The sequence below is a fragment of the Alligator mississippiensis genome, chromosome 1 (assembly GCF_030867095.1).
Source record: "Alligator mississippiensis isolate rAllMis1 chromosome 1, rAllMis1, whole genome shotgun sequence".
NCBI lineage: Eukaryota > Metazoa > Chordata > Crocodylia > Alligatoridae > Alligator > Alligator mississippiensis.
Window position 1 is genome coordinate 233,795,783 of NC_081824.1, and position 72,089 is coordinate 233,867,871.

General features: G+C 46.8%; 1 long non-coding RNA gene across 1 annotated transcript; it reads right to left on the reverse strand.

The window, feature by feature from the left end:
• Nucleotides 1-7,633: 7,633 nt before the first annotated feature.
• LOC109281298 (uncharacterized) lies at nt 7,634-59,085 on the reverse strand. The gene is made up of 4 exons (XR_009461678.1): nt 58,512-59,085; nt 57,640-57,734; nt 55,517-55,702; nt 7,634-8,360 (listed from the first exon to the last, which is right to left on the reverse strand). It is a non-coding gene; the product is annotated as an uncharacterized LOC109281298 (long non-coding RNA).
• Nucleotides 59,086-72,089: the final 13,004 nt, after the last annotated feature.

A 72,089-nucleotide genomic window follows, 5' to 3' on the forward strand; every position in this document is an offset into this window, starting at 1 on the left:
GCAGAGGCTCTCTCCTACCTAGGGCATAGGCTCAGTGACAGGCCTGAAAGCACTTGGTGGTGCTCTGTGATCTGTGGAAAGCGGGCAGTTCACGTGAAGCAAGCTCCTCCTCCTCTTCTCCCACCTACTAAGTCACATTAAATTGATGTTCTAATTAATGTTCTGCATTAACAATTGCACAGTAATTCCCACACAAAGAAGAAACAATGAATGTGTGGGACATGGGCTGGGCAATCATGAATGGAAGACAAAGGAGATTACTACAGATGTGAAGGAAGTGGCTTACACTTGAGCAATAATTCCCATGCTATGAGACCTATAGCACGTATAAGCTAGCATGGCCATCATACAGGACAGTCCAGTTGTCCTCTGCTTTCTATTGATATGAAACCGAAAACTTGAAAAGAAAAATAGAGGGCATAAAGGCATCCGGTTTCATATCAATACAGGACAGAGGACAGCGTATCAGAAAATTGGAATGTCCTCTAGGATGGCCACCCTAATATGCATCCAAACTCACAAGCACTTCCCTTGTCACCTTCATCTTGTCTACTGACATCTTTACAATGGATTTTTATTGCCCAAATGGACCTCTGTTCCATCTGATTGTGGCCTGTTGAGAACCAAGTCTCTGCTCAAGAGTAGCCCCTTATATGCCAAATTCAGAGAACCTCTGTTTGCAAGGTGCCAATAGCTGCTTTTCATACAAATGGGAAAATAATCAAAGAGTAGCACAAAAATGTCACTTTGATAAAAGGTTTGAGTAGAGCATAGTACCCAGGGATTCCTAGCAAGGTAAAATCTGAGAGAGGAGAACCTTCAGGGCTCTAAACCATCAGGGGCTACTGATGGACTTGAAGGAATCAAGAAGGGAACACCTTTAGTTCCTTGTTCCTGCATTCTTTGCTGTCTGCCCAAGCCATTTTTTCATTTGACCATTACACAAAAGGCATCAATCCCAGTATTAAATTCTAAGCTGCTGTGATGTACCCACACCAGAATAATGTTTTGAAGGCAAGTGGAAATGAGATTATCTGCAGAGTATTGCCAAGTACCATTTTTACTGACAGCTCTTGGAAGAATACATGCTGTTTCCTTAAAGTTGGCTTCTGGGTTTTAGTTGGCTAGATTTGGGTTTGTTTGGGCTCTGTGGATAAGATAGAGGTAGTCATACTCTAGCAGGGATGGAAGTGAGTCAGCAAGCTTGGCTCTGGCTTTGGATTCAGCATCGATATTTGGGTATGTTTAAGTCTGGGCTTTCTATTCAGCCCATTAGTGGAGACCAAGCACCATCTGTCAACATCCTTACCATATTTTCCCAAATCCATTATGACCCTGAATTTAAGATGACTCCCCCATAATTAGATTCTATACATGGACAATTTATAAGTTTTCTGTGTATAGAATCTAATTATTGGAGGGTTATCTTAAATTCATCCTCCCACACTGACACAGCAGGGGAAGCAGTGGCAGGGGGTTGGTGGAAGGGCAATGGGGGGTGGGGGCAGGAGGTGGGTGATATTAGGAGGACAGGTGCTGGGGGAGGCAGTGGAGAATGTGGGTGGGATAGATGCTAGGGGGTTAAGTAGCTCAACCTCTGCCCCTTGTTGTCCCCCCCCATACCTTATCCCCTGCTACCTGTCCCCCACCTTCCTGTTCCTTACACCACTTGCTCCCATCTCTGCCTGATAACTCTGTTTGGTTCAGGCTGTTCTATTGTCCCCATTGCTGTTCAGTCTGAAGCCCAGATTCAAAGGCAACTATGAGATCAATAGGATCTCAATAGGAGTTGGGCACCTACATGCCTTTGAGGATCTGGCCTTGAGTGTCTACCACAAATTCAAACATTTACATTTGAAAATGGTAATTAAAATATATAGTAACCCAAAAAATCTCTAATGAATGAATTTTGCCTAATTAAATTTTAATTGACTATACTGTAGCACTATCTGTAACCTCTTTTACTTGCTGCTTTTCTAAAGAAGTAGAAAATGTTTCTCTTAAGCTTTAAGATCTGCAGATGGAACAATAGAGCATTTTATGATTAAGATCATTTTTTGTTGGCTTGGAGGGGGTTCTTTTCTTTTTTGAAATCAGATTACAGAAGCATCATCCTGTCCTATTCCTCATGATCGTCATGGATGTCAGAAATTATATGCATGACCTTCTTGTATGGTTCTGCATTTGCTGTGTCAATTTCAAAGAAATCACGGGCTGTTTATTATTGGCTTTTTCCATCATTTTGTTTTGATTTGATTTTGAAAACCAATTGTTATCAGTTAGGCTCTGCCAACTACTGATGAAGGGCTTTTCTTTACATTCAACTGACTTGGAGAGACTCTCAAGCCTTAAAATAGATCCTTATCCAGCATAAATCAGCCTAAGTCTGTTGAAGCCAATGTAACTGCATTGATTTACCCGTGCCTAGCATCTGACCAAATCATTTTCCATCAAAAATTTGATTTCTCTCTATACCATTAGGATGTGAAGGTGAATAGCTGGCCAGCATGTGTGTTGTGTATACAAGAGTTTGCACTTATTCCTGCAAAGGCTTTAGACATTGTGACATGGAATTGGTGGCCAGCAGTGCATGTCAGGGCAAGAGAAGAAGGGAGTGCACAATGAGAGACAGAGGCAGCCCCAAGTGGAAGGAAGATGACAACAGACAATAGCTGATTTGTTACCCCGTCTGTCCAAACAGGCCACATCCTTGGAGATCACGTGTGCAATTTTCTGCAGAATCAGTTTCCTACATTCACAATTTCTGATCACCGTCTTGCTCTCCATGTAAGGTAGAGGCAGCTGTGGCCTGTGGCACACAGATGCCTCAGCTGAAATGAAGCCGACTGACACTCCTTCAAATACCCATTGCACACACAATTTGTGAATTGGTCCACTTGCAGCTTCTTCATGTCTCCAGACTCCTCCAAATCGCTGTGGAGATGCAATGCAAGGGTTCCTCTGCACTACTGCCTTTACCCTGCAACTTAGCATTGATCAGGCTGAAGGTAGTGAAGTACTTTCGAATTTATACCTGAATAACTCCAAGCAGAGTTTGGCTTTCTGCCCCTTCTGTTTGACCATGTTAGCAACCAGCTGTCCTGCAATATTCACTGTATACCAGGTCTTGTGCAAGTTCCTTGCTGGTATGCTTCCCCTCTAACGGGGCTTTTGCCAACAACTGCTCCTGCAGGTGTTTCTACAAAGTGGCAACTACATGCTGTTTGTTTGCTACAGGGCTGGTAATGGTTAGAGGACTTCATGTTTCTAAAAGTAAACAGGCACTGAACGAATTATTTAAAGAGGCCACAATAGTAACCCAGCCACATGCCAGTGGGCTAACTTCATGCAACTCCTTCATATTCTCCCCTCCCTCAACCTATACTCCTTTTTTGAAGCCCGTGTGGATTTCTACCCTCTGGGCATGTCTACACATGTGCCCAACAGTCATGACTGCACAGTAACTGCCGGTACTGTGCAGTCCTGGCACCGCATGAGTCATTTCTAACCCTACTGCGCAATAGCGGCGGCGGCATGGTTCATAGCCACCAACTCTACGTCACTATAGCTTGTTGCTACAGCAACGTAGCATCTCATGTAGATGCACTGTCTGAGTGCATCCCATGCCAGCTCACCCTGGGACATAGCTGAATCTGCTCATTGTTCTGCTACTCATGAGATCTGTGCAGTTTTTACTTTTGTCAACAAGGGGGAGAAACTGTACTTACTTCATTTCTTGTGTACTATGTGTACTACAATTTCCAGCAGCTGTTTTTTGTGAGGAGAAAGGTGTATGTTATATGCAAGAAAATATGATACATACACCATCATTAATTTTACCCTCCAGCTCTCTCTCACCATTTTAGCTCCCCAGAACACTCAAGGACGCCATCACATTCTCATTAAATCAACCTTAGTTCCAGAGCAAACTCTAAATACATTCAGGGAATGATAAAACCTTTTCTGTTTCCTTAATATATAAGGAGCATTTAGAAATCATCTACAAAGGATAACAATGTTGTAACCAGGAAGGCCCTCACTCCTAAGAGGCCTAAAAGAGTTGGCTGAGCAGATGCTGATGATAATTTTTAATATATCCTGGAATGCCAGGGAAATTTCAGAAAAATATACGTGTTGTGCTACTATTGAAAAAAAGGAATGGGATGACTTAGCTAACTATCAACTGCCTAGCCTGACTTTCATCCTGGGCAAAATAATGGAAAAATTCATATGGGATTCAGTAAAGAATTGAAGGATAGGGCATATTCAAGAGGAGGTTGGACAATCACCTGTCTGGGGTCTTGTGAACCCAGCATTCATTCCTGCCTGTGGCAGGGGGTCAGGCTAGATGATCTGTTCAGGTCCCTCCTGACCCTAGCTACTATGATACTATGATATAATAAGGCCAGTCAACATGATTGTATGGGGAATACATCTTGTCAAACAAACCTCATTTCACTTTGATGAGATTACAGGTTGGGCTGATATCCGTCTAGTGGTAACATACTTAGATGTTCATAAGGAAGTTCACTAAATACTGAATGACATTCCAAACAAAACAAATAGTACTGTGCAACCCCAATAAAGCCTGTGTGTAGTGCGTTAAGAACCAGCTAACTGACAGCTCTCAGAAACCAGCTGCCCTTGGGAAATCATTGCAGGGAGCTGCCTCTAATAGGGTTCTACCTGGATTAGCATGAGGCACAGAGCTAATCAATATTTTCATCAATGATCAGGAAATAAATAGGAAATCCCTGCTGATAAAACTGGCAAAGGACACAAACATTAGCAGAGCAGTAAATAATGATAAGGATAAATCCGGACTGCTTGGAACAGAGAATGCCAGCCCATGCTGCAGAATGAGATGGGGGGAGCATCCCTGAAAGCAGTGGCTCTGAGAAGGATTCAGAAGTGTCAAGCAACCAGCATGAGCTCCCTCCATGATGCTGGGGCACAATGACCTAATGCAGGCCTTGGCTGTAGAAATAGGAGAAGGGAGGTTATTTTGACTCTATGCACAGAAGGATTTGGGGTCAGAGGTCCTGTATTCAAGCCCTGATGTTTCCTCACAGTGCCATGAATCATTTGTGTGGCTCTCTGTTAATTAAGGCTTAGTGCTGCCCTGTGGCTCTGATCCAAAGCCCCTTGAAGTCAACTGAAGACAACTTCAATGGATGCTGGATCCAGCCCTGTATACTCTACAGTCTGTAGACTATCTAATCCTACCCACTGTCTTTAAATAGCTTCAGTGCCCAAAGCATACCATGATATGTGATTCATACTATGCCAATGATATTCAAGCCTCACCAATGCCCTGTGCAGAATAAGCAGTACCAGGGATAATGGCCAATGCCACATCTATTTAATTTGCAGCATCGTTACTACCTAATTTGCAATTTCCCCCAAATGAGCTACTTATGTGTCAATTGTCTAATAGCAATTACACCACTGGCAGTCTATGCCTTGGAAAATGAGCACAAGCTTGTATTGAGATCATTAAAGGAACTATTGTAACCTCATCCAGCCATTTTAGGTGCTTAACAAACCAAAAAGGACAGACTTCCCCTAGAAAAAGTAGTAAGGAGCTGTCGGAGGCATCTTGTTAGTTCAGCAGTGCTTGCCAAGGTGAGCTCTGCAGTGTTATCTTGGGGCTGCCAACCTGAATTGCTTTGAAGTGTGTGTGTGTGTGTGTGTGTGTGTGTAAAGTAAAATAAGAAATGTTAGTTAAAAAAAAAAACCCTCACAGCCCTTGACTGACAATACTGCTGCTCTCTGCTGCACTTCAAATGCAGCAGCAGAGCCTTGAAAAATTACAGCAAAGACAAAATCTTGCTGTTCCAACTTCTATTTTGAAGGGCTGCCTAGCACACGCAAGTGAATCATTAAGTGTTTCTCTATACGGCTTGAGGCTGTGTTTAAATGATTCCCGTCTGTGGCCTTTATATTAGCTTCTTGCCATGAAGGAAATCCTTAAGTTCTATGCCCATTATGATGTTTTGGTGGAATTTAAGCTGGCTATGGGCCTGGACCTGCAATGCCCTGCTGCTGAATTGACAAAAGTGTGGGCTAGCTATGGGTCACCACAAAGGAAGAAAAATCCCTCACCAGATAAGAGCATCCTATTCTTTCACCCTATCAACAAATGCCTCGTGATTTTGAGCTCAGCACCACTCCTGGTTGACTGAAAGTAAGATGAGATGTGCAGTTCACTGTGTGGGACACTTTTCCTCAAGCACTTGAAAGGGGATTTACCTCCTCAGCCTCCTAACTGCTTTGAAGAGAAGGTCCCTATTGCTCAACCATGAGCTGTCTTCAACATGACAGGGCAACTCTCCTGTATACAAAGCGCCCCCTGATTGCTCCCAATGCTGCCTGGTGCTCCCCGCTAAGTGCAGAGCAGCACTCCCTGTTCTGTCATGCCCACAGATATTGAAAACAGCCTCAAGGGCTCATGCGTTTGTTCCCTGTGCACTATTAGGTCTAAGAAGAGGCAGAAAGAGCAGATGGATACAGGCCAGATTCTGCCACCCTTACTGAGGTGCCATCTACACCTTGCACGAGTAATCTCACTGTCACTTAAGTCAATGGAATTCTTTAGCTGAGTGGTCATCAGAGTGAGACAAGGCTGCAAATCTGAAACACCCGTTTTGGGCTAGTAAAGCATACATTGAAGACCCTGCCCTATCAAGTCTGTAAAGCCTATGGAGAATGTTTTGGATAGAGCGGCATAAATATATATAAATTAATTATAATTCCTTTATTATTACTCAGCATTAATTTTTATTGTCATTATTATTATGGCAGTACCTAGGAGCCCCAATCATGGACCACAACTTCACTTTGCAATGCACTGTACAAATAAAGAATGAAAGGACAGTTTGGGTACATCTACATATGCAAATAAGTGTGTTTAAATTTAATGCACATTAAGCTAATACACATTAAGTGATTTTTGGCAGGTGTCTATTCGTGTAGTGACTTGGGACTAAAGTTAATGCACTTGGCACTAGAGTTAGTCCCAAGTCCCTCCAGTCCTGCCATGTGCCCCTGTGGCCACCAGGGGGAACTCCAGCCTCTGGCCACATAGCTGCCATCACTCGGCAGCCATATTTAAGCCACAGCCAGCTGCCAGCACTGGCAGCCATCTTGCAAACTCTGATCCCTGGCCAGCCCCTTCCCTGCCCAGAAGCCAGGTGTGCAACACGGGGGTAGCACATGGCAGCTCCCTCCTTACCCACCTTGCCTCCCTGCACCAGGGCTGCCCGTGTACCTGCCCCTACCAGTGAAGCCAAGTGGCCCACTGCTCCAGCTTGGCCCCTGCCAGCGACAACCAGTGCCCCTCACTCCAGCTGGCCTTGGTGCTGGCCCCAGCAGGTACCCCCAGCCCAGGCCCCAGGAGAGCCATGCACCTGCTAGCAGGGACCAAGGCACCACATGCAAGAGGCCCTGGCCAACCCCCTCCTCCTGCACTTCCTGTTCCAGCCCGCCTGCCAGGCCACCCACACACCCCCTACCCCTGGCCCACCCCCAGCACCACTCTCAGGACACATACATGGGTGAAACAAAAAGAACTTTATTTCCCTCACAACACCCACCCCCATTCCTCCCTCCTCCCCCTCAACCAGCAGTGCCTCTCCACCACCCTCCCCACTCACCAACAATAAAAAACCTGCTTACAAGTGGAAAACTATATACAGGTGGGAAACTATATATAAGTGTGAAACTATATACACATTGAAAACTATTTACAATAATTTTGGTGTTCAAGCCCTGAAAGCGGGGCCATGGCAGGGCCTAGGAGGCAGAGCCCCAGGGCAGGTGTCCAGCACCCAAGCCCCTGGATGTTCCCATGTGGGTCAGGGGGCTGCAGCAACCACAGCAGGTGGTGACCTCATGTACGGCCAGGTCTTCGCCTGCATGGTGCAAGGAAAAGCAGTGCATCTGGGCCCAGGCAGGTAGTGGCAGGTCCAGGCTGGGGGCTGGGCCAGGAGGTCTGACAGGCAGGAGGTGCCTGAGGAGCTCCTCCCAGGGTCACACGAGTGTTTGCTGCTGGGCGGCAGTCAGGACAAAGAAGCCCTGTAGGGACATGGGCAGGAGCCAGGCAGTGGGGGACATGTACATGGCTGCCAAGGGCAGAAGGGTGTCCATGGCTGTCAGAGCTGCTCCAGGTGTTCCCAATCCAGGGCCTCCATGCAGTCCCAGTGGTCCCGCTACACCCAGCCTGGAGCTGGAGGTCCAGTCCCTGGTGTGCCGCTGGCACAGCCAGCACATGCAGGAGACTCCAGTGGCAGGTGGCAATGACCTGGAGCCCACATCCCTGCTGGGGCTGGTGGCCTCTCTGCCACATCCAAATGTTGTCCCTGCAGGGGCAAGAGACAGAAGTTTTTTGTGAGAGTTTTAACATTTCAGAGATAAGATGCTCTACACCAGGGACCATGCACTGCCTGGCCTCAGTTCTGGGATCAGCTGTGCATGACTGTCCAGGGACCATGGTAAGCTGGCAGGGCAAGCCTGGGCCCAGGCAGCTGCTGCCTGAGCCCCCTGTCCCCATTTGCTCCCCTGAGGCTGGCAGTCTGCTGAGTGCTGGCCACAGGCACCCTGCCTCTCCCAACCCCTTCCCAGGGTGGGATAGGCCAGGCTGCTGGCAGCACCTGCTGCTACAGCTCCAGACCTCACTCCCTCCACCCTCTCTCCTTGCAGGCCAGCCACTCTGCCCACTGCCACCCAGCCCACAGTGCCTGGGCTCAGGGTGTGTGGGGCTTCAGATAACTGAAGCAATGGGCTAGCCATGCCCCTGCCTGCCCCACTGGGGGCCTCTCCAGGAAAGTGCTCCAGGGCCAGCCCCCCATGCCATCACTGCTTCCCAAGCATGCCCCTGCTGCGTGTGCCCCAGGTGGTGCACGATGACCTGTTTGTGCAGGCAGAGGGGTGCCTGTGCTACTAGGCCTTGCTGATGATGATCCTCCTGGTGCCCTGGGCATATCTGTGGCTCCTAGTTTGGGACTCTGAGCTACAACAGCATGGGAGGCAATCCCAGGCTGCCCTGCAACCTCTGCTACCACCTGGAGGGGGACCTGTGGCATTGCTATACATCCCTGCCCCCAGCTGGCAGTGCTACACATCCCTGCAGTTGAGAAGGACATCACTGCCAGCATTAACACCTTCCTTGATGTGTGAGAGGCCTATGCCTGCTCAGCTGCAGGGACACAGGCAGCTCAATAAAGTTTTGAACTGTGTCTCACCTGTCTATGTGCTGAGCTCGGGAACCCAGGGCAAGGGGGGTGTGGGAAGCCCAGGCAGGGGACAGGGGCAGGGGCAGGGGTGGGAACTGAGAGAGCCCTTCCCCAGTGTGGGACTTACCACATGTCTGGGGATGGTGAAGCTGGTGGCTCAGTGCACGCCTCCCCATTAGCGAGGGTGACCAGTTGTGCCCAGTGTTCATGGCCTGTAGTGTACAGCAGGCCAGCGCCTGGCCAGGGACCACCTCTACCACCCCCCTACTCCCTCTCATGGAGAGAGGCTGGTACTGCTAGTGGGCAGCAGTGGCATAGCCAGCTGCTCCTCATGCCAGGGTCCCAGGCTGTGCCAAGGGTGAAACAGTTGCTGGATAGGGCTCCCTGAGCTGCCAATGAGTGCAACAGCTGAGGAGTAGGTTGGGAGGGGGTACTGAAGGCCTAAGGTCCCCTCCTCTGGTAACATGTCACCCAAGGCATCAGGGCAGGGCAGGGGCTCAGGCAGGCCACCCTTGCTGGTGGCACTCACAGGGGTGCAGTCTGGCTCCCAGAGTGCCAAAATGAGGGTCAGCTCTTGCATAAAGGCTTTTGGGCATGACCAGACCAACAACTGAAGCTGGTTATAGCCATCCATTGTGCCCACAAGACCTTGACCTTTAGGTGGCACTGCTGTGCTTACCAGGAGTGCCCTCATGCATGTATGCCGCCCAACAGGGCCTTATAAATGTGGGCATTCAAGTGCCTGCCCCACACAAACTACCTCTGCGCATCAGCAAGGCCCTAGAGTACCATGAGGTCTTACACCTCCTCCCAGGTCCAGTTGGGGGCCCTGGTGATTGGCATGTGCATGCACACATTGGTGGGGCCAGGGCTCAGTGGGGAAGACAATAATGACATTCTGTAACATTCTCTCTTCAGGCCCCCATACAGTTGTCCCTGCAATGCCAGCCCTGGATGGCTGGCAGCAGCACCCAGCTCAGGAGCACATCCAAGGATGGGAAGCTGCATGGCAGAGGCACTTAACCACAGGACCTACAAGCACAGAAGGCAGCTGGGGGTCAGCAGCAGCAGGGAGTAGGTGCTGGCCCCGCTGCCAGAGACAGCCAGGCAGCAGCCCTGGGGGGATCTTAGGTCTAGGCAAAGGGTGCAGCAAGCTGCAGTGCTTTCCAACACTCCCTTGTGGCCAAGCAACAACTCTGGAGGGGACAGGTCAGACAGAGGCCACCTATGTCCTGTCCAGGGGGGCACACGGGGCCTGCTGGGCTCCTACACAGAACAACAGTCTTGTCCAGGCTCCTGGTATGTGCGCCTCAGGGCACAAAATAGCCACTGGCTTTTATAGCCTGCAGCTAGGGGCAGCCAGAGAGCAGCCCAACTCTGGGGGAGGAGAGGCAGCCAGACAGGAGCCCTGGGGCTGAGCTCAGGGCAGCTCCCTAGTGACTGGGCAGACCCAGCACTAAATTTAGTTCTGGGTCGCATCTACATGTGTGTTACTGTGCATTAACTAATAGCAATTAAATGTGACACTTGCATTTTCAGTTATCAAATTTAGTCACAATTAACCTAAGTTAATGTGCATTAAGAACGCACATGTGTAGATGCATTCCCATAATGTGCATTAACTTAGGCTAATGCCCATTAACAGTTCTCATGTAGATGTGGCCTCTTTGTCCCAAAGCAACAAGAAGTTTCTGGGAGTGCCTAGATTTCTCCTGAGACTAATTTTCGTGAAGAGGGAACTTTTAGGACTTAGTTTTCTGATGCCTGTTCTTTGTCCAAAAGACATTTTGTTTGCAGACTTTGATCAAAATCCTCTCAGGAAGTCTTAAGAAAGTGTTGTGAGGGTGCAAGGGATGACTGCCTGGAAACTGTGAACTGAGCGTGTACAGCAGTTTAATGGGGTGGGGGAGGGTGTTAAACTAAGGGGCTCCACTTTAGCACAAGAATTAATCTCCTACAGAGCAAATAAAGTGCTTCACTACAGCTCCAGGGACAGTTCAAGCCCTGTACTGGACTTGCGCCAAAGGCTGTTCCCAGTCACCACATGAATAGATGGGTGCCTGCTCATTCAGGCGAGGTACTCAAAGATACTGAGGTATGCTGACTGTATCACTCTCTTGAGGTTCATTGGCTAGGGAAACTGGTGTAAGGTACTGGTCTGGTGACCTGCTAGGCTTAACTGGACCTTGGTTCCTCTTTTTGAGCATCTATGAAATTTCTACCTACTTTTATAGGTCTCCCTAATGTTACACTGGGCCAAAACTTCATTGCATATACCTATATGCACATGTATGAACATATATCAGCTGTACTGCACACACATTAATATATATGTGTGTAATATGCATACGCACACACACTATTATACACACACATATAGTTTATTATACATGATACTCACATTTTAAATGTACACACAAAAATGCATGCATTTCAAATGAAAACACACATGCATATAAAGTTTGTGTGTGTGTATATATACACATAATATATATAAAAACACATATAAAATCTAGTTGGAAAATTATTTTCCCACCGCCCTGTGAAAACTTGCAACAAAATTAAAAATATCAAATTAATTTTTTTGAACTTTTGTTGACAAAAAGCAGATTTTGTTTTAAAACAAAAAAGTTCAATTGCTTTAAAAAATGGTTTAGGGAGATTCCATTTATTTTTTTATTTTCCTAGTCTGAAAACTATTTTTTCCTTCAAAACAGTTGTGTTGATAGGGAATCCTACTTTTTAACAAAAGTAATTTCCACCAAAACCAGAATTGACATTCTTGACAGACTGAGTCCTTCTAAGGCAGGAATCTAGGGTAGGAATCTTACAGAAGTACCTACACATTTTTGTGGTAGCATGGTATTGTAAATGGTGAGTTTTGATATAGATTCCCTGTTGACACAAGGGTTCCTTGTGCCCAAAAGCTCTCTAACAAGCATACAGTTGGTCTAGTAAATTATACCATGTTAAAAAATCCTTACTCATATATAATTTTTATTAAAGTTGTAAACATTTTTTCAAATGTCAAAATTCTGATAAAAACTTTCATTGAAATTTGTAGCACTACTATTTTGTATTTCTTCCTGCACACTTTTTTTTAATCAAGTATAGGCCTGGTCAAAATTTTCAAATGTCAATATTATTAAAGGTTTGCAAAAAAATTTAAAAATATAATTTTGGAAGTGAAAAAAAAGGAAAAATTACAAATTATTTTAAGCTAATTTTCAACCAACTGCACCTACTAGGTTAAAAACCTGTTTCACCTATTGGGTGCCTATGTGGATTTGCAAATCTAAGTGCAATCCTATTCTGTCTTGCTGGAGTCCCAGAAAAACTGTTGATATGTGATATAATAGATGTGTAGCAGGGGCTAAGGTCCCAGTCACTTTAGATGGAAAGGGCAGCTGGCTGCTGCAGCAGCAGAGGGCAGGCTGGCTGTCAAGCCTAAGTAGAAATCCCTATTGTGTGGCTAGGGAGCCACATGATAGGAAGGGGTGGGGCTTCAGGGCACATAAGCCCAGTGCCTGAGTCCAAGCAGGCAGTCTGCCCCTGCATGCTGTAGGGAGAGGAGCTCCTGGAAAAGAAGAGCTGTTTGAGACAGAAGGCAGGCATCCAAGCCACCCAAGGGAGCTGGGATAAGAGGGCTCCAAGGGAGGCATGGCCTGTGGGAGACATTGACCCAGAGCAGGAAGATTTTTTATTTGTAAAGCAGCTTGCTTGTGTTTGTGTTTGCATTGTGTTTAAGCTGGAAACTGGAGGGCTGGGTTGTGGCTACAGGAAAAGTTGGAGGCCATGGTGGGGGACCTAGTGGGGTGCTCTGTGACAGCCCAGCCTGGGGTCGGGGACCCAGAGGGCTGAAGGCTGGACAAGAGTATGAGAGCACAAGACAGTGCCAGGGGCCCAGAGGACGCAAGTGCAAGACAGGGCTGGTGCCCAGGAGCCAAGGTCTGGGGCAGTGGCCCTGGGCAGAGGGGTGCAGACAGGAAAGCTACATGGGGCTTATGTGCCCTGAAGCTCCGCCCCTTCCTATAAAAGGAAGCTCCGCCCCTTCGGCAGTGGTGTCTCGAGGCAGGCTTCGGCTTCCTGGACCATGACCCGCACATCACGACGAGGGACATGCTCAGCTGGGATGGGCTTCACCTGTCCCCCAAAGGTAAGCGTGTGTTTTCTTCTAGGTTGGCGGATCTCCTCCGGCGGGCTTTAAACTAGGCTCGTCGGGGGGAGGGGAGTACGAGGGCAGGGGAAGCTGTGGACCACCAAACCATGTGGCACCCACAAGGACAGCCCAGCCTGAAGAAGGAGAACATTGGGAACCTGAAAGCCATGGGGAAGCCAGCACAACAGAACAGGTAAGGAACAAGAAGGTAAGAAACAATGGGCCCCAGGGGACTGGGAGCAGGGGGGCAGCAAAGGCGCCAGTCGCAGGGCTCAAGTGCCTATATACTAATGCTAGGAGCATGGGGAACAAGCAGGATGAACTAGCGCTCCTGCTTGCACTAAACACCTATGACTTAGTGGGGCTAACAGAGACCTGGTGGGATTCATCCCATGACTGGGCGGTACATATTGAGGGCTATAGATTGTACAGAAAGGACAGGTCGGGGAAGAAAGGGGGGGGGGGGGTTGCACTTTATGTCAGTGAGCAATATACATCAACCCTCATCAAGACAGAATCCGAGGCTGAGGAAGTAGAAGGATTGTGGGTTAGGCTACATGGGGGGCAAGGAGAAAGGGATTTGGTGGTAGGGGTCTGTTACAGACCCCCACACCAAGGGGAAGAAATAGATGCGGGGCTCCTGAGGCAACTCTCGGAGACCATAAAAGCTAAAGAGGCGGTAGTCATGGGGGACCTAAACTACCCGGACATCTGCTGGGAGACGCAGACAGCAAGGTCCCATCGCTCACGCAGGTTTCTAACTTGTGTACAGGACCTCCACCTGACACAGGAGGTGTATGGTCCCACTAGGGGGAATGCCATACTGGATCTGGTATTGGCAACGGGAGATGACATGATAGGGGACCTCCAAATCGGTAGCTATCTGGGAGACAGTGATCACCTTATGATAGAATTCAACATAAGACGGCGAGTGGGTAAGGTAACTAGTAGGGTGAAAGTGCTAGACTTTAGGAAAGCTGATCTCATTGCACTCAGGCGATTAGTCAAGGAAGCACTGCAGAGTAGGAGTTTTGATGGGATGGGTGCCCAAGAAGGGTGGCTGTGCCTAAAGGAAACGATCCTTTGGGCACAAAGCAAGACGATCCCCGAGCGAGGCAAAAGAGGGAAAGGGGCCAGGAGGCTTCCATGGCTGACCACAGAAATCCAGGGCAGCCTAAGGGCCAAAAGGGGAGCACATAAAAAGTGGAAACAGGGTGAGATCACTAAAGATGAATATACCTCCTCTGCTCGTGCTTGTTGGGAGGCAGTTAGGCGGGCCAAAGCTACCATGGAGCTGAGGATGGCAACCCAAGTAAAGGACAACAAGAAATTGTTTTTTAGATACATAGGGAGTAAAAGGAAGGCCCAGGGAGGAATAGGACCCCTGCTAAATGGGCAGAAGCAATTGGTGACAGATAGAGGGGACAAGGCTGAACTCCTCAACGAGTTCTTTGTCTCAGTGTTCCTAAGCGAGGGGCACGACAAGTCTCTCACTGGGGTTGTAGAGAGGCAGCAGCAAGGCGCCAGACTTCCATGCGTAGATCCTGAGGTGGTGCAGAGTCACTTGGAAGAACTGGATGCCTTTAAGTCGGCAGGCCCGGATGGGCTCCATCCGAGGGTGCTGAAGGCACTGGCCGACGTCATTGCAGAGCCACTGGTGGGAATATTCGAATGCTCGTGGCGCACAGGCCAAGTCCCGGAGGACTGGAAAAGGGCTAACGTGGTCCCCATTTTCAAAAAGGGGAGGAAGGAGGACCCGGGCAACTATAGGCCGGTCAGTCTCACCTCCATCCTTGGTAAAGTATTTGAAAAAATTATCAAGGCTCACATTTGTGAGAGCCCGGCAAGACAAATTATGCTGAGGGGAAACCAGCATGGGTTTGTGGCGGGCAGATCGTGCCTGACCAACCTAGTCTCTTTCTATGACCAGGTTACGAAACGCCTGGACACAGGAGGAGGGGTGGATGTCGTATACCTGGACTTCAGGAAGGCCTTCGATACGGTATCCCACCCCATACTGGTGAACAAATTAAGAGGCTGTGATGTGGATGACTGCACAGTCCGGTGGGTGGCGAATTGGCTAGAGGGTCGCACCCAAAGAGTCGTGGTAGATGGGTCGGTCTCGACCTGGAAGGGTGTGGGCATTGGGGTCCCGCAGGGTTCGGTCCTTGGACCGATACTCTTTAATGTCTTCATCAGCGACTTGGACGTGGGAGTGAAATGTACTCTGTCCAAGTTTGCAGATGACACAAAGCTATGGGGAGAAGTGGACACGCCGGAGGGCAGGGAACAGCTGCAGGCAGACCTGGATAGGCTGGACAAGTGGGCAGAAAACAACAGGATGCAGTTCAACAAGGAGAAATTCAAAGTGCTGCACCTAGGGAGGAAAAATGTCCAGCACACCTACAGCCTAGGGAATGACCTGCTGGGTGGCACAGAGGTGGAAAGGGATCTTGGAGTCCTAGTGGACTCCAAGATGAACATGAGCCGGCAGTGTGACGAAGCCATCAGAAAAGCCAATGGCACTTTATCGTGCATCAGCAGATGCATGACAAATAGGTCCAGGGAGGTGATACTTCCCCTCTATAGGGCGTTGGTCAGACCGCAGTTGGAGTACTGCGTGCAATTCTGGGCGCCACACTTCAAGAAGGATGCGGATAACCTGGAGAGGGTACAGCGAAGGGCAACTCGTATGGTCAAGGGCCTGCAGACCAAGCCCTACGAGGAGAGACTAGAGAAACTGGACCTTTTCAGCCTCCGCAAGAGAAGGTTGAGAGGCGACCTTGTGGCTGCCTATAAGTTCATCACGGGGGCACAGAAGGGAATTGGTGAGGATTTATTCACCAAGGCGCCCCCGGGGGTTACAAGAAATAATGGCCACAAGCTAGCAGAGAGCAGATTTAGACTGGACATTAGGAAGAACTTCTTCACAGTTTGAGTGGCCAAGGTCTGGAACGGGCTCCCAAGGGAGGTGGTGCTCTCCCCTACCCTGGGGGTCTTCAAGAGGAGGTTAGACGAGTATCTAGCTGGGGTCATATAGACCCAGCACTCTTTCCTGCTTATGCAGGGGGTCGGACTTGATGATCTATTGAGGTCCCTTCCGACCCTAACATCTATGAATCTATGAATCTATGAAAAGGGCCAGGAAGGCTGAGGCCTCGGCAAAGGTTCAAGGCATGAAGTTCAATGCGAAGAGGACAAAGGGTCAATGTCAAAACCTGCACTGGGTCCAGGGGAACCCCTCCAAATGGACATGGAATAACAACTGTAAAGCATGAACATGGCTATAGGGGTTAGGAGACCACAAATAGTCCATAAGGCAACTGGTGCTCTGAAATACTGATGAGGCCAGGAGGGCCACAACTCAGTGCCCAAGTGGCAGGACTGGGGTCCAGCTGGTACAAGAGGTACCAGAGGGCTCAAGTGCAATAGGGCTTACCCTGGGGCAGCTTCACTTAACACCTTAATAATTCCATCAAGGCATGGCATGTGAGGAACAGGTAGGGTACTCCAAGGAGCCAAAGTGGCAACAGGAATCACATTTCCACCAGGGGGTTGGTCCTGCTACACATGATCCCCCAGCTTCTCATAGCTTTTTTGTGACTTAGTCTTAAGGCTAAAATGACAGAGTGATACAAAAATGGATGTATGCTTGCGGTTACACTTAGACCTTACCAAGGACACTTAAAGGTCAGCATCCATGCGTTAAGGCTCAATAACTGTGATAAGTGCCCTCTGAGCATCTCAAAGTTCCACCACTTCAGAAAAAGGTTTACTCTGGGCCATGCTATCTAGCCTGGTTAGGGTAACTTCAGTCTGTTCCACAAAGCAATTTGCAGTCCTCTAGCATCACAGGATGTACCGCTCCTAGCCCCTACCACTCCTGCTCTGTGAATGAACTTTCCACCCTTTCGAACTCTGCTTCCAAGGGTGTGGTATTGCCTGGGAGCAAGCTGTGCCCTACCAGTGCCAGGATGGGGGGTGCAATGGCCGGAGCATGGAGATGGAAGGTGGAGGCATAGGGGCATGGGAGTTAGGGCTTCCCTCTACAAGCCCCCACATTTCTGTCCTGGGATGAGGTTGGTAGGAGAGGGCTACCCTGACAGCAGCCCTCCATTGACCCCCTACTGACTTGATCCCAGCCCCTTCCCCTGACCCATTCTCACCCCCCAGCCATCTTTATTGTAAATAGTCCTTTATATAAAGTTCCTATAAATAATAAAGGGCTGTTTGCACACCACAAGCCTCATTAGGATTCTACAGACTGCATACAGCACCTCACTTGCCCTCAGCCAGCTCAGTTCTTTAGGCAAAAGCTAGAGCCTCACCAGCAGCTGTCAGAGGGTTAATGCTTCATTCCACCCCAACCATTTGCTACCCTACAGAAAAGTGAAAGCCATACTGACAGGCATGAATCACAGTGTCTGGCTGCCCTCTTCCACCCTGCTTCTGTTCCAGCAGAGAGAAACCAGCTTTCCTTGCTTAAGACACAAACCCCAATTTTGGAGGGTAGATTTTTCAGGGGGCAAAATGCATGGGGAATGTAAGTAAATATGGTAGGTGAGATTAGGTCCTGGCCCGTGCTGTGTAACATATTTGTGTGCAAGTAGAATCTTTAGTAGCTACGTCCCTGGGATATTCAAGGTTTGACAGACAACAGAACAAAGAGCTAAAATCTGGGGCAAGAAGGAAAAATTCACATGGAGATTTATTTTTTAGTCTAGAAGAAAAAGAACCTGAGATCCTGATAAAAACGTCTTTGCAGTATAACAGCTCCTTAATGAATATTTCTCTTGAAAATCTGACCCCAAATAAGGCATGGATAAATGCCCATGTGAACTAACCTGCATAATAAAGGCCCTGTCATTGAGCACAATTGTATGTTTGAAAAGTGCACCACAAACCTTCAGATGTCTGTAAGTCACACTATAGATTCTGTCTAGGAGCTAGAATGAGTTCCTATTTTGGAAGTGATTTATTGGTTCCTCATGAAAGCTGAAGGATGCAGTTCACTAATTAAGTGCCTTTAATTATCTGCACATCAGGTACAACTCAAAGCAACTGCAGCGTATGCTTTTCCAGCAATAACCCACGCATGCCTGATGGAGATTCTGGACTCAGCTGTGAAGAGCTTCTATTTGCCTCCTCTATGCTTTCATTGTCTGGTTAAGGCTATCGTTTACATGGAGTGTGCATAACTGACTGATGATAGTCAATGTAAACGAATAGCTGCATTTGCTCTTAAGCCATTTTGGATAGATTTTCCCTGTCAGAAACAAACAGGATGACTATAAGTCTGAATTGCCATTACAAATGCTGAGAGGCTTCATTGTGCACAGCAGCAGCTCATTTGATAACGACAAAGATAGTGATGAAAAGGAAGTCTGGAGCATACAGACTTTTGAGCCTGGTATGAATTATTGCACTTTAAATCACTGGAGAGGGAGTGAGGGAGTGTGTGTATCTGCAGACATAAAGAAAGTAAAAAAAAATTTTAAATCAAGGAGACGGATGATAGAAAGAATTCAACAAGGATGCTAGTTTTTTTAATGAGTAGGGCTTTTTTTTTGTTAGACCAAGGCAAATATTCCCTGGAGGAACTGATTCATAGTAAATCTTGAATGCCAAACAAATGAAGCAGAGATCAAACAAGTCAGAATGAGTTTGTTTCAATAATTTAGAGAGAATGAATCTGTTTCTTCTGAATAAGCTTTAAAGAATAACAAAACTCAATGTTAAATGAACTGTGCAGTTCTCATACATACTGCACATAAACACTGATCAGACCAGATTCTGGGAGGCACCCAGAGCCTGATCAGCCACCTCAGGTCATATGCTACCCTAGAAAGGATAACATGCAGATAGCATTGTATGACAGCATGGATGGTGTTTTTAAAAACAGTCAGCACTGGTTTAGCTCCACTCCCATGGATTTCAATAAGAGCACCATTCATCCCATCCTGATAGATCATAGGAGTCAGTGGAGAAGCTCCCACTGATTTCAGCAGCCACTGGATTGAAACCCATATCATTATGTAAAGCAAAGAAAAGCTCATAGACAGGTTTTGCTTTGCAGAATTTTATGCAAACTTTTTATTCATTTGCATTCACCCAGACACCATAGAGTCAACTTGCCTCCCCAGGTTGGTCTTTGGATTTCAAATGAACAAAAAAAACCCCATCAGAACCAGATCCTGAGCTGATACATATTTACATAACTTCATGGAATTAATACAGCTGCACCAATTTAAATCAGATGAAATCTGGCCTCAACATGAAACCAAGGCACAGTATCTGAGTTTCACCTGTTTTAACAAGAAAACCAGGTTCATATTAACCAGTACTAGTGTAGCAAAACCCTGTTTTTCTTTTTCTTTTTTTTTTAAATGAATTCCTTCCTCTTCCCCAACCATTTCTGACTTTGTCTCTCCCTCTCTATTTCCTACAAATAAGTGAACTAAGACATAGGATAAGCTTCAGCATTTTATTTTGGTAGCAAGTTGCATTTGTTTTGTTGTTTCTCCTTCTTTATATTGTATAATTATTATGTTTGTATTGATTTTTACTGTTCTATATTACTGTTTTACTGGTACTATATGATTTAGGTCTATATATGTAAATTAGCATAAGTTATGTCAAGTTTCCATGTTGTTTGTCAAGTCTCCATCCTGTCCCCAGGCCCGGTTGTGTAACCCATGACTCACGCCTACCCCTCCTATGTAACTTGGTTCCTGAATGAATGGGGATGAATGAGGGTGCTTGAGAGATAATGGCAGTAGATCTAAAAATAGCTCCCTCTGAATGACCGAACCATCAAAATCAATACCTGGACCAAAGACCCAGCCATTGGAACCACCCTCAGCATTCAAGAAACAAAAGATGAGGCAACCCACCATTGTGCCAAGGCTGCACATGCTCAGCATGAACACCTGGAGCCCTCTGGGACAGGACTGACATTGCCTGGACAGCCCCTCCCCCATAGGAGATCAGAGGTAGTCTGCCACATAAAAAGGGGTAGTGAAGCCTGACTCCTTGGGACGACCTTTCCATCTGGACCAGCACCATGCCATACCACCTTTCCACCCAGAGGCCCTGCCAGCGACCCCCGCTATGGACAACACCTACTGGATAAAGACCTCTTTCCAGCCTGGATAGGTAGTTATCACCCCCTATCCCCTCTTTAACCAAGGACTTGGACTCTGCTTCTCTTCCCCACCTGGACTCCACTGAGTCTCTTTCTCCTGCTGCCATTATGAGTGCTTGTATGTGTGTGCATGTGTGTGTGTGTGAACCAATAACTTCAGGGGGCTATGTAGCATGTTGCCTGTGTAATAAAACTTATTTGGACCCCTGAGTTGGGTTGTGCTTTATTATGGTTCAGCCCTGCTCCAATCTCTGCTCCTCACCCCTCTAACTTCTGTCTCATTTCTCCCTCTCCTGCTTCTGGCTCACTGCCACCTCCAACACCTGTCCTGAGCTCCTCTCTGCCTCCAAACCCCCTGTTTCTTTGCCACTGTCTTATCCCCACTGCCTTTTCCCCTAAGCAACCAGGTTTATGCCTCAGTTTCTTTCCTGGCTGTCTCCTCCTTGCCACCACTTATCTGCCCCCCACCCCCATATCTCAGCTGTCTACCTCAGTTTCCAGCCCCAATCTACCTTAAGTAACCCCGAGCCTCAGTTCCTCAACCAGCTTCTCTGTAGTCCACAGGTTCTAATTCCAGTTCTGGCAACTTTCACTCCCTACACTTTAACTCTCTCTCTCACCTTAACCATCCCCCAAGTATCCCATGTACCCCAAGCACACACATATACACTGTACCATCCAAGTTAGGAACCTACGTGTGTGTATGTGTATGTGAGTTGTATGTGTGTGAACTGGTGAGAGTGTGTGTATATAGATATAGATATATATATCTATATATATGTATCATTGTGTGCATAATATACAAATTAGTGATCTGTGTATGTGTACTGAGTGTGCGGGTATTGACAATTTATTTTTGCTAATTTTTAGTGTGCATGTGCTTGAATTGGTGATAGGTATTCATGTGCCCGAGCTAGTAGTGTGTGAGAGTGTGTGTGTGTGTGTGCGTGTGTGCGCGCGCACCTAATTGATTTCTGTGTTTGTATATGTGCAATTGTGTCACACCCTTCTGTCTAACAGCGCGATATTGAGATCCTGACAGTTGGCCTAACCCCACAGGGCAACATTAGATATTTATAATCTGTGCAGAGTCAAACAGATAGCACTATATACAAGTAAAAGCATACATTTGCTGTGCTATCCAGTGCTGGATTCCAGGAAGATTGTAACTTTCACTTAAACGAACGAACAAATGAATGAACGAAATCTTTGCCCTCTTGATTGCAAGGAAAGTCTAGAAACTGTGTCCTGAAAGTGTTGTCCTGGGGGGTCAGGCCAACTCTCAGGATCTCAATATTGCGCTGTTAGACAGGGGGGGGGTGACACAATTGCACATATACAATACACACAAATCAGTTAGGTGCACGCGCACACACACACACACACACACACACACAAAACCAGCTCAGGCACATACACATCCAAACCAGCCTAGGCACATGCATACCTATTACCAATTCAAGCACATACACTATACACCGCAAAAGTTAGACACAGATCACTAATCTGTATATCATGCACACCATGTCATATACACATACACACACTCACACTAGCAACTCAGATACACACAGATTCAAAATAACCCGTCTAGGTTCATGCACACCTATCACCAGTTTAAGCCCATACACACTACACACACAACATTTAGACAGAATCAGTTACCAGTTACCAACACCTGCACATCCAATACACATACGTGGATTACTAATTCATATACCACACACACACACACACACACACACACACACACACACACTGATATCTATATATGTATATATATGTGTATTCACTAATTCACATGCATACCACCCACCTACACATACACACAAGTGATTTCCTAAGTTGGGTGTTGTGATGTCTATGTATGTATGTCTTTGGTGTACTTGGGATACCTGGGGAAACGTTACGGTAAGAAAGTAGAAGTGTAGGGAGTTAAAGTTACTGGAAATGAAAGTCACCAGAACCGAGATTAGAATCGGTAGACTAGAGGGGCCTGGACTGAAGAACTGAGGCGCGGGGGTAACTTTAGGTTAATTGATCTTAATTGATTAAAAGACAATGCCCAAAGCCTGCAGAACAGAGAAGCATGCCGGCACAGAGACTGGGTCTGGAGCCAGAGCTACGGGGGAGCTGAAAAGGTAGATGGGGACAGGGAAAAATGGGACTGAGAGAAAGTGTGGGTATTAAAGAGGGGCTCTGGGTGTGGGGAGCCAGAGGATGGCTCCAGGGCAGCTAGAGAAGTAGTAGATGCTGGAAGCTGGAGCAAGGCTTCAGCTGCTGGAGCGAACTGCAAGACGGCTAAATGGAGCTGGGAAGCTGCGGGAGGGAGAGATTACAGAAGGTGCGGGGGAAGCCTGAAAACAGAGACGGACAGCAGAAAATCGCAGGAAAAGCAGCAGGCAGTAGGGACAGCAGGAAAGCAAGGAGAGGCTGAGAGGTGGCAGAAAAGGGGAGATGGAATTAGGAGGAGATCGGGAAACTAGCAGAGAGGGTGAGGGCTGGAGCTGAGAGAGAGAAAGAGAGAATGAGGCTGGAATTTAAGATAGGGAAGGAACTGGGATTCAGTAAAACATGACCCAACTTGGGGTTGCAAATGACAGTGGTTTTATTGAACAGGGGAGATGGTGACACAATGCCAAATTGGTTCCCTTGTACCCACCCACTCATCCACCTACCCACACAATGGCAGCAGGGGTTAAAGAGGCTTGGTGCAGGGGCTGAAGTCCACTGAAGTCCAGGAGGATAGAGAGAGAGTCCAAATTGTAGGAGGAGGTGTGTAGGTAATATCTATCTATCCAGGCTGAAAGGGGTCCTTGTCCAGTAGGTGTTATCCAGAGGGGGGTCGCCAGCAGGGCCTCTGGGTGGATAGGTGGTGTGGCATGGTGCTGGCCCAGATGGAAATGGCGTTCCCACTGGATCTGTCTTCACCGCCCCTTTTTATAGGGGCAGACCTTGTGTGACCCTAGTGACAGGAGGCATGCCCAGGCAAGGGTCAGCCCCTGGTGTACTGAGCATGTGTGCTCCATGCAGGGATGTGCAGTTTCAGGTGTCTGTAATGGTGAGAGTTGCTGGTTTTGCAGGGTCTTTTGTCTTTCAAATGCTGGTCTTGTCTCTGTTCCTGCGCAAGGTCTGTGGTTCCTGGGTGAATTAATGTGAGGTGATGGCCCAGTCATTACAAGCCATTCAGTAGAGGCGTGCTACCATTGTATTTCAGTCATTTCCAATCACACATTTATCGGGGAACCAATTTCATAGATTTCATAGACATTAGGGCTGGAAGGGACCTCGGAAGATCATCGAGTCCAGCCCCCTGCCCAAAGGGCAGGAAGTCAGCTGGAGTCATAGGATCCCAGCAAGATAAGCATCCAGTTTGCTCTTGAAGGTGTTCAATGTAGGCGCTTGAACCACCTCCGGAGGCAGGCTGTTCCAGACCTTGGGGGCTCGGACAGTAAAGAAATTCTTCCTTATGTCCAGCCTGAAACGGTCTTGCAGTAGTTTATGACCATTCGACCTAGTCGTCATCCCTTGGGGTGCTCTGGTGAACAAACGTTCCGCCAGATACTGGTGGTCACCCCTGATAAACTTGTAGGTGGCCATCAGATCACCCCTGAGCCTGCGCTTTTCCAGGCTAAAGAGCCCCAGGGCTCTTAGCCTGTCATCGTAAGGTCTGCTTCCCTGACCTCTGATCATGTGTGTGACTCTTCTCTGGACTCTCTCAAGCTTCTCCACATCCTTTTTGACTTGGAGCCCAAAACTGGATGCAGTACTCCAGCTGTGGCCTCACTAAGGCCGAGTACAAGGGGAGAATGACACTGAATGACATGGGGTTTATTGAGAAGCATCTATGGATGCAAGCCAGCGTTTTGGTCGCATTACTAGCCGCAGCATCGCACTGCAGGTTCATGTTCATCTTGTGGTCAATGATGAACCCCAAGTCTCTTTCTTCCATAGTGCTAGCCAACATAGCACTGCCGAGCCTATCAGGATGCTGCAGGTTTTTCTTCCCAAGGTGGAGAACCTTGCATTTATCCGTGTTGAACACAATCAGGTTCTCATCCACCCACTTTCTGAGCCTGTCCAGGTCAGCCTGGATCACCCGCCTGTCTTCAGGTGTGGATGCTTTGCCCCAAAGTTTGGTGTCATCAGCGAACTTGGCCAGTCCGCTTCTGACTCCAGTGTCCACATCATTAATGAAGATGTTGAACAGTATGGGTCCAAGGGCAGAGCCTTGGGAGACCCCACTGGTCACAGGACACCACGATGAGTGACTTCCATCAATTACTACCCTCTGGGTCCGACCACGGAGCCAGTTTTCCAGCCAGTGGATCGTGGAGGACCCAAGGCGACAATTGGCCAGTTTCTCTAAGAGGTGATTATGGGAAACCAGGTCAAAGGCTTTTTTGAAGTCAAGATACATGACATCAATCTCTTCTCCCTTGTCCAGGTGATAGGTCACCTGGTCGTAGAAGGAAATGAGATTGGTCAAGCAAGACCTACCCGCAACAAACCCGTGCTGGCTATCCCTTAAGATGTTGGCGTCGGCCAGTCCATTAAGGATGGCCTCTTTGCTAAACTTTTCTAAGATCTTCCCCGGGATAGAGGTCAGGCTAATGGGCCTATAGTTAGCCGGATCCACTTTCCTCCCTTTCTTGAAGATAGGCACCACATTGGCCTTCTTCCAGTCTTTGCCAGAGCGCCAAGAGTTTTCAAAGATCCGCGCTAGAGGCTGGGCTGTGATGCTCGCCAGCTCCTTGAGTACCCTGGGGTGAAGATTGTCAGGGCCAGCTGACTTGAAGGTATCCAGCTTCTCAAGATGTTCCTTCACGAAGTCAGCATTGATGGAGGGCAGGGGATCACCCTCACCTAGACTTCCCTGTCCCGTAGCGGGCATGGGCGTCCCATGGGACTGATGAAAGACCGATGCAAAGTACCTATTTAATAGGTTGGCTTTTTCCTGGGCATCAGTTGTCAGTTGCCCCATCTGGTTAAGCAGAGGACCAATGTTGCCCCTGCTTTTCCTCCGGGTCCCTACATATCTGAAAAAGGACTTTTTATTGTCCTTGATGCTCAAAGCTAGTTGGAGTTCAGTTGCAGCCTTGGCTTTCCTGGTCTGCTCCCTACAGGACTGGACCAGCGCACAATAATCCTCCTTGGAGGTGACTCCCATCCTCCATCCTTTGTAGGCCTTTCTTTTTAGCCTCAGGAGGTCTGCTAGGTCCCTGGAGAGCCAGGGGGGCTGCTGTGCTCTCTTGCTGCCCGTCCTCCGAGATGGAATAGACTTAGTTTGTGCATTGAGGATCGCTCCCTTGAGGAGCAACCACTCTTCTTGAACTCCCTTCTCCCCGTGGCCATGGTCCCTTAGGACCTCACTGACAAGCCTCCTAAGCTTGTCAAAGTGGACTTTCCTGAAGTCAAGGACTTGCGTGTTGCTGACTGACTTGCCAGCTTTTCAGCGGATGGTGAAGGTGATCAGCTCGTGGTCGCTGTCACCCAGCTTCCCATCGATCACTAGGTCGCCGACTAGGTCATCCCCATTAGCCAGTACCAGGTCGAGCACCGCTTTGCCTCTCATTGGCCCATAGACTTATTGAGTCAGGTAAAGGTCATCCACGCACGAGAGGAAGCTTTGCGACCACTCAGGTTTTGCTGAGCGATCCTCCCACGAGATGTCTGGGTAATTGAAGTCACCCATGACAACCATGGTCCTGGAGCATGCCGCCTCAGGCAGTTCCTGGGCAAACTCCTGGTCAAGCTCAGGACTTTGGGTGGGAGGTCTGTAGTAGACTCCCACCATTGTGTGCCCTGTGCCGTGTTCCCCACGGATTTTAACCCAGAGGGTCTCCAGTCGTCCACCCTGGTCGCCAATATCGGCTTGCAGGAACGCATAGCTTTCCTTAACATAGAGAGCTACACCCCCGCCCCTTTTATCTACACGATCCCTCCTGTACAGGGTATAGCCAACTATACCCGTGGTCCAGTCATGGGTGGAGTCCCACCAGGTCTCCATTATCCCTATGACATCATAATTATTTGCATTGAGCAGGAGGATGAGCTCCTCCTGCTTATTCCCCAAGCTCCTGGCATTTGTGTACAGGTAGGCAAGTGTCCCCTGGGGGGCTCCTTCCTTGCCCACAGATTTTACCAGGGCTGGGGCAGGGGTGGGCTCCCTTAAGTGCCTTGACCCGCTGGCTTTGCAAGGATTGCTCAGCAGGCCAGCAGTGGCAGTAGTCCCCCCGTCCCCCAGCGGGCTTAGTTTAAAGCCCGGTGGAGCAGGTCAGCCAGTCTGGCTGAGAAGAGCCTCCTCCCTAGGGGAGAGAGGTGGAGGCCATCTCTTCCCAGCAGCTCGCTGCCTCTCTCCTCAAAGAGCGGGCTGTGGTCATGAAACCCAAAGCCTTCCCGACGATACCAGCACTGCAGTCTTTGGTTGACCACGAGGATCCTCCTCTCCCTCCTCAGCCCATAGCCTGAGACTGGGAGGATCGATGAGAACATGGGAGGGGTACAATGAATCATATTGTTGCAACATGGGATGCCAGGCAGAGGACAGAAGGTGGAGGCTTGACATATAAAATGGAAACTTGACATTACTTTGGTTCACTTACAGACACAGGCCTAAACCATACAATATCCATATGAAACAATAAAAATCAATATGATTATAATACAATATACAACAGTAAAAATCAATACAAACCTAATAATAATACAATATAAAATGGTGGATATCCAAAACCAAAAACTTGCTACCAGAATAAAAATGTTTAAAGCTTATCCTAAGTCTGAGCTCACTTATACTTATCTATAGGTAATAGAGAGGGACAGAAAAAGTCAGAAATGTCTGGGGAAGGGGAGGGAATGCATTTTAAAATAAATACATTAAAAAAAAAAAAAGAAAAAACTAGGGGTTTTGCTACAAAAAGCTCACACAGCATAAAACAATGCAACATATTCAACATTTATGATTTTTAAGTCAAATTCATTATTTTAGGTGTTTTGTCTGCTGGTTTTTGAAAACACAGAGTTGGCAATTTTGATAAAGGGACTTACCTCACAGTTTTTAGGATTTAATTTTGAGCACCCCCAACACCAACTATAGGCAATTAATCTGAAAATTAGACCCTAACCATTGAAATGACAAAAACTTAAAATAAAATGAGATCCCAATTGACTGAAATTATTTACCAGCCTTGGTTCACTCAGTCTGAACAGAGGATTAGCAATGAACTATGAAGCTGGGTGAGATATATACATTTCAAGTACTTCACTCCCTTCGCAGTACACAATGAATCAATTGTACCTGTTCTGATTGCATATCAAAGAACTGCATGGATTACATTTCATTATTTAGCCCACCACACAACTGTCAATTGCACTAAAGTACAAGTGATACAACTCATGTTAGATCCATATTTTCCATGATCTTCAATGATCCTAGATTCACATTTTTTTGAACAATTCACAGAAGCAGTGCTGAATTCTGAAGTTAGGACACAATATAGGTAGTTTCAATAGACAATATTATTAAAAGGCCTGTCCCTGCTATGTTCATGATATCACTTGAAGATCTCCTTTTGTGCATTTAAGTGAGAGCTGAGTCTGTTTTTCAAAGTTAATTCACCAAAAAATAAAGTCTGGACGTGACCAAAATTAGTCGCAAAAGTGGATCAAAACAGGTGAATAGTTTCAGCCAAAACAAATGGGAGGCTGGCGGGAGAGGCGGGGGGGGGAGCTGGAGGTTCCAAAAAGATGACATATTTTTGTTTGAACATTTTATTATATTAATATTTTATTTTTTGTTCAAAATGACATTTTGAGTCCAAATGTTAGATGACCTTTATTTTTAAGAAATGTAAAAAATAGGAGGAAACAGCAAGACAAAATTCAGTGTTTTATTTCCAGGGTCTGCATCCTGTGGCCCATGGTCCAGATCCAGTCCTCAGGAGTCCAATCTGGCACAGGGGATTCGTATCACAGACCTGCATTGTGCTGCCCATCCCCTTCACAGCACTCCCCTCCACTGAGGACCCTGTTGCTCTGCAGTGTCTGAACTTACCCTTGCTACAGAGGAATTGGGTATCTTAGCAGCTCAGGGTAGGGAGAAGGGAGGGGCAAAGAATTACTTCCCACAGCAACAGCCAGGTCCCAGGCTCCAACCCACAAAAGGCTGCCCTGTTATATTTGACAACAATCTTTATTTTCAGGTTTTGTTTTAAGGAGAATATTGAACTATTTTTGGTTGTAATCAGTCCAAAACAGTTGTTATTTTGTTTCCATTTTAGGTACCAACCCCTGCAAATTTCAATTATTTGAAGAACTTGACTTTCAGGTTCATGTTTCTCATTTGGGCCTTGGCCACAGAAAGAGCCAAGGTTATGCTTGCCACACACAGACACAACTGCTAAAAACATACAGTCACATGCAATCAAGATGCAACACAAGTAGCATGAGCTTTGTGAAGCAGCAGACTTTGAGCTTGATCCAAAGCCTGCTCCAGTCAAAAGGAGCCGTTCTGCTCACTTCAGAAGGTTTGGGATCAGGCCATTAAAGAGACAGCCTTGCTGTAAGCAGTGAGGAGACAGAGAAAGCTGGCAGGGAGGTTGGGATGATATTTATCTCAGAGACAACAAACTGGTTAATGCTGGAGTCTTCTTGAAGCATGAAAAAGAGGAGGGCCTTGAATAGCAAGCATATAGAGAGCTGCTAAGCCCAGAAGGAAGGCGATATTGCAGAATACCAGTATAAAGGTTCATAGGGTAAAACCCTGGCTACAATGAATCAAAACTCCCACTAATTTTAATGGGGCCAGACTTTTACTTAAAAGGAGTTTAAGGTCACTGTGAACACTGTCCACAGACCACCAGCTGGAGAACCCCACCCACTAATGCCCACATTAAGCCCTATGAATTGTGGTGAAACCCCACTGTGTCTTTTATTGGTTATAAATGTAAGTTGCCTGAGATTTTTCATGGGTTCATCTGGCACTGTTTGGAGAGCCCCTCACATCTTAAGACCCTCAGCACCAGAAAGATGTGAAGCCACCCGAGAATCTAAAACAGCTCTGAGTTGACTAAAGAGCCTGAACCACAGGCAGACCAGCTATTGGCTGGGTCTCTGAGAGGCCAGAAATGGCATGGTGTAGTAGCATAACTGAGAGGGGGCAACCGAGGCAGGAACTCCGGACACTACTACCTTTGTGAGGAGGCACAAAAGCAGATGCCAGTGAAGTGACAGCTGGCCACACTGCCTCACTTGGCACAGCACGAGTAGGCACTGCTCCATGTATGGAAAGCAGCCCCAGGCTATGCCTCTGGCATCATTGCAAATATACAGCATGTACCAAGTGCAAGGGAGCAGGGTGGGGTGGATTCTGTGCGTGGGAGATGGGTGCCAAGTGATGTGGGGATTAGCACAGAAGAAAATGAATGTGTCTAGAAGGCCTGAGCCTTCAGCCTCCTGATGACCAGGGGAATGCCAGGGGGAGCGTCCTCAGCATCACTATGTCCCTAAGGAGGGGCCAGGAAATGAGAGGAAATTCTGGAGTTAGAAACAGCAGCAGCATCTTTGGGGAGGAATAGACCTTGGAGAAGCTCAGGCAGCTCAGCATTGAGAATGCTGTGGCCCATAAAGCCAAGCTGCTACTTAGCACAGCAGAAGGCTGGGGAGGACATCCAGGAGCCAGTAACAGCATTATGGATTCTCCTTCCTGATCTGTACCAGATCAGCTTCTGTACAACAGTGAGAAACCTTCACAACCCTATGCTAGCTAGGTATACTGCTCACAGAGCCATAAGCTCAACTCTGGTATTGATGAAAAAACATCTAAAGCCTCTTATGTCTTTGTTACAGAGGAGCACAAAAATAAAATGGCACGAACTCACTTTAAACCAGAATCTGTTGCAGTCAAGAGCAGAAGAATGGGAGCCAACAGACTGGCAGTCTGAGCTTCACTAGCTGTGGAAACCAGAGAGACTTCAGAGTTACACTGGTTCTCCTGGGATCAGAAATTTCAATAGCTGGAATCTAAAGCTAGGTAAATTCAGACCAGAAACAAGAGTCAGATTCTTAAGAGGTAGGATCGTCTGCCAGTGGAGTAACTTATCCAAGAATGCAGTGGACTCCCCCATCACTGAGACCCTTCTTAGTGATAGGTTTCAGCTTAAATAGGAGTTATGGCCTTGATGCAGCAATCACTCAGTGAGACTCCATGAGTTAGAGGCAGGAGGTCAGATAAGATGATCATAATGGTCCCTTTTCGGTTTTAAAGTCTATGAATAATGCAGCTGACTTTGCTTTAGTTTCACACAGGCATCATTAAGCCAGATGCTCAGCTAGTGTAAACCCCAGGGCAGCCAAGAGTTCACCAGCACTCTGCTGTTTTACACTAACAAAGGATCTGGCTCACCAAGTGGAAACTTACTGGGCCTGCACAAATGAACTGCCGCCCAAACTCAGCAAATATTAATCTGGTTCTTCTGCTCAGTGTACTACAAACACTTACACTTTTATGGCCCTAATTATGCAGCACTGTATAAAGCTGGGCTGCCTCACTAGAGGTTTATACACAACACAGTATTTTAGGTTATTAATCTAGATGATTATTTATTGCTTTCATTTCATACTATTGCAATTGCAATTGATGCTTATATTTACTTTGTTCTTTGTGAGAGTTTTCTGGCTCTTCAGAAGTCTAAACAGCTGACTGTCCTTCCCTTTGAAAAGCAGAATCTAGACTGGTTGTTGCACTGACCAAATTTTTAACTAGAAGCAAGAAGGGCCCACTGAGGTTCCTCTTTCATATTAGCATGGCTGGGGCACCAAATATGCTCCTTTTGCTTCTCTTTGAGCCTCAGGTTGCCTCAAGGACACTCCCTTGGGACCACACTGGGAGGAATTTACCCTTCATCTGCCAGTTTCTAGAAGTGACCTTCAAGACATTCAGAATGGTTCAATCACTAGTTTATATATGGACACTTGTCTTTTACACTGTGATTGTATTATTAGCTCGTATTATCATTTTATTATTAGGTCCCTCTGATTTAACAGGGCATTTATCATATTTCTGTAACCTGCTCAAATTTGTTTTCATTTTTTCTTTTTTTATAGTTTAGAGTCCTACTCAGGTTTGCTTTGGTTGGGCTCATTCTTTAGCCCTTACTACTTTTATTTTTCATATGCTTCACCTACAACATTACCAAGCGCCTTCTAGGAAACATGACATCCAGTTAATCCTATTCTGCATCCAGTCATGCAGGCTGGGATGTCAGAAGGAGCTGGCCATGGTGCTAAGCCATATCACTCCCTTATGTGCTGTTGGCTACAGAAATGTGCCTGCCTTAACCATCTTGGCCCAGTGCCACCTAGCATTGGGCAGACTTTTGACTCTCTTGAGCCAAAGGAACCTTGTGACAAACAGGCAAACTATAACACAGAAGTTTTTGTGTAGTGTATTAGATAAATAAGGGTATAGGCAAACAAATGCCAATTACTTAAAGGTGGGGAGCAGGATTTACCACACATTGCATGCTCTGTACTAACTGTCCACTCTTACCTCATGGGAAATGAAAGCTAAGCTGAAACAGCTTCTCCTTGACTGAAGAAGGGGTAAGTTACAATAGTTCAGCTTCCACTTACTACAGGGTAGGACAGGCAGATGGATGGTTACTATGGAGTAGCTGACACACAGGATGGCCCCACCAACTTTAACTCCCTGCCATCTGTTTGACTGCTCATAGTTTAAGTGGCCTGATTTTCAAACACACCAAGCATCTAGCAGAGCCTGCCAAAGTCAAGGACAGCTCAGCACATTTTAAAAATCAGGCCACTGCCATAGACATCTATGCTCAATCTTAGAAACCTAACTTCATGCCTCAGAACAAATAGATTCTTCGTAAGCCTCTCCCAGGACCCCCATGTAGCAAGGCAGAACCCTGCTCTGCTCACTCTGGTCCTGGTTTGAAGCTTATTGAAGTCAACAGCAATCTTGTCTTTGTCCCTTTGGATCAAGCCACCCATGCAGCTTTGCTGGATCAGGGCTGAAAAAGCAATGAGCAGGTTAAGCCAAACCCATGAGCCAAAGCACGGTTGTCCAATTTCTGACATGTGGCCACACCACCCCCAGGGGCCACAGCAGGAAATAAAAGTTGGAAGAGGGAGGAGGTAGCAACAGCAGCAGGTGCAGGAAATGGAGGAAGACAGCAGTGGCTGAAGGAAGTAGCCCGTGAGCCTGTGGGGGGAAGCACTGGGAGCTAAGGAAGCAAAGGCAGCAGGAGCATTTGGACCATGAGTTTACCACTTGGCTACATGCAGCCCACAGGCCACCAGTTGGACAGCTCTGAGCCAGAAGAGGTCCAAAGTACATTCAGATTCCCCCAAACACAGCAGTCCAACCAATCAGGGCAAGGAAATACTTGGCTTTTCTGTTCATAGCCTCGCAGCCCTGGCTGCCTCTGATTCTGCATTGCAGGATGCATACCTCTGCTCTGCACAGTTTGCACCATGGGATGGCCTTCTCATTTCCTGGAGGAGGCACTCCAAAGGGCTGATGGCACTGGTGGTGGCACAACAGCTGGCAGTACTGAAAAGCTCTTTGCAAGGAGGAGGTGGGGAGGGAATTGTCCCCTGAGAGAGAGATTTCAAATAGAAATAAAAAAGGAGCACAGATGCAAGGCTCTTCCCGCTGATGTACAGCACTGCCAGCATAAGAAGATCTGAGTGCTGCATCTCTCTAACAACACGGCATAATACCTAGCCTGATAGAGACTGCAAAGTTATCCATCTCAGACTGCTGCAGTGCAACAGCATGCCCTTGGTAAGCACAGGGTGTTTAATAGATTTCTCTGGATTATATCATAGAAAATTTGTCTTCATTCCCCCTCCAACATGGAGGGTGCTTTGATCTCAGTTTCTCCTCTGGCTGCTAAACAGCAGAGCATCTATTTTCCCTAGTAGCTCATTTCCCTTTTCCTTGCAAGCTCTCACCTGAGGTATGTTAAATGCCTCTACCTTGCTAGCTAGGTTTTTAATATCAATCACTTCACCCATTTACTGGGTGGTCTTAAAGCCAAAGGTTCACTACTTTATAATGAGGGCCAGCTTTTTACTCTAATTATGATTTATAAATATGTGATGGTAGCACAATAGGGCCCAATTATGATCACAGCTCTGTTATGCTAGGTCAGGGGTCAGCAACCCCCAGCACACGTGTCAAACATGGCACACAAGGCCATTTTGCTCGGCACACCACGGCCAGCCCAGGCTCTAAGTAGCTGCTGCCAGCCACAGAACCCAGTCTGCTCCCAGCAGGCAGCTGGGAGGCTGCAAGCCCTACTACAAGCAGACTGCGCTCCATGGGCCTGCTGCAGCCGGGAGGCTGCAAACAGCTGCTCCGGGCTCTGATATGTCAGCACTCTGGCACCTTCCAAGGTAGACATTGTGGGGGTTTTTGGCACTCCGGCCAAAAAACATTGCCTACCCCTGTGCTAGGTGCTGTACTGACATCAAAGGAAAGACCCTAGGAGCTTACAACGTAAACAGATGAGACAACAGAGGGGAAAGTGAAGTGACAATCCCAAGGGCACTCATCAGGCCAGTGGTAGAGCTGGTAATACAAAACCCAGTCCCCTTACTTGCTGTATAGAGCTCTTTGAGCCAGTTTAATGCAATAACACTATCCTGTCAGGTCATGTGCCCACACAGAGCAGTAGGAATTCCCCCAGCACTCTCAGAGGGTGCCTAGCCCTTGGGTGGGACTAAGCAAGAAAAGTCATTTGCAGTATCCTTGTTTATTCCCTTCCCATGGCCATGGGCAGAGAGGGCCCAGGAAAGAAGCAGAACTCTGTGGACAGGCAGGGAGGATGTTTCATGGTCTGCTACCCTGATGGGCCAGCAACAAAATCACAGCCCAGGAGGAAGCAAGGAACAAATTGTCTCTCTGTGGGCATCTGGACTGCGACTCCTCCCACAGCTTTCGCTGGCTCAGGGCTGGACTGAGAGGCCTCACTAAGCCAGTTATGAGTAACAGAAGTCATTTTAAACCCTCCTGGTCCCATAGGGTGCCTATGCACAAGCAGCGAGGTTGCTCCGACTCACTGTAATTACAGTGTGCCGGAGCAGGCTCAATTAATCAAGTCTGCAGGAGCGTGGTAATTACTGCCATTTTTAAGAGCAGGGACACTAATATACAAGATGCTCCGGGCACTTTAATTAGAGCAGCTCTTGGAGCCGCTCTAACTAAAGCACCCTCCCCCCCCACACACGCACACTCCCAGAGCACATGTATAAATGCCCATATTTTTTTAATTGTCTACACAGCACTTTTTGCACTTATGCACCCAGAGGAATTCTACTCCTGGGCATGTAGACCTGCACGCATGGACAACCACATAGCTGTGCAGACTAGCAACAATGAGTGAGAGAGATTTCCCATCCCTTCCCACAATACCTGCGTGGCTTTTAGACATCTGAAAAAGAGTCAGCTAAAACCCACAACTCCCAGACCTCAAAGCAGAGACCACTACATGTCCTCAAGAAGCACGCATACATATTATAGTTACATCTGCACATAGTCTGTACATATATAGTCACAAATAGTTGTCTGCGTGCACAGTTACACATCTAGTAACATAATTCCTCCTCTTCTGGGCAGAGGAACCTAAAATAGCCTGTAGATTACCAAAAAATGGCCACTTAGATGACCAGAAAAGAACAGAATACTCGGCCTACATTGCCTTGTCAAGGCAAGAAGCTGACCTTCATGCTAACACTGAGCAGCACCTCCCTTCACACAGCCCCCATTGAAATCAGCAGCAAAACTGAGAGCAAGATGCCAGGAACTGGAACAAAACACAGCAGCATCTGGACTAGAATTTGAATTTTCTGAAAAAATATTCTCATTTTGTAGTGACTCAGCTGAGCTCTCAGCGGTTCCCCAGCGGCTTGCTGGATTCCGTCCTGCTGCAGTGTGCAATACAGAGTGAAGACTGCCTGGCAGACTATTCTTCTGTGCTCCTCCTACACAGCACGAGATACTTACTGGCTTGTCCCTCTTGCTAGTGTTCTTGGCACAGCACTGGTAGTCAGTGTACAAGAGGCTCCTTGCCCAATTCTGGTGTATTAGCGTAACGCTGGACCCCTTGGGAACCACCAGCCCAGTTAGACTCATATCCTGGCTCATTAGCCACCACTCAATACCACAGACTGCACATAAAAAGGTACAAGAGTCCTTCTGTGGGCAACCAGGGACCAATCCAGAACCCACTGAAGTAAAAAAATCCCTATCGACTACAGCTGGCATTGGACCGAGTCCATATGTAATAACATGCCCATGGGACAGTTTGCCATTAGCCTTTGTCCTGAAGCATGAGGGTTTATGTATCCCAACAGGACATATTTTAGTGGTTCATTATTATGTTCACCTAGTGCACTGTGAAACACCAATCCAGGGGCTCATTACCTTAAGTCACCTGAGGCAGCATTTACTGGGCCATGTTGCAGCATCAGCAGCTCCATCGCTAAGGAGTTTGTCCATGCCCCCCCCCCCCCCCCCTAAATTACAGGGCTTACCCTCTGGGCTCAGAATTTTCCAAGCCATTCTATTAATTTTCTGCATTTCTGAAAGATATGTTTCTGAAAGATGAAGAAGTACACTCTTTATGAGCTTTCAGTCTTGAATCTTACATTTTTTCCAGCTACCACTAGGTCAGAAACAGCTAGGTCTTGAGCCCTGAAAACTGACTCGTAAGTCAATAAGCTGACTACAATGACGACTCTAAGTGGAATGAGTTATAAATCACTCCTCTAGGGGTGCTGTTCCTTAGAACAGTTTCAATTTATGCCCTAGGGCCTGATGCATAAAACCACTGATCAGGAAATGATATGACAAACCTCTGTGAGATGCCCATTTTTTTAAAAATGGAATAGAAACGCCTTTTATTTTTTAGATGTCAAAGAACCAGGCTACAAGAACATCCTTCTCTCTCAGAGATAAAAGAGCAGGTCTTTTAAGCAACTTAAATGAAGGCCTGCTTGTCTACAGTGCTCAGAATCAGGGGCCATTTTCTAGTCCACCTATTAAAGTGCCTAAGTGGACTCAGGTATATAAATAAAATTTTATTTCATGAAAATCCATGAATATGTCCACATTTGTAGCATACTGTTATCTGACCCTTAAGGTTGTCAGAAAAACGCAGCGAGGAGGAAGAGACCCACCTACCTTTTGCATTAACTGTTTTTTCAGGAACTCCAGCCAGGTGGAACAGCATTGCACTTAAGTGCCTCAGCCCACTTACATGCTTCATAGACAGAATAGAATCTGGCTGTATGCTTTCCCATCAGATTCAATCCATGCACTATTTAGCACTAACCCTGCTCCACAGTTTTACCATGGAATTTTTGTTTTTCAATTAAAAATGGCTTTTTAACCAAATTACACATTTCAATGGAGAAGTTTTCCTGGCAGGATTATGCCGTAGCTCAGTGGTGTTCAACCTATGTGGCCTTGGGCTGGACAAGTGCCACATGTTTGGTCTTTCGGCCAGATCCTGTTCCCAGGGTTGGCATGCAGGTCTGATCCAGTGCAGGCTTGGTTCATGGGTGCAGCCCAGTATGCCAGATCTGGCTGCAAAGTGATCCAGCGCACACACAAAGTGGCCCAACCCTGCGTGCTAGCATGGTCTGGCATACAGGGTCATATAATCTAGCCTATCTATCCCTTTGGGTACAGAAATTTGGCAGAAGAAGAGAGGTGACAGCATTAATCATCATGCCTTTGGGTTCTGCCACAGCAATTAGCATGCCATTGCTCCCCGCTGCTAAATTTCCCAGTCCTGTGGAGAGCCCCATGGGCTGGATGACTATTCCATAAGACGACTCCAGCCTGTGACCCGTAGGTTGAGCATCACTGCTGTAGCTGAAAAGGTTTCCATGTATGGGACAAAACACAGACATTCCAGTTTTAGGGTTTCCTCTCATTTTCCCCACCCCCTCGCACCTTAGGCTGGGAGCACTTGGTCCAAACATAATGAATTTAGTGAAAAATGTCAAATGTAAGGAAAACTGTTCTACTTGTTTTTAATATTTTTCCAGCAAAAATATATCACGTTTTCCAAGTGTCCCCTCCCAGCCACCTTGACCACTCCAGAAACTTATTTAGGTACCAGAGTTTGGGTTTGGATTCTTAACTTTGAGGTACCCAATTTTTAAAGCTTTAACTTTAATCTCCCCTTGCTACAGTTCACCCATTTGTAAAACTTGGCAGAAAAGTTCCAACCTCCTAGGGACATAGTGTGACTGACTGCAAATTATCCTTGGATAAAAGTTGTATGGCTGCGCAAAGCTTTGTGCCCTGATTAGATTCAACAGAGATTCGGCCCAATTCGGTGGCTGAATCTCTGAATCCAAATCAAATCAGGACACCTTTTAATCTCTCCAAATCAAATTGGAACACTCTGAATCAATTTGGAGAGATTCGGCGATTCGGACGTAGACACAGCTTTAAATGTTTTTTCTACATACCTCAAGGTAGCAGAAAGGTCATCAACACTGTGATGGTAGGGCGGATGGAGCATCCCACAGGAGCACAGGGGGGTCCCCAGCACACTTGGCAGGAGACCCAGAAGTGGACCAGAAGCACTTCTGGTCCGCTTCCAGATCCGGCAGGGAGCATGCTGCCCACCCCGTGCTCCCCCAGCTTGGTGACTGGTGCCTCCTTGGTCTGGGGAGACACCGAGGTCCCCCCACAACAGATTGCTGAGCTGGGGGGGGCCCCCTGCGTGCTCCCCAATGGACCCAGAAGTAGATCAGAAGTACTGTGGGGCTCTCCATCCACCCCAGCATCACAGCATTCACAAGCCATGTGTGGTACCTTGAGGTATGTAAAAAAACATTTGAAGTGTGTCTATGGCCAAATCACTGATTCTCCGAATCAGCATCAAATCTTCAGATTTGGCCAAATCGAATGGGGGACAGTGATCTGAATCAACTAATCGAATTACTGTCCCCAATTCGGGCCAAATCCAAATCGAATACAGTCCATTTCGCACACCCCTAAAGAGTTGTTACATTTCTCATTTCTCTAACCTTTCTGCCAGAATGCTAATGAAAGCAGTAAGATCTGGGTTTCATCTCATTTCCTTTTTGACAAATAATGGAACCAACGCAAGCCCCCACGACAAGCTTGGAACTTAAAGCAACTCCCCCACCAGCACAAGCACTCCAAGACTGTGTACAAACAAGGAAGCTGCTCCTCAGGGAAGGAAACACAGTCATCACCTTGCAGAAACCCAGCAACAGAATCTACATATACAGGGAGAGCAAAAGCCCCCATGCCTCTTTGCAGGCCTAGGTGCTGCTCCAACGCAGCACTTGCTTGTTCCTCTGGAGACACCACCAACCCCAGCTCACTGGGCACGTCTACATGTGACACTATGGCAGTGGCGACACATAGGGAGTGCATGTGCACCCCTAAGAGTGCTCATGCACCCTGTCAGCCAGCGTTCCCAGGTGGGGGGGGGGGGGGGGGGGGGGAAATGAGAGCGCTGGTGCCCCCCATGACAGCGCTGGCCAGGGAGCATGCCAAGAGAAGAGATCCCCCTGTGGCTGATCTGGAAGTGCCAGTGGCACACCGCTGCCAGTTGCTGGTTGGCAGGATAGGCTGTGGGGGCAGGATTGGCTGTAGGGGGGACTCCTACACCTGCCCCACCCCGGTTGCTGACTGTCCACAGTTGCTGACTGTCCAATCAGGGGGGGAAAATGCCCCCCCTGAAACAGGAGACACCAGTCACCCATGCACTACGGTGATATAGCTCATCACTATGGCGACAGTGTTGGCGGGCACAAACTGTGACACTGATACTATGTCATTGTAGCAATAAGCTACCTCACTATAGCACTTTGCTATGGTGATGTAGCTGCTAAAAACAACTGTGCCCCACCATTTACTACATCCCGAAGCAGCTACTAAATGATGGGGCAGTAATAACTGCACCATGGGGAACATGTGTAGACACATCCACTGATTCAGTTTTGATGCTCCCAGTGGAGTACTTTTTTTTTTGGATTTTCTATGTTCCAAAATGTTTGCAAAGTCTACGTTTAATACCTATTGAGAAAATAAAAAGGTTTTGATAAAAACATAAGAAAACCTACCTCCACCCCACTGCACACAAAACCTTTAATTTCTAGTTGGTTAGAAACAGGCGCAACACAACTAAATTAGACCCCTGTTCTCTCTCTGACTTGGGTAAGGAGTGTGTTACATCCCTGCGATCAGGGTTGCTGGACCCAGACAATTTTTCCCCCTGATAATCTGAAAACTGTTTTTACTGACAACCAACCTTTTTACTGATATATGGTTTTACCAATGTGTGTTTTACATATGGCAGACTTACTAATAACAGCTGGGTATACCCAGGCTCAGAGAATCTTCATTGCAATTGGTGGAACACACCCACCAATCAGATAACTGCTGGGAGGGGTGTGCCCTGCCCCTACCCAGGGCAAGGCCAAGAGGCCCACACCAAGAGGCCTGCACTTTCCTTCAACCCAATTGGTCCATTTGCAATCCGGAGGCAGAGCCTCCAAAACATATAAAAGCAGGTTTGCAGCCAGGCTCCCAGTGCATGAGCAGCACACAGTGTGGACCAGAACCCTGGGAGCTGCACCGGGCAGCTCAGGTCCCCATCCCCCTGGCAAGCAGCCAGGCTTTTTCAGTGCACAGTGGGTCCGAGGCCCTGGGAGCCTCTGGATCTGGCCCAACAAGAGGTCTGATCTAGCCCACAAAGGTGTGATCTAGCATGGGGAATCACTGACACAGTTACACTGTGCTGTCCATCCCCTCCACAGCAGTCCCCTCCACTGAAGAGTCTGTTGCTCCACCATGTCTGTACTTCCCTCGCTACAGAGGGGTCAGGAATCTACAACATGGATGAATGCAGGCAGCTGGCTGCTTAAGAGGATGGAGACTTCAGCCTAAAGACATAGCCAAGTTGCAAACTCTAACCTGCACCAGCAAAAGGCTACCAACCCCTGCCTTAGAGAGTTACTAGTTCAGAAAACCATCAGCTTTCATAGGCAACAATCTACTTCATCAGATGCCCAAGAAAGGTGATGATTCTCTGAATGAGTATTAAGGTGTCTCTTCCTAAGGCTATTTTTATAGGTTTACTGCTGTACAAAATAATTCATGTCCCTTCTCTTGGTGCGGTGGTACAGTATAATATATGAAAGAATTTGCAATGTCTAGGAATGTGCAGAGGTGTAACAAGCAGGGTGTGCATCCTGGGCAAACTCTGCTGGAGGGCCTGGGTAGAAGCGGTGGGATGAGACTCCCACCTACTTGGAAAAGCCCCCAGCTATTGCTGCAGCAGGGTGGCCTGTGCATTCAGTGTCTACTTAGCTGCTTCTGCAATAGCAGTGATGCAGGGCTACTGCTACTACCAGGGTGCAGACTCCTTGGTGTGCCCCCACTAAGCTGGCACCTGAGACTAGTTTCTCCACCCTGCCTCATGTCACACTGCTGAGAATCTGACCAATTCTATATTTATATGTTTCCCATAACTAGAGTATCTGAGCATATGTAGTGGGGAAGTGTTGTTATCTCTACTTTACAGAGGCAAATTGGAGGCACAAAGGTGAAGGCTCCAATCCACAAAGGTGCTCAGGCACCTCACTCCCACTGAAATTAATGTTAGGCACCACTAAGGGCTTAAGTGACTTTCCCAAGGTCATTCAGGCAAGTCCCTTGTGGGCTCATCTCCTACAAGTAGTTGAATCCACATCTCCCACATTCCCATCTAGGACATGGGATGTCAGCCGTGCATACTAAAAAAAACCTCTAAAGTACAATATTTGTATGTGATTTTGCATTTGCATTCCACACAGCTCTGTTGTTAGTCACTCGCCTTTCAAAATCTCTCTGGAGACCACTGAGGTGTAATGACAGTGATTGTGTTCCAAGCGGCATCTGCTCCAGAGAGCAGGGAATTTAACTTGTCAAAGTTCCCATGATACTGGTAAAGCCCAGTACATTTTAAACTCTGTTTTAAAAGACATCTGTTAGGTTATTCAAGCTGTTAGGGATCTTTTGGGGTTTCTTTCTTCCCCTTTTGGAGTAAATTCCAGGGTTTTTCTCTCTCTCTCAACTGTTGTGGTTTTTTGCTTGTTTGTTTGTTTCAACATCTGCGCTTCCTATTCTGTTCAATCAAGATCAGATAAACATCCTGACAAACAAATGCAGAGCTGGAAAAGAATTACTCATCTCACAAATGCTCTTTCATAGGCCTGTATTTTACCATCACTTCCCTTATTCCTGAGCCTAGTTACTTCTAAGGACGAATATGTGGAGCCATTGGCTCCCCAAGGAATTCAGAACCTACCATGTTTATTCTAAAGTGGGTTAACTTGGTGGGGTTGTCATGCCATCTTCTGAAACAACCCCAGGTGGCATGATATAATTTTTGCAGATAAGAAATAAGGCCTAGGTCAGGCTACTAACCAAGGGACTGAGTATAACAGAGACTCAATATCCAGCATCCATGTTGCAGAAGCTGGGATAGATTGCTGCTTCCTACAGACTAAAAAGAGAATTTCCCTCCCAGCTAGCATACTAACTATAGCAGAACCATAGGTATGCTATCAACAGTAGAGAAGAGAAAAAGGGAGCTTTACTTCTGGAAGCCTGAACATCTAGGAACCATGATACAAGAATCTTCCCCTGATAGAGGGATCTCATATTCTACTGGATGATTCAGTAGCAAGGTAGGCACCTACACTGCTAATACAATATATGGGAGAAAGTACAGTGCATACGAACATATTAGTACTGAGGATCCCAAAGAACAGGGAGTCAGTAGAGTAGAAAGGTCAGTGAGAAAAGTGTGGCATGAGACCCAACTATAGAAGGAACTTAACTACCTATCTCCAGTGGCAATAAAAGCACCTCCCCCTTTCTACCCAGTACTATAGGAATTCCCCTGGATCCTGTCTCAAACTCACATCTCCCTGAAAAATGTTTGCCACCAGGGTGTCAGAGATTCTGAACAAGGTCTCTCTGTTAGGTTCTTTGGCTTTGCATGTAATAGTTAAGATTCACTGAGCCAGAGAGAAAGGCACTGAGCAAGGGTCAATGATTCTATAGCATCATAGTTAAGACACTCACTGAGGGGTGGGGGAAGGGGATGACCTGAACTCCAGTCTTTGCTCCAATCAATAATTCATATAGGGAGTGTCTACACAAGGTGCTTAATGTGCAGTAGCGCATCACAACACAGAAAGTGCTAATACGCTACCGTGCAGTATTATTAGGCTACTGTGCAATAGCATCACTAAAAAGGCATTCACTGGCACTACTGCGCAGTAACTAATTAATTCACATTTACTTACTACTTCATTAAGTAAGCACTAAAAAGTAAATGTGCAGTAACTACTATGCATAAAGGAACATGTAGAGACAGCCACAGAATAGAACAGTTCCAGCAAGATGGATAAGAAACTCATGCCAGAATACCCTACAGCTTGACAGGTAGGGCACTGACATGGGAGTTGCAGTTCAAAACCCCTAAAACAGGGAAAGGATTTGAAGCTGGCTCTCGCACGTTCCAGGTGAATACTCTAACCCATGGACTGCTAGGTAAGGGGCACTCCATCTTCCTGTCCTTTGTAGGGGGTCAAACATGCTCAGAATAGGTGTTGTGGATCAGGCCCCACAAGCTGCATAGGCAGAGGAATGCCTCTTCTGCAAATCCCCATGGGGCCAGGGCATGCAGTGAGCACTGAGCAGTTAGGCAACAGCAGAACTTCAGCAGTTGTGCCCACAAGCAGAAAATGAGACCCCACACAACCTACAGGGTTAGGCAGAGATTGTGAATGCCACTCGTGGCTAAAGGTTAGAGAGTGGTTCCTTAGGAGTGCACCCTATTGCAAATCTTGCCCTAAGCTCATAGAAAGACATTGCTAATTCCCATGTTCATCACCCTCTGACTATGAAACCCACCTACCTTTTCTGGAATGGAATAGCTGTCAAGGACAAACACAAAAAGGAATATGAATCTCCTGCAGGAGGAATGAAACTGCTGAAGAAGAACCTCTAAAAAGGAAAAAAAGAAATCAATTTAAAAGTCAATTTCTACAGTAATACCACAGAAAGCTCCCCTGATTCTGGCTCCTGGCCTAAAATACCATCAGATATTTTTTTCTGCTGATAAACAGCCAAACAGCAAAGCTCCTTTGCTTATGATTTTTGAGGCTTTGGGTAACTGCCCAGGAATATGAAAAAAAATGACATATGCCACTGTGTCTATTCTGCCCGCTTAATCACGCCAATAACTTAGCAAACTAATTGAGTAACAACCTTTTGTATACTGGAATGCCTTGGGGTAAACATACTCAAGAAGATGCAAGAATGTGAATGGGGTGCATGATCAAAAGCCCAGCATTGTTTTCTTGTTTTTCCAACTCCTTGATTGAGTCTGAATCCACCTTCTTAATAGCGATGCTCTTGCATGCATTGTTGCCTGTTCTTAGACCTCTCTGTCTAATGTAATTAGCAGCTGAAAGAGAAATGCAAGCCACCAAATACTGATGATGCAGCCTAAGGGAGGAAAAGTTCTCCGAGAGAGGATAAGAGAGGATAAGAGAAGCTGACAAGAATAGGAAAAGGGTGGGGTGTGTGAGGTGGCAGCATGGCTTTAAGGGGAGCAGGGTTAACGCAGCACCTAGCGTTTTCTGCAATCAGGGCCCATTTAAAGGTTCATCTTCTTAACATCCACAAACTGGGACAACTCATGAATCATGTCTGCAAGTTTAACCCCCTTTTGCTTATTACAACTTTGCTTCTCCTTGGCAGGCGATTCTATTAGAGTATTCTGTGCTGGAGGCTGGCTTTTAAAGGCATAAAATATTTATTTTAAAATAGCTTAACATATCTCAGAAGTCTAGCCATCAGCTAACCTGTCCCATATCATATTTTTCCTGGCACTAATTATGCAAACACTGGAGCACTACCCATGTAAAGGGATTTTCTCTCCATTCTGGCTATGAAGGTTTTCCCCTCTCTAGAAGCCTGTGCAATGGTATTAGGAGATGAATTAAATGCTTCAGTAAACATTACAAATTGTGTGTTAAATGTCTGCTAGTAGCAAAGCATGTATACTAAGAAAATGGAAATCTAGTGCCTCCAATTTATTCAGGATTGTTGAAAGTATCATCAAACCTACCTTTGATGAAGGAAATATATTGGCAAGAAAGAAAGCAAAAAAAAAAAAAAATCTGAGGCAGCAAATTAGCTGTGTATGTGATGTGGGTCTTTTGATGCAAAAATCATAACAAAAATTATATATGATGTCAAGTCCAAAGCTTGAATGGCTTTATTTACTATTTAACATTTTTAGTGCCTAAAAGTCACTGCCATTGTTCCAGAAGAGGCACAAACCCATAATACGTTCATAACTAGAATCTACAGACCATGTCAAAACTGAAGAGAGAAAAGGAAACAGGAGTTGAACAAGTATAGCAAAAAGTCTCTATGTTTGCATTCTTCTATCCCAATATCAATACTAAGGATTACTGTATTCATCTTGCTGACCTGCACACTGTAAGGATTAGGAAATTCTGTCTGCAAGACTTTTAAAGCACTCTATGCCTGATGGGTAAGTCATGACACTGAGATATAAATCACAGCTTGGACTGTCTGCTCTAACATTCACCCACTACACTACCTCGGTCAAGCCACATCCTGTGCCTTGGTTTTCCCCTTCTCTCTTTGTTCTATCTTGTCAGTTTAGACTGTATATTCTTCAAGGTCAGGTCTGTGTGTCACTAAGTGTGCATAGTGCCTGGCACACTGGAGTTCTCACCTCAACTGGGGGTCTCTACTACAAAAAATAATAGTTTCGAAAAACTGATTAAGACAACTGTATGTAGATATCATAACATTAAAGTAATTGCATGTGCCACTTCAAATTGTGTCTGAGAAGCAGCCTGTGCACTCACTCCCTCTGTCTCTATCCTCCTGGTTCTCCTTCCCCAATTTTACTTTGAGAGGCAATGAGATTTTTGTCTCCTGCTGCATGCTGATTTAACAAATGCAATCGGTACATATTAAGAATGATCCTCTTGTGACCACCTACAGCAATGCATTGAACGGGTTGGGAGCCATGACTAATTCATACCACAGAAATATGGTGCATGTGGTTTGTTTTTTTTAATAAAACCATTAGTCATGTTTAATAGTTTATTTGAACCCAAACCTTATTATCATCCACTTGTTATTTTACCTGGTATATTTTATGCCACTTAACTCAAGTGTTGCCATAGCTACCTGCTAAGCGTATTTGTCTGTAGTGTTTGCACTAATCAAGGTTAAGGACCTGTATAAAATGTAAGTTCTGAACTTTTGTAAAATTGCCTGTAATTATATCCCTGGGGCTACATGCCAAGGTTGTAGGGGCAGCTCTGCCTCTGTTCCCTTTGTGCCTCCCCTCAGTGTGAGTGCAATCCTATTTTTCTCCATCTTTTAGTCCAAGTCAAGGGCTACAGCCCCAGTTGTCCTTACCACAAAAATCTGAGTTTAGTGCTTCTAGTTTTCCACTTCAGGAGCCAGTGGTGAATGCACTCACCAGACAGCCTTCTCTTACTACCAAAATAACGTTTCTTCGTAGCAATAAGAAATCCTTACATAAGAAGTATATTTAAAATAAGATTTCCACCTGTGCTCATCTACCTCTATTTGCCATTCCTTGGCACTGACCTGAGGTAGGTCTTAACATCTCTCCCAACAAGTAATCCCCATCCTGGCAACTGCTGCATTAATCCTCCCAGAAGCTCTCTGCCTCAGGTGCCTGAGCTTTTTGAATCCCCTGTTTTTTCCAACATGGGACAGGCTACCTTGGGTGAGCTAGTCTGGCAAGATCAGCAGATGGCAGGTGATAGAACAACAAAGTAGATGGCTCCAGCATTGCCACTGAATTAGGCCAATGTGTGGCTGTTTGCCAGGCAGCAAGCTAACACCATAATTCACCTCTCAGTAACTTGGTTGTGTGGCCACACTGAAAAGGAAACAACAAAGTTTACAACTCAGGGCTATAAGAGTCAAAGGAGTTATATTGTTGAAAATATGAAATACAATGCAAGGGTGAATCAGGATGCATTTTCCTAATAGCTGGCAGTATCCCTTTAAAAATCACGAACAGCATGCCTCTAAAATAAACGCTGCATTTATGCAGGAGAGGGAAAAAACAACCTTGAAATATTCTTGGAAAGAAACCAAGTTTAATCCCACATAGCGTGCACTATTAAAGTGGCACAAATGGATGGCAAGCAATTAGACAATTAACACAAAGGTGGCTATACTCAAAGAACACCAGGAAGCTGCCCTTATAGTGCTGTTAGATATAGAAGAGCTAGACAGTGCAATTAAATAATTTAGCACAAAGAATACTGTAGGATGAGGGGCAGATTTTTATAAAACTTTCCAGGAACAAAGAAGGAAACCTCTGCAGGGAGCTCTTGCACACAAGTTGTACTTACAAATCTGTTTCTTCCTCACAACATGGCTAACAACAGACATTGCTGTGGGCCTCATTTTCCAAAGTAGTTGAGTGCCACCAGCTGACACAGAAGTTCTTCCCATCCAAAACACAGGTCCTTAAAGCTGTTCAGGCTATAAGCAACTTCTCCTTTTCCTTCTCTTTCTCCTTCAACTATTTGTGTTACCATAGCACTTGACAGCCTTAAATCATGTCTACACAGTAAGTTTACTACGTCTGGAAGCAGCGTCTTCAAATCTCATCAGCTCTTGTGGGTAAGCCACTGTCTAAAGAGAGACAGTCTAGCCATGTCCACCCTGTATTTTAGGTGGCCTTGTTAGCACTAATGAGCAGAAGGGACACTTAGCTCAGTCCCAAGGTAATTTGTAGGCCTGTACAAAACACCTGTTTCATTTTGGTTTCAGATTCGGCATTCTGATGGGATAGCGATTCGTTTCAGCATTTTGAATCGCTGTTTTGTTTTGGCCAAAACTGTTTTGAGTTTTGACGCTGTTTTGGTGTTTCGGCCATAGGCTATAATGGGGAATGACTAAAATGCCTATAACTTGGTCATTTCTTGCCTGTTTCTGATTAAAATTGCAGGCATGGTAGCCCCTTCTGAGGACATGAAGCCTGCTAAGTTTCAAAGAGATAGGTGCAAGGGTTTCTGGGAAACTGTTCTTTGTCATGGAGTAGGGTCCCTAGAGATGGCTGTGATACCCCTAGGGCCCTGTGACCGTACCAGTTCTGCCCCATGGGCACCTTCTCTTCTTGCCTGCCAGCACATCTTGTTGAAAAAGATAATAGATAGGGAGGCTGCCCTCGAGCTTCAGCTCAGTCATGGTCCTAATGGACCCCTTGCTGGGACCCGCTCTAAGTAGGCAAGATGGGCAGCCACCAAGGCCTGAATGCTACTTGCCTGATGGTAGGGTCTGGTGCCTCTGGACCCCACCATGGAAACCATGCCCATGGCCCACACTGGCAGTGCCTATAGTGGAGGAGGAGACTGGCTGGTGGATGAAGTACTGGCATGGGACAGTGGATCTCCCTCTTCCACGTCCCCCCGCCTCCACCCTTCTGCCTCCTTGACTCTCTTCATCAGCACCTTGGTCCACTGATCCAGGGTTTTGCTGCTGCATATGCTCCCCTTCACCCTTGGGTCAGACATGGCAGCCAGCACGTAGACTGTACTAGACCAAAAGGGATCAAACCATTTCCTAATGCCCTCCTTCAGCTGCCTCACCAGTGCCTGCATGTCTTGTGACAGCAACCTGCCCCAGCCAGAAACATCGATCCCCTGGAAGCTCTCCATTTGGTTCTCAAGTTCCCTCACTACAGGGATCACCTGACTAAGGAGGACATCGGCAGTGCTGAGGGTCTCGGTGGCCTCGAGGAAGGGCTTGAGGACCACCAAGATTTGGGAGATGGTACCCTACTCAGGTCTGTTAAGGGGGCCACTGCTCCAAAACTCCCCGAGCAAGGTCATCTCATGGATGGCCTTCTGTTGCTCCACCAGGCTTTTGAACATCAAGTATGTGGAATTCCACCGAGTCTCCACATCCTTCATGATTTTGTGCTGCGGGTTGTTCAGCTCTTCCAGTTCCTCCCACAGCATCTTGTCCCCCTTGATGCTCCGGTGGAAGTGGCCTGCCACCTTCCTGCATTTGGAAATGATCTTGCTGGTGGTGCTGGCGCCATCACCAGCAGTGTGCTCCCCCTCCAAGTTATCCCTGACAATGAGGTGGATTTGAGCATCACGGACAGCTTTTACCATATTGGCCCCATTGTCAGTGACCATGAACCTGCGGGCGATCTCATCCTGCCCAATGAGCCACCCCTGCACCAAGAGGCTCATGGCCCCCATTGCCATGTGGGACTCATTGATCACCTTGGCTTGAAAGAGAACCCACCAACAGCTTGACTGGTTGCACCAGTGCCCTGTGAGGGAGAGAGAGGTGCAATCTCCATCCCGACTGCTCCAGATGTCTGAGGTGAAGTGTAAGGCCATCTGCGGACCTGCTTTGCACAGCTCCTCCCTCAAGTACTCCCTGCATGCTTCATACAGGGAAGGTACCACCATCCTCCTAAAGGTGGTGCATGTGGACACTTCGTATGATGGGGCTTGAAACGCCATGAGTCGCCTGAACCCTGGAGGTTCAAAGGAGAAGGGCTGGCCATCCACAGCAAGCATCTCCCCAGTGCTCTGAGTGACCTTGCTCACCTTGGGAGCATGCCCGAATGTGTGCCCGCCTTTCCCCCACTGTTCCAGGGTGGCCTGTCTCTGCTTCGGGGGGACGGGGGCTTTCGAGCAAGAGGGGGACTCCCCTTTGGGCATGCGTCTACTGGTGCCAGGCTGAGGAGGAGCAAAGGCAAGAGAGTGGTGCCTGTGGAGATGCATCAGCATCCCTGTGCTGCTCACGCATTTCACTCCCTTACCCCAACTGGTTTTGGCTCAGCAGTGTAGGTAGGTAGCATACCTAGGATCATCTGCCACCTCAAAATGATCCCAGACCACACTACCCCCTCGCTTCTGGGGTGCAGGTAGGGCTCCTGCCTTATCCCCATCCTTAGCAGGCAGGGGCACAACAACAGAAGAAGCTGAGCCACCTGCTCCCACAGCCTCCTCCGCAGTCTCTTCTGGGGAAGGGGACTTAGCTCTAAGGGAACCGTGAGGGGTGTGGAGCACAACCTCTGCTTCCCCCTCCCGCCCCAGAATTTCTTGTAGCAGAATATCTAGCTGAGGTCTCCTACTTCAAGATTGAGCTCCTCTAAGACTGGGAGTGGGAGGCTCAGACTGAGACCTGTAATTGGAGTGGAAGAGACTGGTGCTGGGGTTTATCATCACAGCTGGTGTAAGAGGGGGTGCAGCTGCAGGCACTGGTACTACCTCCTTGCTCCCAGTACCAGCAGAAGCCTCATGGCTGGTTGAAACAAGGCTGCATCTCAGCTTGGGCAGTGGGGAACTGACACCTCTCCCTCTACCTCTCTCGCTCCCCTCCCAGACTTGGCAGCGCTGGCCTTTCCAGCACGGTTTATGTTTTCCTGTACTGGAAAAGGTGTCCAACTGTGTGTAGTTTTGGCTAAGATCATGTGTATATGCAGGTGTCTGTGTGTGCAATCTATCTAATCTATGCTGTGCTTTTCTGAACAGTGCCCAGCGATCACACTGTCAGGCAAAGCATAGATTCCTTTTTTTTTTTTAAAGGTGAAAAAAAAAAAAAAGAATTTAAAAAAAATGGATATAGGGAAAAAAAGAAATGATATAGGGATAACAATACGAGTATTGAAGTTAGGGTAGCGTAGCTAAGATGTCAGTGTGTAAGCTGTATTCTATCCAATCCTTTGCAAGTAGAAGATAGACTCCCTAGCTAGACAGTAGCAGCTTGGAAGCAGTCAGAGTCAGTGCCTTTCAGATGCTGCTCTCTGGCGAGAGACAGCTTGATGGCTTAGGCACAGGCTTATATGCTGTTTTTAAACTTTTTAGGTCCCCCCCCAAGAGCACTGGGATTGGAAGGGACCTCAGGGAGAGTTGGCAGACACTGGCCAGCTACAGATGTCAGTCTGTTCCCCAGCCCCCTTCCCCCTCCCTCTCCTTACTTTCTCTTTCCCTGCAAGCCCAGCTTCGAAAGGTTTCAACTTGTTTCATTTCATTTCATTTTCAGCGTTTCAACATGTCTGCCATTTCATTTTGGATTTGGAGTTTCCAGCATTGAACCACTGCAGAAACAAAACGACAGTTGAAATTTTACACAGCCCTAGTAATTTGCTTTCCCACAGCATGCCATGGACGTGTCTATGCCACTTCTGTCTTAAGTAGCAGCCCATCCAGAGAACTGCAGATTTTTTGAGGGTACTGCTATCAGGCAAGTTTATCACATAGACCCAGCTTTCGTTACAAATGAATGCCCCCCCCATGGGCCAATGACACCACTGGCTTCTGCGGGCAGCCACTGAAAGCCCCCACCCCCCACTCCGGCTTCTGCAGGTGGTCACTGCTTGCCACACGACTGCTGATGCTGCCGCCCACAAATTGTAGGTCCCCCATTCCCTCCGGTCTCAGGAGGCACCAGTCATTCATGCTCCTTCCCATATCTCAATATGCCCTTTTAGGATGCTTCTGTTGCCCATGGCTGTATATTTCATTTGGCAGGCTAGATTTAGGGTTAGATCCTGCCTTAGTACACCTACTGGGAGCTATGCTACTCAGCTGGGCAACGGTCAGATCTTTAGTACTGCTCCTAAAGAGGACTTCAGAATGGAAAGTGCTCCTAGCCTTCCCACCCTGTTGCAAACATGCATCCAGCTCCTGAGATCTCTCTTCTTTCTGCACCTGTTAAGCTTCCATTCACAAGGCTTCTCGAATATAGGTAGAATCAGTTGGGGGGAAAAGGGCATCTATGCTCACTGCATGCAGCTGGCCTTTCCAACCATAGGGTTTTCCCTCAAAGGGTTATATTTGCAGGCCTGTTCTTTCCTAGAACTCAATAAACTGATCTATAGTCTTGTGCAATGCAGAACTGCAATTAGGGATGCATGTGAGCGTGCCACTACTAATGATCCCACTAGGCTTGCTAATTGCCTGGGCGAAATTGTCTGCAAAGTCATTATCCCCTGGCAGAGGAGGGGAATTGATTCCTGATTTTGTCAAGGAAGTGCAAGATTCATTGGAGCTAGGACTGAGTGAGAATCCCTGAAGTTCAGTTGAAATTGTTTTTTTCTGCCATCAATGACAAAGTGGGTGCACCTGCATGCGCGCGCACGCACGCACACAGTTTGCAAAACGGGGACCTCTCCAGCTGCCCCAAGTTCGGCTCTGTAGTACCACAGTTTGAGAGTAACCCAATTGATTTCAGTGGACTTGTACATTTCATTAAAATGAGTAAGAGCCACTTGTACATACTCCTGTGCTGATAGTGGTGTGTAGGGATAAAGCAGGCTCCAGCCACACTCCCCACCCAGCCAGAACCAGTGAGGAGGAAGGCAGGATACATAGGGAGCTTCCCTGAAGTATCCCAGCCAGTGCACCTGAACTCACGTGTAGAACAGGGGGGCATAGCTTGTTGCAGAAAGTAGGAAATTCAGGAACAATGAAGAAGCAGAGAGGTATCTGTGCCTCAGAGAGGCACCTCCTGCCATGGGGCAGCTCTTACAGAACTCATGGCTAAGAGCTGGGCTGAAAAACCCATGCCTTCATGGGACCCATTTCCAGGAGATTTATGCTTTCCCTATGTTCTTTTACTTTTATCTAATCACCTCCATGTACATTTGTCCTTTCATATTAAAAAGAAAAGGACACAAAGAGACACCACGTATGACTTTAACATCTATACAAAGCAGAAAACTCTTTTTATTTTAGAATTTCTGGCCGTCTTTCCCCTCCAGCCTACAGGTAAGCTCAACAAGCCATTGGAGACATACCAGGCCCCAGAGAATCAGGCCCGTTGAAGTAGGCTGCAGTGCCATCCATATATATGACAACTCAGTTCCCCCAGTGCTCCAGTCTCTAGCCCACCTGAAATTCCATTTTTCTAATGTTACTAATATTACTGGCTGTACATTAATTTGAAGATCACTATAGTGAATCACTCCTTGAAATGAGCTCTTTGGGAAGTTAAATGTCAGCCTTTCAGACTCTCACTTTAGCACTGACTTTACAAGAGTTATGGCTTCCAGATATCAATGCAGAAGGTTAATCTCTCCATTGCACTCAGGAAATGATCCAGATTTAACCCTTGCAGTGACAACACAGGAACTTCTTTTAGATTTGCTTGAAGGATTTCCTACAAATAGCTGATAGCATCTTAAAGTACTAAAGGGAAACTTGTGCATCTAAGTTCCAAAGACTACGCTGATGGGGGAAAATGGAGTGTTAGGGCAATGGCTAGCTGTTTCTACGCTGCAGATTTTCCAAAGAGCTCAGTACCAAGTACTCAGCATCTACAAGTCATGGTCAGATTTTCAGATGAGCTCAACTGCTACCGACACACTTCTGGAGGGCCCAATGTATCCGATGATCTAAGCTCTTTGGAAAATTCAGTCATACTAGCAGGTGCTGAATATGAACAGTGTTAACCACAGGAACTAACGTTGCCTACAATGTTTTCCAACCTCTGCTTTGCCCAATAGATTCAGTGGAATAAGGAGTCTCGAAAAGGATCGGCTGATAGTGGCGAGCTACTGGGGCAGATCAGTACAAGCCACTCATTCACACCGGTGAACATCAACATGTTGGCCAATGAAAATACTTCTGTGTTCCAACAAGGCAATGTAAAACTCCTCCATCTGTCATTTTTGCCTACAGCTAGAGAACAATATAGCATGACAGCCCAAAAGCCCTACACAGCAGATTTGTTCCTATTCCTCTGCTCTCAGAATGCGATTCACAGCTCTCTTCCCCCCCCCCCCCCCATCTTAATATTAATCTTCTTTCAACATCCTGGAAAATAAATAATTTGTCAAGGCACCTTTCATTTGTAGGCTGTGTCAGGCATGCTCTCAAAAGAGCCAAATACTGTATGTGTGAACCAATCCAGAGTTAGAGGGCATGTCTATACTGCTCAGTGTGGTGCCCGGAGTGGCACCACTGTAAAATTCACCTCACCCACTCATTTGCGTACCAAATCCCAGCATCAAGGAAAGACAGCTGTGGCTTTAAGCATGCACCAATAAGCATGATAGACAGAAGCCTAGGATAGGTCTGAGTGGGAGCTTTGTACCACTCTAAGGAGGCTACTGATTGAAAATCACTAAAGAGTGGACATAAGGAAAAACTTCTTTACACTTGGAATGCCAAGGGTCTGGAACAGGCTCCCCCCCCGAGGTGGTACAGTCATCCACCCTGGCGGTCTTCAAAAAGCATCTTGATGGCCACCTTGCTGAGGTCATCTGATCCCAGCAGTCTTTCCTGTCCAAGTGCAGGGGGCTAGACCCAATGATCTTGCAAGGTCCTGTCCAGCCCCTAGCATCTATGAATCTCATTTCTGGGAGTTGACATGCATGGAGTGGGAGCACATAGGAAGGACCTGATTTTCAGTGTTTCCAGGTACAGTCTCAAATCGGTGTAGAAAAGCTCAGCGAGGTCCAGCCATGGGAACTAAAAGCTGTGAGGGACAACTAGGACAAAGGCCTTGGGTACCCATGTATCAATTGTAGCACTGGAAGAGAGGGTCTCCCTACACCCCACCTGAGCAGTTTCGTGGTAAGTGAAATATACACCTAGCTCCAGGGATCCTGGCACTGGCATGTACTCAGCTTCCTCAAATCCCTTTCTACATGGGAAAGAATAAAGATACTGCTGGAATGTAAACCATGGATTAGCTGAAAAATTCTCTCAATAAAGTTCAAATCCCTGTTAAATCTACTGTAAGTAATATATGTGTAACAGCTGCTGCTGGATTTGCAGCAGGGCTCAGGATCCCTGCAAAGGCAAAGAGGGAAAGTTTGCAGAAAGTTGTTGCATGCAAGAGCACATGCATGTTTTTGATTGTCTCCTGAGGTAAGACAGGGGAGGGGACTCAGTCTGGCTCAGAGAAGGGAAGGAGCCCCGGACCACAGAGCTCGGGGAGGAAGCACCCTGCAGGGCAGAGTGACCTGTGTGGAAGAAAAAGGGTGGTAAAGTAGACTTGCCTAGAAGGGCTGGGTATTGATTTGGGAAGGCTCTGGGGAGAGTTAACAGAACCAGCCTGGGGCCGGGTCGGTGATAAACCCAGCGTTGTTTCAGTTATCAGCACAAGAGGCCATTTATAGGAATTGGAGAAAGGTGCTTTCGGGGAAAGGGGACAGTGTGTGTTTCTTTGCAGAGACCACAGACAGCTAGAGCAGAGGAGAAGTGCTCTTCCCTATGCAGGCTGTAGCAGAGAGCAGGACTTTCTGAAGCAGCAGCACCAGCCCTGGTTATTGTGTTGCCAAGTGCGAAGGAGAGCTGATGTATGTTGGCCCTGTGTGCTCCTGCTGAAATTCACTGGAGTCTCAAGGTTTAAGCCAGGGAGTTGTACTGAGGGTGTCTCGGATTCAGTTTGTACTGAGTGTTTTAGTGCATTAATACCTGCCTTTGACAATGTAATTATTGATATCCTGTTCTGCTATTAACCTCATTCATATGTTGACTGTTGTGTAAATAAACTGTATGTACTCCAGGGTGTGGGGAAACCTCCAGAAAGCACTCCAGAGAGGTGGCCCCAGCCTTAGCCTTGGTCAACCTACCAGCCCCTATTTGACACCCCAGGACTCTAAATCCAGACATGGCCTTGGGTAGCACCATGGCTAGGGTTATCATATATGGATCTTCACCCTGACAAAGGCAGTATCCCAACTGCTAAAGAGTAAAATTAGTGGAATTAAAAGGCTCCTTCTTTCCACAAGTCAGCCCAGGTACACCCAATAAAGGAAAACCATAAACATTACATGGAAACATCTAGCATTTTTGCAAAGCACAGAGTTTGCAGAGCACAGTTCTCACCATGGCAGTAATGAACCTGGATGCATGTATTTGGCACAGCTCTCCCAGTAAATCACAAATTCTTAGCTTCTTGTCTCCAGCCGCACACAGGCCCATGCATAGATCCATCTTCTGAGACAGCACAGCTGGTTTCTTGTCAAGCAGCAAAAGGCCAGCCATAAACATACCAGCTGGTCCCATCGGAGCCTGGTTCAGAAGACAGACAGGGGCTTGCAGTTGTGCACAAGTTACTCCTTCTCTGAACCACTGTTCTTCCCAAAGGTGGCATGCCATGCACAGTAGCCCATTCCCCACTGCTGGAAGGCCAGGCCCCATGTTGTGCTACATTGCAATTTTGTGCATACATGGGGAATGGTTTGCAGCTGGGTTTTCCATGCACCAAATTCCTCCCACTCCCTGCCTCCAGCTCCTACCTATCACAATGGGGCCTTACAGAAGCCACTTTACATACTTCTGACAGGCAGAGAAATCTTAATCCTTAGTTAACTGCAAGCTGATTTTTTTTCCAAGGTCTTTCTCCCATTTTCTGCAAATGCTGTTGATGTACAATGTTACTTCTTGACACAGCAGATATGGCTGAGACATGTTCAGTCAACTGGAACAACTTTGAAAACTAAAGCTACAGCCAATGAGTAAAAGCCTTCACAAAGAAATATACAACTGCCTGCACTTGTCCAGCAAAGCCCATTGCTGCCATCTCCTCCTGTGAGCAGCAGTCAAGAGTTATGTTCTTTGTACTGAAGGCTTAAAGTGTAGAAAGCTTGATTTATGCCATGTTGTGGCAGACTGGCATCGTCTCCAGTTTCACAAGAAAGAGGCACCTGTGTCTCCTTGCAATCAATAGCCATATTACCATATATCACAGCCTCACCAACACAATCCTCTTGTGTGCTGCACTAAATCCAATTAGCCACCACAGAAAACCAACCAAAAAGACACCGTAAGGGATTAATCCAACAGGGCTGCTGGAAGAAGATTCCCATTATGAATGACCAGGCTGGAGAACAATCATATTTACCAAAACAATGGAGCTAATTACTTGATGGTATGGAAGCAGGGAATAGAGTATTTGATTGTACCTCCTGTCCCTGTGCCCATAGATTGAGTTATTATCCTGACTTGCTTGAGTGGCCTCTCTGTGAAACCTATCCCAGTGCAAAGGGCTGCAAAAGGCTCTGTGTAGTATATCAGCCTCACCCTCCCCTTACTACAATGCACATCAGGATGTGAGCAGTGTCACCTTCACCATTTAGTATCCCATGTGCCTTGTTTGGTCACTGTAATGATACAGGAATCCACATCTCAAGTCTCCCAGGACAGGCCCGACTTGTGGGTCTTTATCCCCAAAGATACCCAAAAAACAGGACCTGTGCCCTGAATTTGAGAAATTGATTCCAGAGCACTCAAACACTCCTCAAGTGCCAGGCAGCATTTTGTTAAGAGTACAGTGCTGCCTGGGGGCTCATGACTGGAGGGTATACTGCTTCCAGGTCAAGAGATTGGCCATTTCCTGCCACAGAAGTAGGATAGTGACATTCGTGTTGCTTGGGATAATTAAATCTGTCTCTCAGTTCTGGAGGCCTGCGAGTTGTCCAGGACTGCATCTCAAATTTTGCTCCTTTGAAAGCCAATCACTTTATGTATCATTTATCAAGGGATTATGAAAGGCATGAGTTGCAAACACGAGTGTCACCACTGGGAGAAGTTGAAGCAACGTGCCTCTGCCAATATTTGATTCTGCAGTGTTCACATAATTGTCCTTGCCCTGTGTCTGGGAGAGTCATAAAGAGCCCCCCGACACTCTACTAAGATGTTCTGCTCCTCTTTGCTGAACACTGGCCCTCCACCCCAGACCCAGGTGGGCCCTGCATTGCTGCAAAAAAAACTGTGGGATAACGTTGGTATTTGTATCAAACTCAAGGAGCCTTCACAAATCTAGGCTGCACTTAGTTTATCACCTCTCAGCATGTGGTCTTGGGAAAGAAGAAAGGACATTTATTGAATTTTGTGACCAATAAATGGCATAGTTCTTGCAAGTTATTGCTACAATGGTTGTTCTTGTCCTACAAAAGGAAATGCGATTCAAGAGAAATTTTCAAGGAAGATTGTTTAAATTTTCCTACCATGTGATCCAAATATATAAATCCAAGAAAGAAGTGAAAGTGAACTGTAGTATCACGGGGACCGATTTCCTTCAGTCTTCTCTGGAAACTGGTCACTGTATAAAGGAAAGGTGAAACAGAGCTAACCCTAAATATGCTGAAAAGATACAACAGCCGTCAAGGATTACACAAAGTGAAAGAATCAAACAGCTAGCTCAGATTCAGGGTCTCACAGGGTGCATCTACACATTAGATCTAGTACCCCTGGGCTCCTATGCACATGCAGCAAGCTTGCTCCGATGCACTGGAAATCCAGTAATCCAGATTGACCGAGTCTGCTGGAGTGTGAAAATTAACATGCTCCGGCAAATTCTAGTGCCATGTCTCAGGTGTCCTCGCACTGAAAAATGGTAGTGAGGCACTTTGAACTAAAGCTCATCGAACAAGCTTCAGTTCAAAGTGCCCCACTGCCATTTTTTCATAGGGACACTGATACATGTTGATGATCAGGCACTTTTAATTAGCACAGCTCGCTAATTAAGTGCCCCCCCCATATCACGGAGCACGTGTAAAAATGCCCTACATTGCGAGATACTAGGAAAATGCACATTAACCTGGCTTAATGAGCATTAACTAAGTGCACACTTTAAGGGATGCATAATGCACATAAGCCTATCTTAATGCACATTAAGGCAAAAGCACGTTTTTTTATGTGATGCTTTAATGTATATTAAAATAGGCTAATGAGTGTCGGGACCCAGGGCAGCCGGCCAGCAGCTCTCCCTGACTCCCACCCGGGCAGATAAGGGTCCGTCAGGCGGGTACTTGTGACGCTTGGAGTGGAATTAATTAGGCGGACGCTTATCGGTTGCAAAGCAAGATTATTTACTCACGCCGTCAAGGTGGTGAAAGACGGAGGTCAGATATACTTGGTTAGTTATAGCTTAAGGTTCGTAGGTCATAGGTCGGTCTGCATAAGAGTTTGGTGGTCGGGCAGAAGGTCGGGCCGGCAGGTCATTGATTTAAGTCTGAGATAAGGTCGAAGACGGGGAGGCGAACTGGCAAGTGATCAAATTGTCAGTTACTCTACCGCATACGTTCAGAAGTCTCCAGGTAGTGTGTGCAGAGGTCTCCCCTTCTTCACGGAAGTGAAGACGGGTTTTATTTGTGTAATAGCCAATTGGTTTTCGCCACGTCATAAATTTAATTAGAATCGCCAATTATCTAGCAGTCTTCGCTAGGGTGTTATCATAGGGTTACTCCTTGTTTTCTTTGACCAATTATAATGATTCATGTATAGCACAGAAGGCTAAGTTCTATCTCTGTTAGTGGCGCAGCAATAAATTTCTTTTTGACACGCGCAGCAAAAAAGCGGTTACTATCATTATTGTTAACCCTTAGTTAACCTAGTGCAGAAAAAAACTGTTTTGAATGGTTTTACTTGCTTGTGACATGGGCACTACTTAATTTGGTTGTGACAATGAGTATTAAAGCTCACCGAGTTGTTTCTCGTAGGATGAGAAATCAGTGATGGATTCAGGTCTTTTTTGGCAGTCTTGCTTGCTTACAAGTAGTATCTGCAAAGTCTGCTTCCCCAAACAGAGACAACAGCACCAAGCAGGTTCCTTGCTCAGGAGTTCCTGCCACAACAGTAAATTTTGTGCTTAAGAAGCATTGTCTCTCCACTTCCTCCCAAGGATTCATTTACACTCCTGCCCCTGCATTTAAAACCAAGAAAACCACCACATGGTATAGCTGTGTTGCCATGTATCCTAGGCAATACCCCTGCTCCCCCTGCAAGTTTAATATATTAAGGGTCTCTGTTGTTCCTCCTGTTGAACCTGGGTGAGAGCACTTGGCTAAAATTAGCAAATGTCTTTGGATCCATGGCCTACCTCTTAGCAGCCCTCAGCACCTTGCAACATGGCACCATCTAGCTAGTGCTTCTCCGGTACAACCCTGCATCATGGGTGGGGCATCTACAAAGTGGCATCACCCTAGGGGAAGCATCCTGTTGTAGAGAGGCACAAGACTTCCATTGTGCAACATGGGGAGCAAATGAACTGCAACATCCCCTTTGTGAGATGTAGGAGATTCAGCTTCCCAGCACCTAAATCAGCCAACCTAGGGAATTCACCTACTCTCCATCCCACAGCATTCCCTACTGCTGAGAAAGCAGTCGTTTATGCCCTCCCAGCACTGCATGGCTAGAATCTAATATGAAGACTGCTTTTGATACTATGTAGCCCTGCACTTCTTTACACACCTGAATCTGACTCTATGGACACCAGAATCTGGCCTCTGGTCCCAAATCCAGAGATGACAGAAATAGCCATGAATTAGGACCCCAACATCAGTTTCTCCACTGCCCCACCCCAGCTGTCTTGCATCAGTCAGAAAGGCTTTTATGTTATGCTGGGCACATCTACACATTCATTAATGCGCCTTTGCTACTGTGAATTAAGTTTAGTACCTCTAACATGAGGTACTACATAAAAGGTTCAGTAGACCACACTAATGTGAAGTAGCAAAGGCTAACAGTTTTTTTATTATGCTTAATGCACAGTAGACTAGGCTAATTCTACTGTGCATTAGCACGTTTTTTCCTATGCTGCACTAATGCACAGTAGAATAGGCTACTGCACATTATGGCATCTTGTGCAGATGTGACCCCTGAGAAATAAGAATACTAAATATTCCCACTGGTAAACATTATTTTTCAAACATGTGAGAGGAAAAGCATCTCCCCTACATGCTCATGGAAAGTAAACAGAGAATAAAGATACTCGTGGGATCCTGTCAGCTGACCCAAGAAGTAATTTTGCTACTAAAGGTTGCCAGCCCTGGCAAATTTTTAAATCAGGACACAATAGTTTTTCTAGGACACATGCTCCATTTCCAGTAGGGATTAACTCAGTCAAGTCCCTTGGCCTCTGTGATACCCGAGGCCAAATGAGATGATTGCATTGGCCCCTTTTGATTATGGCAATGAACAAAACTCCTTAGTACTTGCATTTTCCCCAATAATAGGCAGTAGCATAACAAGCAGTGGGCACTGAGGAACCACCCTGGGTGCCCACTTAGAGGGCAGAACATCAATGGCAGCTATCACTACTGCCACCCAACACCAGACACCACCATGCCACCACTGCCACCCAGGGTCCATACCCAGACTATTACGGTTTTAATAGCAGGTTTAGCAATGTGGCCTTGAAACTAGAGAGCACTTTTTACAAGAAATAATGGCCACAAGCTAGCATAGAGCAGATTTAGACTAGACATTAGGAAGAACTTCTTCACAGTTCGAGTGGCCAAGGTCTGGAATGGGCTCCCAAGGGAGGTGGTGCTCTCCCCTACCCTGGGGGTCTTCAAAAGGAGGTTAGATAGGCATCTAGCTGGGGTCATCTGAACCCAGCACTCTTTCCTGCCTATGCAGGGGGTCCGACTTGATGATTTATTGAGATCCCTTCCAACCCTAGCATCTATGAATCTATACACATGACAGTCATCACAATGTACACATGACAAAAATGCAATTTGTGTGGCCTGATGGCATCATGCATTACACGTGCCATTTTGGGGGGGGTTAAAATGACTTTGCATCCTTGCAAACTAAACTACATCTGGGTGTAGTTTAGTTTGCAATGTTGCAAATTGCAATGATACAGCTGTCAGCTGCCCAGCCCCCCCCCCCCCCCCCCCCCCCGTGGGAAAGGAGGGCAGGCTCCACAGAAAACAAGGACTGGGCCTCTGGCCACTTCTGCCTTTAGCAGGCACCTGTTGAAGGCAGAAGCGGCCAGGAGCCCAATCCTTTCTTCTTTTTTTTTGCGGAACCTACCCACTTCTCCTGCAGCCAGGGGGCAAGCTGCCAGCAGGCCAAGTGGCCCTTGAGCTGTGGGGGGCCTGGTCCACACCTCCACGGTGGGAGCAGCCCCCTAGGGTCACCCAGGCAGGCTGCCAGCAGGCCAGGGGCTGCCCCAGCTTGCAAGCAGCACCCAGCTGGATCCAACTCTTCCCCAAGCCCACATGAGCTTCCAGCACCCCATGTACTGGCCCCACCACCTTCCCACTGCCTGGGACCTGGAAATGGGCTGGCTTGCCCCTGGGGCAGCATGGGGAGGGGGCAAGAGGGTGGCTGGGTATGCTGGTGACTGGAGAAGGCAGTGGGGACAGTGCATAGGGCACTGGAAGCCAGCCAGGCCCACCCAGGCTTCCTGAGCTCTGTGCACCATCCCTGCCACCTTTTCCAGCTGCCAGCACACCCAGCCATCCTCCTGCTGCCTCCCTGTGCTGTCCCAGGGGCAAGCCAACCCATTCTCAGGTGATCCCAGGCAGCAAGAAGGTGGGTGGGGACAATTCATGGGGTGCTGGAAGCCCTGGTGGGCTCAGGGAAGAGTTGGATCTGGCCAGGTGCTGCCTGTGAGCTGGGGCAGTGCCCAGCCTGCCTGGGTGGCCCACTGCAGAGGAAAGGACCAGGCCCCCTGCAGCTCAGGGACTGCTCAGCTCACTGGAAGCTCATCCCCCAGCCATGGGAGAGGCAGGCAGGCTCCACAAAAAAAAGGATTGGGCCCTTCACCACTTCTACTTTCAACAGGTAGAAACTTGATCCTTTCTTTTTTTCAGCAGAGCTTGCCCACGGCCGGGGGCAAGCTGCCAGCAAGACAAGCGGCCCCTGAGCTGCAGGGGGCCCCAGTCCCTTCCCTCTATGGTGGTGGCACCAAGCTGGAGCAGCACCCAAGCACTAGTAGCCCATTCAGGCAGCCCCAGGGGCTACTGCTGCCACAGAGGGAAGGACTGGGACCCTCCACAGCTCAGGGGCCACTCAGCCCACCACCTAGCCACAAGCAGGCTCTGACTCCAATAAAAAGAAAAAAAAGAAAAAAAAATCAGGTCTCTCTTCATAACATGATGGAAAAACTGAAATGGTGAGTTTCAACTAAAAACTCACCATTTCAATTTAGGGGGCATAAAATAAAGCCATGGGGATTAAACCCCTATCATATGCACAAGTGCCCATAAAGCAGTCTCTCAACCTCACACCAGATTCTTTACTGCCTCTGCAAACCAAATCCTACCTGCTACGTTCTCACAGACACTTCAGAATTCATACCATACGGAGCCTGCTCCTCTATTTAAAGCTACGACTAAGCGATGAGCTTCGAGAACTCAAACTGGTCAAGCCCAAGTGTAACAGGACCCACCTCAGGGGGTTTCTGTGGTGCCCACTAATGGTCATATGGAACTTTTCCCTTCCACTCTGCTCTTTCTAGGTACCACACTGGTACTCATCTGCCATGACTTTGTTGTTAATCGCAAACTCTGGGAGGCTTCCTCCAGAGAAGCAGAATGTGGCCATGGGTATCCTGCTCTGCTCTACTCAGGCCACTAGCCTCTACAACCCTTGCACAGTACACTGGGGTTTTGGCAGCCCATTCCCAGAAGTTGTGGGCTTCTGGGCTCTTGCCCCTCATTTCTTTCACTGGCATATGCTTCTCCCCTAAGCAAAGTCTCAACAGCACCCCTTTCCAGGGTACCCTTTCTGGCCTCCAATCTCCCCTACACCCATATCCAATTCTCCTGAGTAAAACAGGAATATAGCCAGCATGAAATACAAATTCACTTAGCTTCAGTGTGAGCTCTGCTCCCTACAGAGCTTCCTTCATCCCAGAGTCTGCAGCATTCCTCCTCCCTACAGAGCTTCCTTCATCCCAGAGTCTGCAGCATTCCTCCTCCCTACAGAGCTTCCTTCATCCCAGAGTCTGCAGCATTCCTCCTATCTACCTAGCTGTGACAAGTCTGAGGCTCCTCCCAGAGCCAGACTTATGTAGCCCTATGCTCCACCCCCTTGCAGTCACCTGACCTGGGATTGTCTTAGTAGGCTACAGGTGTTTTCCACTGCCTACCTTAGTAGGCTATTAACTATTTTTTTACATAATTAGCTGCCAGCTACCAGCAGGAGCTCTGCAGCTTTCTATCTGTGCTGCCAAGTCACACTCTCAGTAATAGGGAAAACTCTTAGTTGACCCCTGTTTCATCAAGTCATTGCAAGACTTGCTGGGTGAGGTTCTTTTACCTGCCATTTTTAAGGAAGCTGACCAGTTGATTCCAAATGTCTCTAAAAGCCTCCAAACCCATGAGTCATATTTGCATTTACACTGACAGGGTTGGTCTAGATTCTGTTCCTGTACCACCCTATGTTGGTTAGAAATATGATTTTTTTTTTATCCTAATGCTTTTTTCCAGTACAATCTTTTGTACAGATGCAGTGCTACTAATAGGAAGGTGTCTTATGCCAGTAGCTATTCCCCTTCTGTACAGGAATAGCTATACTAGTATAAGCACCTGTGTGTTGGCATAACTACATCCACTTTTGTGTGTTTAGACAGGCCTAAAACCACTTTGCTTCACTCTTAAGGATAAAGTACCCTTAGCATTTTACATTAGCATTCACTTTAAAGCCCCTTTATCCTACAGACTATTCTGTCTTGGCAGAATGCAAAGGGTCCTTAATATAAATGGGAATCTAGCCCTTTGAATCTATGAAAACAGTACTGATAACCAAGGGTAAGGAAAGGAATATGAAATGTTTCTCCTTTGCAATGGGGAATTACCATTATCCACAGTATTGCAGTAAAATGGTGCATGCTTCTGAGATATTATGATGTTTATTTTCAAATACACACAACCTGAAGTTGGCTGCTGTTTCCCTTTCATCATGTTACCTTGCAGCTGCCTTCCTAATTTGTTATGGGCTTTCTGGGTAATTAGAATTTTGCTAATGCCCTCTAGTTAACCAACTACCAATATGCAAAGGAGAATAGCAAATAACAACAAATGCATTCTGAGAGCTCGCTCTCTCTCTCTCTCTCTCTCTCTCTCTCTCCCTCTCCCATTTTCAGAGAGCTTATAATTAGGAATCAGTAATGAACCTCAGATAATGCCCAGTAGATTGGTGACCCATGCACATAACAAGAGCACATAGTATAAATAAATGAAATAGAAGTTATCCTAATGTGAAAACTATAAATGTCTCCCCCTTACAAAAAATATACTCTGGATTTCAGATAAAAGTTCTTATTAAAGTTCTTAAATCTTCCAGGCTAGCCAAGGCAAAGAGACAATAAATCAGAGTTTCTATAGTTTCAGGGCTGAAGATGTTGGAACAGTTGGACTCTAATGACTAATCCTTCGTGTAACCTTACAGACTCCTCTTAGGACTTGTCATGCTCAAGCACTAAAGGACACTGGTGTGGAACAAAAAGACAAAATACAAAGACTGGTCTGAAGTAAACTGCTAAGTGGCATTGCCATAAAACTGATATAGAGGATGCTAGTTTCAGTAGACAATTGCTTCACTATAACCTCATTTTGTATTCACTTGACTCCATCTCTTGACATTCAAGAATATCCATCTATAAAAGATACCAGGATCACTTGCAAGTAAGAAGAAATCAAACGCAGGCTCTTCCATTAGGCTCGTCAGAGATCTAAGCTAAAACTTGTTGAAGACAAGGGGAGTCTTCTCTTGACTCTGGTGGGCATAGGATCAGACCTGTCATTGACTAAAGAACTGCTTGATTTGGGACAGGTGCCCCAGCTCTCATTTTTGAGGTGTTGATGCTAAGACCTACAGCTTTACCTGGATCTCCTTTATGTCACCAAGGGCCAGAAGTAACCCACATCAGGTCAATGGAGTCATTCTGGGGTGAAATCAGTTGCTACATAGTCCTAGTTGAACTCCTCCAGGTGAGCACTCACCAGGCTTCTGGATTTGGGATCCCTGGGTCCATAGGATTAGCTTCCTTTAGTCTAAGTAACTTCTTTCTCCACTCCTATACCACATTTTCTGGACTCAGGTTCTGCCTGTTCCCCCTTCAAAGAAATGGGACCTCCCAGCCTAAATGCCTTAGTCCCCCAGGACCAGTACAGATACCTTCCACACTTCTCCATAGTTCCAGCACACCCTGTGGCCTGGGTCCCAGGGCATGAGAATCTCTTCTTGGCATTTTCACTAAGATCAAATGTGGGGGCATCCAAATCCCAAGACCTCTGAGCTTGGGCCTGGATGTAGGATGCCTGCCAATGGATCTGGGAGTATCTGAAGTCCCAGGGTGAGAGCCTGGGATAGAGGATGCTTGCCAGTTGTAGCGCCATACATGGTGCTTAGAATGATATAGTTTGGCCTGCTCTGTGGGGGAATTTCCCAGTGGGGTTTGGGGAATTTCCATAGCTCAGTCTTGCAGGTAAATGACTATGCATTTTCTCCTAAGCGATGATGCATGCTTTCTGAGGCTTGTATCCATTAGGGATGGCATCTCCCAAATAAGGGCATGATTCAAAACCTAAGATTGTGAGTGGCTCAGCCAACAGTATAAAGTCTCAATGCACACAAACAGTAGCGGAGACGTTTGAGATCAATACTGAGACCATCACCTTTGATTCGATCAGTCAGAGATTGAGGTCGCGATGAGGATTGCACTGGACTACGCCTCACCGGCCAGAGTCAGCTCACAAACTCAGGGATGCCTGACTTCTGAGAGGCTAACAAAGCCTAATTGGACAGAAAGTGCACACACTTGGCAACTGGCTCTGACTGATAAGTGCCATTGATATATGTTTATGTTTGTGGTGTTACTGTATATGATAGTCACATTTTGTGCTTTATTGTTATTTGTAACCATCCCTTTGTTGTGGAACACGGTTGTTTAAATAAACCTTCTCCATGATCTAACCCTGAAATCTCTAGAACCTTCTCTCAGATCCAGCCAACTAGTATCGGGCCACAACACTGCCCAATCATTATGGGTTTTGGAAAGACTGAGTTCTGCTCAATCGGTATGATTTGGAACTGATTTGGCTAATTTGATCTAAACACAAAATATATTATATTAAAAAAAAAACTGTCAGTTGGCACATAAAGGGCACAGACTTGTGGGCGCTGCCCAACTAACAATTGTGGTCAGTGACGGTGACCCACTGCACCTGAAAGGCCTTGACCTTTATGCTTTCGAGTACACAAACCCTTCTTCAGGCTGAGAATTCAAGGACTGTAAACATTCTCCTAAGTAGAAAAGAAGCTTCATTTTGCAGAGGGGAGGTAGGGGGTAGAAGTTTATTCCCCTGGGTACCTAAGAGTCCTCTTGTGAGAGGGTTGCTCTGTGATATGCAGATTGGGCAGGCTTCTTCCCTGGAGATATCTAATGTCATACAGGGAGGTGAAAAAGGACCCTGAGGTACCAAGGGGAATAAATTTCTACCTTCTACCTCCCTTGTGCAATCTATGAATTGTCCTCAGCCTGAAGAAGGGTGTGTATACCCAAGAGCTTGCAAAGAAAGAAATCTTTTTGCTGCTATTTAGTTGGTCTAATAAAAGATATTGCCTCTGACCCAAGAGTTTGTTTATCTCTATTTCTCAGACCAACATGGGTATGACATATATCCCTGAAACATGGAAGATATCATATTTAGCCATTTGGAAATGTAAACTTCATTGCTATGCAAAAAAGAAGAAATTTTCACCTCCCTGTCTGACTTTGGACACCTCCAGGGAAAAAGCCTGCCTCATCTGCACATCACAGAACAACCCTCTCACAAAATGACTCTGAAGTACCCAAGGGAATAAACTCCCATCCTCTACCTTCCCTGTGCAAAATGAAGTTTCATTCCTACTTAGGAGAACTTTTCCAATCTTTGAAGTCTCCCCAGCCTGAAGAAGGGTGTGTGTACCTGAAAGCTTGCAAGGAAACAAGTTTTTTTGCTATTATTTAGTTGGTTTAATAAAAGATACCACCTCTAACCCCAGAGATTTGTTTATCTCTATTTCTCAGACCAACACAGCTATAACATATACCTCTTGACCTTTATGCAGCACTGCCACGCCAACTGGTCATACTCATGCTCCCGCATCTGGCCTGACAGTCCCTCATAAACATGGGAGTTGGAGTGCCTGCCCCATGCAAACTGGCACTGCACTTCTGCCACATCCCACAGTGCCACAAGGTCTTTAGTCTTCTTCTGCAACCAGCTGGGGCCCCGGGTGGTAGGCAGTGGCATCAGCGATGATGAGGCCATTGAGGCTCCTACACTGGATCTCCAGACCTCCATGAAGCTGTCCCTGTGCTGCTGGACCTGGGCAGCTACCTGCAGCACCCAGTGCAGGGGCAGTGCATGGGACTGGCAGCCACATGGTAAGGCAATGCCTTACAGCACTTGCAGGCTCTGAGCAGGCTGCTGGAGGTGAGCTGTGGGCAGCTGGAGCTGGCCCCATTGACCAGGAGCTGCCTGTAGCTGGGCCTGGGTGTTGACAGCCCTAGCAGAAGCCTGCAGCACCCTGTGGGCCCAGATGGCATGGGCCTGGCAGCTGTGCAGTGCCAGGCAGAGGTGCCAGGGTGCAGGCAGGCTGGTGCAACTGGTCCACAGCCTGCCTAAGGGAACACAGGGGCTTGAAGTAGCCTCAGACACCCTATGTGTGCACCAGGTCTCAAAATGCCTGCAGGCTTTTAAGGGCCTGAGGCTGGGGCAACAGAGCTGGCCCAGCCCTGGGGCAGGAGAGGCTCCCAACCCAGGGCCCTGGGGCTAGCCTCAGGCTGGGCCCCAATGGCATGGATGACCAGGAGCAAATTTGCTCCTGTTTGGCATCTACATGTGCATTACTACACATGCATAGTAACTACTCATGAGTAAATTTGCTACTTGCATTATCAGGTAGCCAATTTATTCGCAAGTATCATTTACTGCACAGTAAGCATGTGCACGTGTAGACGCATGCGCTTACTGTATAGTTTACTACGCTACTGTGCAGTAAAACATCTCGTGTAGATATGCCCACAAACTCTCAGGTGTCTGTGCCAGGTCCCATGGACCTTTGTAAATTAATATTCACTTAGGATTCAGCCGATTCGGGGGACAGTAATTCGATTTGGTGATTCAAATCACTTTCCCGAATCCATTTGGCCAACTCTAATTTGGAGAATCAGCTGAATCTCTGAATCACACAGGCCAAATCCCCCACCCGCTCTCCCAGCCCCATCCACCCCAGCTCCCGGCACTTTGAAGAAAAAAAGCCCCCACTCACCAGGTGCTGCCAGGCGGGGGGAGGTGATCCCCACTGCCCCCCACTCTCCCACACTGCATGGGGGGGCTCTGCCATGAGCCACCCAACCCCCTCCTGCTCTCCCGGCCCTTTAAGGAAAAAAAACAAAACAAAAAAAGCCCCGGATCACCAGTTCCTGCCTGGCAGGGGGAGATCCCCACTGCCCCCAACTGCCCCGCGAAGTACTGAGGCTACTGCAGTAGCCAGTGAGTCCAGGGGTTTTGTTTTTTGGGTTTTTTTAAAAGGCCAGGAGCTGGGGCGTGCGGAGCAGCCATGGGGGGGCTGGGAGAGTGGACGGGAGTTGCGGGGCTTGTGGCAGAGTCCCCCACGCAGTGTGGGACAGTGGGGATTGCTGTCCCCCCCTGCCCAGCAGCATCCTGTGGGTGGGGGCTTTTTTTTAAAGCACCAGGAGCTGGGATGGGCAGGGCAGCCATGGGGGGCGCTGGGGGAGCAGGGAGAGGATGGGGCCTGGTGGGGGTAAGCCCATGGTCCCCCCCTCCCCTGCCCGCTACTTCCTGGTGTGGAGTCCAGGTCCAGCTCCCTGCTGCAGCCAACAGGGACTGCCTGAATCCCCAAAGCTCTCCGAATCTTTTCTAAATCGAACCCAAAGCTTTGTACAGCCCTACTGATTTCCTACATTATATATTAAGTTTAAAAAACACAAGCCACTGGGCAACAAATAGTCAAAATAATTAAAAGATATTGTGTCATTAGTCCTATAGTCATTAAAGTTAAATGTCCATTTGTTATTCAGATTCATAAAATAGAAGTTAGTCTCCCTGAGCATCTTGACAGTGCCTCTAATATTTCTGTGGGTGTGACAATGCGAGATGCTTTACTGCGCATTAGATTAATGCACAGTAAAGTGTCACCATCTCCACATGTGCATCAATTACTCTGTATTAAATTAGTCCAATGTGCCATTTGCTAGTACTGATACATACAGGTACTAGAAAAACAACACATTAAATGATGCGTCAAAGCGTACATGTAGACCTTGACCTGGAGCAATTTGATCACAGTCAGCCAAGGCACCAGGGGGCCACAACTCTTGCCTGGCTAAGCCCTGATATCCACAGTTGGGAGGAGCTGTCCTGTCTCCAAGGTAGCTCCCTCCCAGGCATGCACAGATCAAGGCTGTCCCCAATTTCCGTGGGGCAGAGAGACCTGTCCCAGATGCAGGGCAGCTCCCTCCCAGCTGTGCAGAAATCAGGGCTGGCCCCAATCTCTATATGACTGAGAAGGAGCTTCCCTGGAGCCAGGTCAGCTCCCGCCCACCGCAGGGCACAGGCCTGACTCCTCTGCCCCCTGCCAGCCCAGGTCTGGCACCTGGGGAAGCGTGCAGCTCCCCCTGGCTGCTGCAGGGGGACACAGCAGGGCTGCAACAAACTGGACTGAACTGCTCCTATTGGATGCAAATTTGCTCCCGACGGGTTCACAGATGCACACCTGTGCACAGTTTAATGCACCTGAATTTCTCTGCACAGAAAATTCAGGCACATTAACTGCATATGTAGACATGTTCTGTAACTCATTTTTACACTTGACTAAATACGAGTCAAATCTAGAAATGCCCTGGGAATCATTTCTACACTTGACTTAATATTTAACACCTGAGTTAAGGTTTTTAGCTATACCTACAAACAGTCTTCCTGGCTTTGAAAACACAAGATAAATATTACCAGAAATGGCTAACAGACAGCAAAGTTTCAGAAAAAAGGATAGTTTGAATAGTGGAACATCAAGGCTATTAAACTGGAGGTCATTAACCCCTGTGTGTAGGAGAGAGATTAACAGAAATCAGGGGGATGATAATAATAAGCAATGAAGTCAATTGACTCCCTTACTGCTACCTGAATAGAAATGCCACTATCTCTCCCAAGGTTCCATCCAGGAAGAGCGTGCAGCAACTGCTGCAGCATCCTTAGCCTGACGAAGGGTTTCTGAACCCGAAAGCTTGCTTAATAACTATTCTCCAACCATTTGGGTTGGTCTAATAAAAGATATCAAATTCACCCAAGGAACCTTGTCTGCCTATATCCTTAGACCAACACTGCTACAACCTAAACCCCTACTATCTCTCCCAGGCAGTTGCTTTTAAAGTTTGTGTGGAGCAGAGATCAAAGGAGGGTTGCAACTGCACCACTTCACTCCCTGCCCCCACCCCACAAAAGTTCTGTCCCTGCCTAAGTTTGCTTACTTGCCTAATAGGTGGAATAAAATCTGGCCCTGGGTGTGCCAAAGGAAGAGTGTTTGCAGCATAAGTGTCTTTGCACACCTTGGTATGGGGAATTTTACATTGCAGAAAAATGGATGGGGAGAGAAGGAACAGACAACAAAGAAAAAGACAGTGTGGTATAATTGTATTTGTTGTTCAATAATATAATTATATTTGTTGTTCATAGCTCTGATTGTAGTAGTGATTGCTTAAGATATTTAATGGTAGTGATCAAGTCTACTATTAGTAGCAGCAACCTAAGAAAAACCCCTAAATAGGCTGAGAAATGTTTTGTAGGTATTCAAGCATAAATTGCTGAAAATCATAAATGAACTCTATATTTTCTTTGCAGGAAAAAGATAAGCCTATTTAATTGGCATTGAACATCTCCATGATAGCGTAAAAACACATCTATTGGAGAGATTGTTTATTTTAAATACCTTAACTATCTGCTATAACATAATACTCAGAAAATCTTATTAGCTGATAATGGAAATGGTGTCGGGCATGAATATCCATTTTGAACACACTTATGTCACACTTCACAGAAAGGTCAAAATTAATGTTATAGTGAAAACATTTTTCAAAGTACAATTATCTTGATTCTTGAAGCGAAAAAAAATCCCATTAGGTTTACAGTCTGGGCCTTAAGTCTCACAAGTTTTATCTGAGGAACCTCACAGATCAAATTGGTAGCTGAATTAAAGGGATATTATAATGACCTTATTCCAACAGCTACTTTTCTTTGTCCACTCTAATCCATCAAACCTAATTCTCTGAGGATCCCTGTGTGATCGTTCTGAAATAAACTTGAAAATTTAATTTTTTTTTTATCAGAATCATCTTATGGTTTTATTACCATATTACTTTACAATTTACTCAAAGACCAACATTCCTCTCTTTCTGAAGGCATTTCACTACAGCAGGGAGGGAAAAACAAGTAAATCATATTTTGACATCCTGTGATTGCTGTGTCCATATGAGGTAGTTTTCCTGCATCCAGAGTTTGACATTTGCCTTGTCATTTTCACAGGCTTTTCAAGTGTATTTCTCTACAAATATTTCCAGTAATTTGATGTTCCTTGTGAAAGCAAATGGCATGTATTATAATCTTACTTGTGCTATTTTACATTAAGCCCTTGCTGACTGAAAGCTATTCCC